The sequence below is a fragment of the Amphiura filiformis genome, chromosome 18, assembly GCF_039555335.1.
Source record: "Amphiura filiformis chromosome 18, Afil_fr2py, whole genome shotgun sequence".
NCBI classification, from domain to species: domain Eukaryota; kingdom Metazoa; phylum Echinodermata; class Ophiuroidea; order Amphilepidida; family Amphiuridae; genus Amphiura; species Amphiura filiformis.
In genome coordinates, this window is record NC_092645.1 from 49037393 (window position 1) to 49109481 (window position 72089).

General features: G+C 36.7%; 2 protein-coding genes across 2 annotated transcripts; both read left to right on the top strand.

Moving 5' to 3' along the window:
• The first annotated feature begins 26418 nt into the window (after positions 1-26418).
• Positions 26419-31620, top strand: LOC140139628 (retinoschisin-like). The gene is made up of 5 exons (XM_072161332.1): positions 26419-26422; positions 27321-27593; positions 30222-30392; positions 31131-31279; positions 31406-31620. The coding sequence occupies exons 1-5, from the start codon at positions 26419-26421 to the stop codon at positions 31556-31558; spliced, it is 750 nt and encodes a 249-aa protein (XP_072017433.1). The 3' UTR covers positions 31559-31620.
• Positions 31621-52658: 21038 nt separating this feature from the next.
• On the top strand, positions 52659-56525 carry LOC140138755 (lactadherin-like). Its single transcript, XM_072160518.1, has 5 exons — positions 52659-52782; positions 53061-53183; positions 54988-55161; positions 55584-55726; positions 55854-56525. Exons 3-5 carry the CDS (start codon positions 55002-55004, stop codon positions 56007-56009), a joined length of 459 nt encoding a protein of 152 aa, XP_072016619.1. The 5' UTR covers positions 52659-52782; positions 53061-53183; positions 54988-55001; the 3' UTR covers positions 56010-56525.
• Positions 56526-72089: the final 15564 nt, after the last annotated feature.

Below are 72089 nucleotides of genomic sequence, written 5' to 3' on the forward strand. Positions count from 1 at the left end.
ATCATGGAGGTCAACGCTTAACCTTTGACCTTCTTGGCAATAACTCAAGAACAGTACATCTTAGATAAGTAAAACTATACATTTTCTGAATCCTTATAACCAGAGGAATATATTAATAATGTTTTAGAGACAATTTGAGGAAGTTTGAAATTTGACCCCGTTTAATGATCTTTCCCCCACCCATGGGACAATATTTTGTTTTGCGAACAACAGCATTTGTGTACTAGAGACTTTAAGGATAACGAAGGAATGGGTTAGAAAAATACATCATCTGGGAGCATGGGAAGCCCCACGTCCTACTAGACTATATGTAACTGAACTGTAAAAGTAAGTCAAATATAATGTGGATGTAATTGCTACCAATAACAGACACTTAAAATTGTACCTTTTCAAAATGTGTACTATGGTTTTTAACCATCTGAGATATGACAACAAATATATAAATGAGGATGTGTACGATCAATATAAAGTCAATAGTGGTTATTGAGACATGTGTTTATAAAGATATTTCGTTTCGACACTCTTTACATCATAATTGACCTTTCGGTAAACCTCATAAGCCTTTAGAGTACACCTGAGATGACGTCACGCCGACTTGCGATGCGCAGTAACGATGTTCCCTATACGATGTGCGCATCGGCCTGACGCGTACTGACAACAAATGACGACATCTCAGGTGTACTCGCAAAGGCTTATGGGATTTACCGAAAAGGTCAATTCAAGAACCACAAGACAACATACAGACTTAAAGCAATATTATAACATTATCATACAAAATAGATTAGCAATTCTTTGACATAAAATGTTAGTTTTACTGTCAGATATATCCCCTTTATTTTTGAGCCGAACAACTACGGCAAAGCAAAGAAAATTGGAATTTACTACCAGCGCGTATGTCGCCAATACGTACCACGTACTCCTTCGGACATGTTATGGTACGACCCTTTGTTGTGTAGATCACCGTCCCATACGCCGTGTACGTACTGTGTGTTATGAACATCGTGTATGCGTTCGACTAATAATTCCATCGTAATAATAAGACGCCGGTTCCGGCGCTTTATTCAAAATCTCGGATTTTGACAAAACTACAGCACCTAGAGTCTTGATTTTTGCAGGGTATATTGGTTTAATTAAGTACAATATAATCGTGTAAAAAAATGAATTTTAAAAAATCATTGAGGGCGTCCTCAACAGCAAATGTTATAATATGGCTTTAATCTAAGTGTAACTGTGGTGTTTGAATTCGTCAAGCCCGCTTCAAAATTACTACAACAATTTTCGCCAGACATCATTACTATTCACGGAATACCACGATTCAACAAATTCACAACTTTCTACTCTAACTGGCTTCAAAATGGCCATTTTAGGTCTTCATATCACTTACCTAATATACCATTTTCATCTTAATATGGCAGTGACGTCAGTGCGCATTTCATTAGGCGCAGCTTCACTGAATCGCCAGTATTTTTTCAAAGAGCTGCCGCACACACACACGAGCATATAGACGGTGCATACATGCGCAAGCGAAACAGCTGCCTGAGCCTCGGCGCGTTGACGTCACTGCCATATCGTGGTGGCACATGGTATAGCGGGTGGAACATGGTATAGCGTGTTCCTCTTTTGGCAATGTACATTGACACCCACCTTCCAATGCTGAAGATAAAGTCATGGATGTTAGAATATGTGCCCAACCTCTCTGCAGCCTTGTGGCAAAATCGTCCCGTGTTGTAGGAGGCAGCCGGCGGATAAATTTCTGGATCTGGACACTTCCCCAAGGGCTCTATTGGTGAAAGGTCCGGGGGAGCTTACAGGTCAATAATAGATGGTCCAACATTATTCTGCTGGAATGAGAGGTTCCTGTTTTGTTGGGTGGAAGGAAGTGAGATGCCCTGATCAATAATATGCCTGTGGCAGCCAATAGAAGGCTCTTTATGCTTCGTCCTTAAAAATGCCTTTGACAGAACAGGGCTCACTATAGTGCTCAAGACTTATCTCAGACCTTTCCTTGAATATTCTGCTGCTGTTTGGTATAGTATTACCGGTAAACAAAGAAACGAATTAGAAAGAGTTCAAAGAAGGGCATGCAAAATCATTTTAGCACCTGGGTACACTTCTTATGAAGATGCTATTTATTACGTAAGCTTGAATTCCTTCATACTACAAGAACAAAATCAGTATTCGAAATTTGCCATTGGTCTCTCATATAATATCGAATGTAAATTGCTCCCTCGTTCCATTTTGAACCTCATAGCAGGAACCATCGTAATGCAAATCATGTTTTCTAGTTTAAAATCAGAACGTCTCGTGCCACCGTGTACACGCTTTCCGTTCCTGATTTCGATACTGGAATAATTTTTAAAACAATTTTCTTTGATGATTTATGTTGTCATTTTTAGAGTCATTATAGGCAAACACGTAGGCTCCTTTCGCATCGTGCAACGTAAGCCACATGCCGTGTTGCAACTGTGCTGGTATTCCTACCAGGGTTTATCCATTAAAGTATTATGCGCGCTTGCTCAACTAAGGATAATTTGTAAACCACCAACTAGGCAAGACCATCCTCTTTAAATATAGCAGCTCGCGCTCTGGTAGTTCTGACCTTGGGCGGAAAGGCTGCACAGTGACCATCCCTGTGCGGAGTATGTATAGCTGAGTGTGAATGGTCATTTGACTACTTTCTCTAAACCACTGAACTGGGAAACTGTGTGCAATGTGTTCCATAGGATAAGTTTTGCCTAAGAAAGTGAGGGAAGCCAATAAAACCAAACAAGAGATCAGCTTCACCCAGGGACGTGGGCCATAAACTTTTCAGAATATATGATTCTTTTCTAGAAACACTGTCAAAAAGAACATTGTCAAAATCTAGAAACACTAGAGAATAATCAGTCATCCTACCGACGGAGAATGGTTTCTCTGACGGAGAATGGTTTATCATGAAACGTAAGGAATTAGACAAACTGTTTGGCTAATTTAAATTTAAAGTATATGTAAATAATAATTTGCACACAAATGAACAGCTTATAAAATAACAATTACCACAAAAACGCATAAAAAGATGAATAATTTGATATGGAATGAATAGCGATGTTAAAAAACTAAAAAAAAATATATGTTTATATTAGTGTGATAGCTGTTGGTATTATCCAGTTCTAGAATTGAATATGATCACATCAAGCTTAGAAGCCACTGAGGCACCAGTCATAAACAGTCAAGTGATAGAGTTCGTACTTCGAGGTGTATTTTGGTGCATTCGTAGCGTAGTGATTTGGAAATTGACATATGTCAATTTCTAAATTGGCATATGTCGATTACATTTTGAATTTTTCTGGCGGTAATTTCAGCCAATGAGACGGATGGCCGGTTGCAGCAACCAATAAACAGTAATAAATTCGACACTAGTTTTCAAATAATGAGCATATAGCGATTTCTCGCAAGGTAATTGACATATGTACATTTTACGTAAATTAGCTTACTTATGTCGATTACAAGTACTGCTATTGGATACTGAAAGAAATTGACATATGTCAATTTGTCCATTTATGGCAGCGATCGCACGTCATAATCGTCTGATATCGCCTTTCATGTCAGTGACTCTGAGCGCGTACTCACGTACATTGTGTGGTACATTGTACATTTTAGTGAGTTAATTTTCAGCCAATCAGAAAAGACGTACAATGAGGTTGTCGCCAGACGGTTTGTTTAGTGACGAAGGAGCACAAATCGGTTGGGACCGAGACTGGTTCTAGTTGTGTGCTTTACGCATGCGTAAGCGTTGTTAACAACGAATCATATTGTCAAAAGAGTCATTTTAGATGTGCTTAGTAACACAATACCTACTAACACTTCACAATTGGAAACCTCTTATATGTCTGAATATTGAAGAAAGGATATTTCTGAATTTTGAAGGAAGGATTCCAACCGATTTACGCGGAATAGCTTGTAAGTACGTTAGCCATATTGTAGCATGATCATTGTAAATACGTTAGTAGCATTCACAGAAAAGTTACACTACATTTTAAGGACTCTTCTTGTTGGCAGTTTTTGACAACCTTATTTTTAATCAATATCATTGTTGTTATGATTATTGTCCCTTTAATGTAATTTATATTGCACATTGTGTTCCATATTATTATCGAGTTATTTTTACACTTTTTATATTTCAGCATTAAATCATGTGGGTGTTCCACGTGATAAACCAGTATAACTTTGTACTAATGCTGCAGGTTCTGTATGTTCTGCCAGGTAAGTAGACTTACACCTTCCTTGTATGATCAATGTATTAAAGGTGGGTAACCTGATTGAAAATCTCACCCCCACTTTACCGCACCAAAATGCTGATTTTGATATCAGATGAAAGCTCATATTTTTCTCATAAACATATGGAAAATTGGCGTTGTGATGCAGTAGAATCAGTAACATCGTGGCTAACAGAAAAAACTTTATTTTGTTTCTTTCCTAGTTCCGGTTCAAACGCTATGCCCGAGTTTACTTAATCGCCCGAGTTGGGTCACTTTATGCCATGTTCGCACACATGAAGTTTGTATCGCGTAAAATAAACTTTCATGCTTATCGTCAAAGATGTCAGAACAAAACCAAAGGTTTTTATGTTTTTCTTTCACTTAGTCGACATTAGTAAATAAATAATTATGATATTTATTTCAAATTTATTAATTAAACTACAATTTCAAATGCCTCATTGTTTGAAATATGTATCTTAAGAGCACCGACCAGATGGTTTATGATTCAATTCATGATAACTTTTGCTACACACAGATACGAAAGTGGCCCAAGCATATTTAGGACTACTTTTACACAATTGGCCATATATCTTCGCTTGTAGACCACCGATTTTATTGAAACAAAGCTATAGTAGTTTAATAAATTACCTTATTGACCAAGTAAAATTCAATACAGTCAAAAGGTGACATGTCTAATACTATTTTCTAATTTTTTTACACCCTGTATGGCTCCTGTTATTCCATTCGCCTTAATAAATACATACATTATTGAAACAAATTGAAAAAAGTAAATGATCATATCTCAATGGCAAAATTGGACTAAGGCATTTTTGCAGCTCAGGTCTTCAATGTAAATAAAACTATTTTCACATGGAATTTGCTCTACGTTACTTGGCGCTTCGTTTAATAAGTGTTCAAGGTCTTTTTCAAAGTAATTAGTGCTAATAGGCCGTTGACATAACAACCGATTATGTGATTAACTAATTGTAATTACTCATTCGAAGCAAGAAACCCGTAATCAATCACCGTAAACTTACAATTAATATTACAATGCTTTTAAATGCCATTGCTCGGACAACACCATACAATTGTCAAGCTAATATTATGAGGACAATGAAAATGACTCTTTTTTTTCTTGTTTTTGCAATAGAACTTTAAGCTTGCGACAATTCTGACAAAATTTCGACTGACAAATATGTCAGCGACCGCAATTTCATGTTTTGTATAACCGCTTTCTCTGAAGTTGAAAATTTTCGCGATCCTTTTTGCACATCAACAAAATTAATACAAAATAATACAACGCTTTTTGAAAACATGAGAAGACCTATAGGCAGAATACCCTCATTTGAGTCATTACCATCACATGTTAGTGTTAACAATGTTATTATATCAAAAATCTATGAGCTTTTCCTTTTTATTAGACCCCATGTCACATGGGGGAAAATGGCAAATCGTTTTAAAACAGCAAACTGTTTAAACATGTAGAAACATTTTGACGAAATTTGTAAAATTTTGTAAAGTATTGGTAAAAAGTCGTACAAATTATAAAAGTCAATGAAATCACTCAAAATCGCATAAAATATTGAGAAAAAAAATTAAATCACAAGAAAAAATATGTAATCTCAGGATATTATGTGAAATAACAGCAAAAATAATTTTTTTTTTGTAAATTATTACAAAAAATAGCCAAAATTTCAAATTCAATGATAAAATATGTAATATCGCACATGACAATCCGGCGATCAACTAAACTGATATAAAGGGCGTTGGCTCTTATGAAAGTGGTTCCTTGTTAGGGATCATGTCACTAAATGCACGCAAATCTGTGTGCAATTCTGTTGGAAATATTGCACACAGCCTGCAAGCACTGATAGAAATATCCGCGTGCAATTGGACTTCGTATCAAACCCACTGTAGGCTGCAATTATCTGGCCCAGGATGATCCTTTTCCCCAAGGTAATCTGGAGTTGGAAGAAGAAGTTGACCTTATACTTAACCCTCCCCATAAAAACATATTCCCAGTGCACATTCTCAGATTTGGCTGGCAAAAGTATAAACAGTAATAGCTGGCCTATGTTTTACAATATATACAATATAGGGTCTATGATTTTACCACAGATGTGATATAATGTTATTATAGGCCTATTAGTTTGTTACAAAATAGAAAATGTGTGAATTATCTATTTTATGCTTTATATTATCCCACCCAAACAGACCTTCTGAGTTGGGTATTCCTTATGTATTGCAGTTGGAAATTAACTAGCTGTATCTTATTATAATAGCAATGCATTCATTAACATGAATTTGAGAATGATGAAAATGTTCTTCTAATGCACAAATGATACACAAAAATAAACAAGACACATCCACTCTTCAAAGGTAAGACGATAGTATGTTTTATTATGTTTGGGTAAATTTTAATAATGTATCAACAAAATAAGTATTATTTCTTTAAAGTCAACAGAGACAAATTTAAAGTTTTTCATTTATAGATCATAATTATATAGGCACAGGCACTGAAACACTTCAACATCCCATTTATCATTGTCAAGAAATTTGTGTTCTCTGTTGATTAATACTTCATTTCAAATATTGATGGCTAACTCACAGTTCCCATGTATTATCAGTCAAAACTGGAATGAGAATAAGTTTAAGGGAAGGGGTATGAACGTTTGGATAGTATTTTGTATGGGACATTAGAGCACATCAGACATATCGAATTGCATTCTGAATACGAAGAATGTCTTTCTGATATCAAATTATTGTGATTTTTTGAAATTCGCAATGTAATTTAAATTTTATGGCAAATGATTAAAAATTGATATTTTTGATATTTAACAGTACTCGAAGTAAACTTTATAATTCTGATGATTTATTCTTAAAGTGCATGTAGGTGGGATGAAAAGCCGACGATCAATTGAAAATTTTGAGCTTTCGTATTGAATATATGGATTTTTTTTCCCAAAACAACAAAACAAATTAGGACTTTTGGGGAAAAAAATCCATATCTTCAATATGAAAGGTCACATTTTCAATTGATCGTCGGCTTTTCCTCCCAGCTATATACACTTTAAGAATATATCATTAGATTTATAAAATTTACTTCAAGGACTGTTATATATCAAAAATGTGAAAAATATCAAATTTTAATGATTTGTCATAAAATTGGCATTATATCGTGAATGTCAAAAATGAAAATTATTTGATATCAGAAAGACATTCTTCGTATTCAGAATGCAATTCGATATGTCTGATGTGCTCTCATGTCCCACAAAAAATACTGTCGAAACGCTCAAAACGCTCATTCCAGATCCCTTAAGTTGTTCCCAACATGTAAAAATGAAGACGGTTTTCATGATTCTTATTTTGAGATCACCCTGTGTCAGACCCACCCCGAACTTTCATGCATTCAATTTAGATGGAACCAGTATGCATGTGAAATGCAATATCCCAAAATAGCATTAATGTAAAACACTGGTCCATAAAACTGGTCTTATAGACCCCGTAACAGCTTTTAACTTTGCTCGGTGATAATCATTCAATATCAAGATTTAGGGATATGTAGAATATTTGGCCGAAAATCAAGTTTAAATACTATCTTAAAATGTACCTTTGTATCCATGTGTAAAATAAGAATGTGTATGTTTTCTGGTTAGTAGAGGCATATAAAGTTGTTTTTTAAACCTCCGTGGTCCGGGTACGCGCTGGTGAATTGCGATCGCGTAGAAGTGACAAGGTCGCCTACTACGCGCCGCGCCGAAGACCAATGGGTCAGCCGGGGTGTTGCCAAGTGCGTTGATCAGCCAATCAGCGTGATTGTTTATTGCTTTTGCATTTACGCTCGTGTACGCGATACGCACAGGCACTACCACGGAAGTTTAAAAAAATAAACTTTAGAGGAAAATTATGAGAATGACAACATCATCACACACATGTGTCAGATATCACTGGCTTGTGTTGCACTGACTGTGAACTCCCTGAGGTAATTACTAAAGCTATTAGGGGAGAGACCAGTTCACAGTCATTAACAGTTCACTCCTCCTGCGTGCAAGTGCTGGGTCGCAATTTCCAGTGCAAGATGTTATTGCATACTGCAGTTACTGTCCGTTTTCATATACACAATACACAGTGCTCTCACCATTGACGCGCGACCTTTACAAATAGTCTATGTTATAAGTATATTGCATTTGCCTAGTTAACATCACTGTGTGAAAAATAACCGGCCAATATTTAAAGTATTCTCCAAACTTCTAGCAAATATATTTCTCTAACATGACCTAAAATTACAGCTAGGTTAGATGCTCAGAAGGGGTCGCACTTTCGTAGAATATGAGTGAGGGCAAAGCATAGCTACCTCATAGCTAGCCAACTCCCCGTGTTAATTGAATGGAGATTTGACCGAAAATATTGAGCTATATTGGTAACGGACCGCTCCGTTCTGAAGAATGACACAAAAAAACGGTACAAGCTACATTTAAACTATTCTATAAAATTCTAGAAAATATAGTTTTGTAACATGTCCTAAATTTTTAGCTAATTTAGGTGTTTGGAGAGGTCGCACTTTTGTGTTTTAGGAAGGATATGTAAACGACAGATAACACCAAAATATGAAGAAATTATTTCCAAACCGTGTTAAGTCAACAATCATTATGTTGCTCATTTTCAAGAATGCTGGTTAACAAAAAGCAGGTCATTGTCTCATTTCGTGAACAAAAAAGCAGGCCATTGTCTCATTTCGTGAACAAAGGTCCACATAGGCCTGCCATTGTTTCCTTTCGTTTCCTTTATAATCGGTTACACAACTGAAGCTATAATATCAGCTTTATTGCGATATCGCACGTGTAAAACAGACACATGTGCACAACCAGAGAAGATCCGATTTAATCAGTTGAGCTGTTTCAATGAGTGTTATCTTGGTTTAATAGCTTTTAATGGGGTTTAAGTCCTGCAAAGGTCGAGATGAATTCTACTGTAGACATGACTGCATCATGGCCTGTAGCAAATAGCATTATCCGTGTGTGCAATTTTGCACTCTAGTGTGGAAAATTGCGTGCATTTAGTGACATGACCCCTTATGCGAATGAGAGAGTTTACGCTTCATAACCTTCTCAGAGAGATTCGGAGGCTTGCTTTTTGGGGCGCCCGCAACGGCGGGGGCACCTTATTGGCATGACTTTGTGAAAAGCTTCTAATTTCACTCTTGTTAGATTTACTTTGCAATCGTTTTGCTTAAAGTATACGCAGCTCAGAAATAAAACCACAATTTGCTTGGATTTTATTTTATTATTGTTTTCTGATATGCACGGGATAAATCTTGTGCGTATATTCTTTGTTTAAAATACAAAATCAAAATTAATGGACTTTGTCAAAGCGATTGTGATGGACCTTTGAACCCGATAGACTGTGACCAACACTATGGACCACAATAGCCTAATCTCAATGGCATAGTCCAATAACCTCAATTAAACAATCATAGTGCAAATTTTGACCTAAGTTGCAGAGTATGAGTTTTTGTACCCAAAGTTTCAAGGTCATTCAATGAATGTACAAATATATTGGCGTTAAAAAACCGTGTGCTGATAGATGCGCATGTTGTGGATCGCAGTGCAAGTTGACCATAAGGCCAAAAAAGTGTTTGTTTGCCCAGACATGGGGTAGGAAGGCGTGGGTCGGTAGGTCGATTTCCTTTGTGTGGGGGTGTGTGTGTGTGTGTGTTAGGTCTGTACACGTGTTGCAGCAAGTGGGGCAAAAGAAAATATACGACATTCAGCCTACCATTTTGTACTTGTGTCAAACTTTAATGTATTTCAACCTAGCAACGGTCATATTATAACATGCACTACGACAGCGAATTGGCAACAAAATCTTGATAAAGATTCAGTATAATAAATTCATGCTCGTTGCAGGGTGGCGGGCAGTCACGGGCTGCAAGCCTGTAGTATAAGATCTCAGTTCATGCTTGGTTCTCTATTACATTGATGTAAAATATTGTTGGGAGAGTTAAATGGGAACAATGAAAGCTTTGAGTGTGATTGCCAGGAATATTAAAGTGTCATTTGGCATTATTATGAGGAAAAACATCATTTTCCTTATTTTTATATCATTGTTAAAAAAAAAAGTGTTTGATGTTTTGGGTCGGTCGTGTCTGGGCAAACAAACACTTTTTTGTTGGCCTAAGATCAATACCGAAGCAGTAAAACGCCTCATGGCCTTTGTTTGTTAATTACCATAAACTCCATATAGTGGTTATTGCCAAACAATATGGTGGCCCAATTGGGCTGTGAGCTGTATGCAAACAACACGAAATACCAATTATACATGTTCTGTATTGTCGTATTTTAAAACACTGAAGTCCAAAATCGACGTAAATGCCATCGAAACTGCATATGTGTTTAGGTGAGTTGTAATCATATTGATTTGCTTTCGTTATTCATGCAGTGATGCGGGACGCGTAATTTCTTTCTGCAACCATAATGGGCCGCAATGCGATATCACATGGTACATACATGTAATTATAGGTCTATGAGGCTAGATATAACACGAGTTTATTACCATTGTTATTTCCTCTTACTTAAGTCGTGTTCACACAGTCGGACTTAAATCACTTATTACCGGACTTAAATTACGTCGGTAATATTATCGGATATAAGTGGCAGTGTGAATGAGCGTCGGATATAACTATATCCGACGTAATGTGCTTTAAATCCGACAATTTGTTCACACAGTCGGACTTAAATTACGTCGGTAATAGTATCTATTATAGTTATATCCGACGTAGTGTGCTTTAAATCCGACAATTTAAAGCTAAAGATGACCAGGGTTAAGAGCTGTTAAGACCGATCGAAACGTTACGTCCGGTAATAGTAATTACGTGTGGACAGCACTATCTGGCTGTCGGATATAACTGTGAGATATCACTCGCGCAAAATTTTAAGCAGAGTAATTTACTGCGTGATATCATCATGGCTGCAGCTGCAAATGTTAATATAAATAAACGCAATAGAGGGGTCAATTGGAATGACAAGGAAACATTGGCTCAAAATTGGGAGAGACACGGAAAGTATTTCTGGGATATAAAAAGCTTTGGGAGGAGATAGTCACGCTATTATATGACAAAGGGGATACCTCATACGGTCGGGGAGCAGATACATGCTAAGATAAAGGCACTGAAAACTCTGCATCGCACCCTCCATGATCGGGTGAAAAGTTCAGGCGCATGAGCAATTGACCATCCTTATTGGGCTGACCTACACGAGTTTCTAGGGGGAGTAGCAAATGTAAACCCTCCAGAGGGTTCAGGGTGGGCAGTATGGCCCTGGATGTAGATGGAGATGAAATTTATTACACCATAAGCAAGATAACAGAAAGGCATGCAATTGGATTTTATAAGATGATTAGGGGTCCCAAATATACGGAAAGAAAAATAGGGGGGTCATAAAATTTTGATGACCAAAATGTAGGAGAGTCATAACACAATATGACTACAGATAGTGTGTTTATTTTATTCAAAAAAGACTGATGCCTGTTTTTTTTTGGGGGGGTTGCAAACGGTGGGGTGGGGGTCATAAAATATTTGCTACCGAAATAGGGGAGGTCGCAATTTTATTGAAGCCGACTTTTTGTAAATTTGGGACCCACAAGAAAAAAATAGCATGATGATGGGAGTCATTGTTATTTTTTTGTCATTTTTTCAAAGATGTCCACCATGTAGGGCCTACATGTATAAAATGCGATATAGAGCTAAGTCTACTGTAAAACGGGACTACTTTGTAAAGCTAAAATAATAATAATAATAATAATAATAATAATAATAGAACCTACATAAATACAAAATTGGTCTGAATTTGGAAACTTTTGAATTTGCATTTTTCTTACATGACATACTTACCGCATTGTCTGTAATTTTTTCTAAAGAGGGCGTTTATTGGAAGTGAATTTTCAGTGAAAAAATTTTAAAATTGGGTTACATTTTCTGATGGTGCTCATGTAGAAAGGAGGGATTTATGACCGGTAATAGGCTTATCGGACATAACACGTCGAACATACGCTGGCAAAGTGACGTAATTAATCGGAATAATTACCATAGCAATAGGTAAAAACAATTTTGAACATATCGCGCTGTACTACAAGCAGGTTGCATTCATCACCTGTGTATGTCTGCAATCATAGATTGAATACAATACTGGTCTTTTCAAAGATACTTATCTTACAGGTGCAAGTAATCAGCATGATTCACCTATTGCTATGGTAGTTAATCCGATTATTACGTAACTTCGCCAGCGTATAGCCTCTGGTATAGCGCTATTGCCGACTAATGTGGACGCATGGAGCTATTATAAGATGGAAAGGAAATAGATTACGTAACGCATTGAAACCTTGTGCCGATTTGAAATCTGACAAGCTATTCATCGAAAGGTACCTTTTGTTTGGGACAAAGGGCTTCCGCCATTAAATCGGTAAGCTGACCCGACAGTGTATTAACGCGTTACCTAGCAGGCTACTGTCAATAAGTGATCAAATGAAAGTCGCGTGAAAGCGCTTAATGGAACGAAAAGTACCTTTTGTTAGCATAACACACAAGGGTGTGATTGAGTAGCTGTAAGCACAAAAGGCACACATTAGCCGCTGATGTATAGTTCGTTGTCACCCCACTGACATTAGGTGCTTCATTTAAATAAATTGAATGCGCTTGCTGATGATTACACATCAAAGCTGCCATGTCTATATTACTGTATAATGGTAATAGCTACCACAGAGAACCTATTCTTGAGAGGGCACTCTATTCACGTGGTTTCTTTTCCAACGCTAAAAGATCACGAATTTTGGTGGTTTGCAAATGAAAAGTGTCCGCACTATCGATCGATTACGTAACTGTTATGAATAATTTATTAGGTTTTTCAATGCAATCGCCTCGACCCATTAATACATATTATATGTATTATCAAAGTACTTGGAATAGCAATCTGGTGAGTTCACTGAACTACGCCCTAATACTGATGGAGTTTTAATGGCGTTAATCCTCTCCATACACAGATGAACAAATACAATAGGAGAAGGTCAACACATATGACCTCCTACATGACATGTTATATGAAATGTACAACAACCTGAATATCATAAAGATCAGTGTTCGTTTGTGCATATGAACTGCATATTTACAATACTAAATGAGACCGCACACTCCGGCAAACACTTGTGTCACCGAAAGATAAAGTAGACAAATTAAAACAGTCAGGGACCGTCTACGAAATCTCCTGTTCAGACTGTGATGCTATGTACATTGGTGAAACAGGTAGAAAGTTGGAAAAACGGCTATCTGAACATAAATCAAAGGCTGCCGGTTCCAAATCTGCTGTACATGAGCATATTTCCAGGAGCAAAAAAACTGCATATGTGTTTAGGTGAGTTGTAATCATATTGATTTGCTTTCGTTATTCATGCAGTGATGCGGGACGCGTAATTTCTTTCTGCAACCATAATGGGCCGCAATGCGATATCACATGGTACATACATGTAATTATAGGTCTATGAGGCTAGATATAACACGAGTTTATTACCATGATTGTTATTTCCTCTTACTTAAGTCGTGTTCACACAGTCGGACTTAAATCACTTATTACCGGACTTAAATTACGTCGGTAATATTATCGGATATAAGTGGCAGTGTGAATGAGCGTCGGATATAACTATATCCGACGTAATGTGCTTTAAATCCGACAATTTGTTCACACAGTCGGACTTAAATTACGTCGGTAATAGTATCTATTATAGTTATATCCGACGTAGTGTGCTTTAAATCCGACAATTTAAAGCTAAAGATGACCAGGGTTAAGAGCTGTTAAGACCGATCGAAACGTTACGTCCGGTAATAGTAATTACGTGTGGACAGCACTATCTGGCTGTCGGATATAACTGTGAGATATCACTCGCGCAAAATTTTAAGCAGAGTAATTTACTGCGTGATATCATCATGGCTGCAGCTGCAAATGTTAATATAAATAAACGCAATAGAGGGGTCAATTGGAATGACAAGGAAACATTGGCTCAAAATTTGGAGAGACACGGAAAGTATTTCTGGATAAAAAGCTTTGGGAGGAGATAGTCACGCTATTATATGACAAAGGGGATACCTCATACGGTCGGGGAGCAGATACATGCTAAGATAAAGGCACTGAAAACTCTGCATCGCACCCTCCATGATCGGGTGAAAAGTTCAGGCGCATGAGCAATTGACCATCCTTATTGGGCTGACCTACACAAGTTTCTAGGGGGGGTAGCAAATGTAAACCCTCCAGAGGGTTCAGGGTGGGCAGTATGGCCCTGGATGTAGATGGAGATGAAATTTATTACACCATAAGCAAGATAACAGAAAGGCATGCAATTGGATTTTATAAGATGATTAGGGGTCCCAAATATAAAAAAAAAGAAAAATAGGGGGGGTCATAACATTTTTGATGACCAAAATGTAGGGAGTCATAACACAATATGACTACAGATAGTGTGTTTATTTTATTCAAAAAGACTGATGCCTGTTTTTTTTTGGGGGGGGTGCAAACGGTGGGGTGGGGGTCATAAAATATTTGCTACCGAAATAGGGGAGGTCGCAATTTTATTGAAGCCGACTTTTTGTAAATTTGGGACCCACAAGAAAAGAATAGCATGATGATGGGAGTCATTGTTATTTTTTTTTGTCATTTTTTCAAAGATGTCCACCATGTAGGGCCTACATGTATAAAATGCGATATAGAGCTAAGTCTACTGTAAAACGGGACTACTTTGTAAAACTAAAATAATAATAATAATAATAATAATAATAATAATAATAATAATAGAACCTACATAAATACAAAATTGGTCTGAATTTGGAAACTTTTGAATTTGCATTTTTCTTACATGACATACTTACCGCATTGTCTGTAATTTTTTTTTTCTAAAGAGGGCGTTTATTGGAAGTGAATTTTCAGTGAAAAAATTTTAAAATTGGGTTACATTTTCTGATGGTGCTCATGTAGAAAGGAGGGATTTATGACCGGTAATAGGCTTATCGGACATAACACGTCGAACATACGCTGGCAAAGTGACGTAATTAATCGGAATAATTACCATAGCAATAGGTAAAAACAATTTTGAACATATCGCGCTGTACTACAAGCAGGTTGCATTCATCACCTGTGTATGTCTGCAATCATAGATTGAATACAATACTGGTCTTTTCAAAGATACTTATCTTACAGGTGCAAGTAATCAGCATGATTCACCTATTGCTATGGTAGTTAATCCGATTATTACGTAACTTCGCCAGCGTATAGCCTCTGGTATAGCGCTATTGCCGACTAATGTGGACGCATGGAGCTATTATAAGATGGAAAGGAAATAGATTACGTAACGCATTGAAACCTTGTGCCGATTTGAAATCTGACAAGCTATTCATCGAAAGGTACCTTTTGTTTGGGACAAAGGGCTTCCGCCATTAAATCGGTAAGCTGACCCGACAGTGTATTAACGCTTTACCTAGCAGGCTACTGTCAATAAGTGATCAAATGAAAGTCGCGTGAAAGCGCTTAATGGAACGAAAAGTACCTTTTGTTAGCATAACACACAAGGGTGTGATTGAGTAGCTGTAAGCACAAAAGGCACACATTAGCCGCTGATGTATAGTTCGTTGTCACCCCACTGACATTAGGTGCTTCATTTAAATAAATTGAATGCGCTTGCTGATGATTACACATCAAAGCTGCCATGTCTATATTACTGTATAATGGTAATAGCTACCACAGAGAACCTATTCTTGAGAGGGCACTCTATTCACGTGATGTCTTTTCCAACGCTAAAAGATCACGAATTTTGGTGGTTTGCAAATGAAAAGTGTCCGCACTATCGATCGATTACGTAACTGTTATGAATAATTTATTAGGTTTTTCAATGCAATCGCCTCGACCCATTAATACATATTATATGTATTATCAAAGTACTTGGAATAGCAATCTGGTGAGTTCACTGAACTACGCCCTAATACTGATGGAGTTTTAATGGCGTTAATCCTCTCCATACACAGATGAACAAATACAATAGGAGAAGGTCAACACATATGACCTCCTACATGACATGTTATATGAAATGTACAACAACCTGAATATCATAAAGATCAGTGTTCGTTTGTGCATATGAACTGCATATTTACAATACTAAATGAGACCGCACACTCCGGCAAACACTTGTGTCACCGAAAGATAAAGTAGACAAATTAAAACAGTCAGGGACCGTCTACGAAATCTCCTGTTCAGACTGTGATGCTATGTACATTGGTGAAACAGGTAGAAAGTTGGAAAAACGGCTATCTGAACATAAATCAAAGGCTGCCGGTTCCAAATCTGCTGTACATGAGCATATTTCCAGGAGCAAAAACACCCATCAAATAGACTGGGAAAACGTAAATGTGCTGGAAAAAGAACCCAAAGAATTTTCCAGAAGGGTCCTAGAAGCCATACACATCAGGAAAAAAGGACCCAACTTGAACAGAGACACTGGACTGGATTTAGATCCAGTTTGGGACAACCTACTCATACCCAAGACCACCAGGGGGACGAGGACAACACCTTTGACGTCATCTTCTAATAGTGTGACGTCATCGAAGGTTGTCAACAAGCCATAAACCATCAGAGTCATAACATCCGGCTGAGGAGGCAGTTGGTACTGTGAAAGCGCTCCCGGTAAGCGATCAAATTTTAAGTAGTGTTGAAGTCAAAAAATTCTTCTAATTAAAATTATACCACTACGTATGAATTTACAATTTTATAAATATTACTCGTTATATATTATGACAAATATTGGTATTATGACAACACGGTATATACATTGTATATAAAACGACTAATAGATCCTACTATCATGGCGTCAGGTCAATGTTCATCATATCCCGTATGTTTCTTAAAATTCATTCATATTTGAGACAAATTGCTGTGCCCATTTTATAGGTGCACAGGTAGATCCGTGTTTTTTTTTCATTTTCATTTTCTTTTAATGAAAGAATTAAGGTTTCCACTGCACGGGGGCCACAAGGGTGATACTAATTTTAATGCTATATTTTCAAAACGAATACGTGTTCCCGGTTGGCTCTATAGCGATTTCACAGAAAAGGTATTTCTAGTGCAATGCAGCGTCGGACTCTAGCTGAGAGCGTAGCCTAAGTCCAAACGGACTCCAAGAAGGGCTCTCCATACACAAATGAACAAACACAAAGGAGGGTAGTCTCCTCCGTGACCAGCTTGATTTCGATGGAGCGAAACCAAATTGGCTGCAGAGGAGACGGGTCATTTTGCTATGCAAATGAGCTGAGTAGCATAGCCCTGTAGCTACGTAGGGCTATACATGTAACATATAAGTATACCGGTATAGGCCTATATAAAAGTTGTTTCACAAATTGACATTTTATTTTATTTTAAGGACTGAGAATGTCATAAACAATGGCGTACTGAAGGGGGCAGTTCTTCTGTGAGAGGTCTTGGCAGGGGATGAGGGTATAGGAGGGGATATGAAGAATGAGAGGGGACTGGAGGAAGATAGAAAGAGGAAGAAATAAAAGAGAAATAAATAAATAGACGTAAATAAAAGAAAGGTAAGGAAAATGATAGGAATGAGAGGGGACAAAACGTAAGAGGGGATGGAGAAGGGAAGGGAGACTAACACTAACAGCACTATAGGCAGCCATTCGATGATGCCAATGCCTTTATGCGTTACGTATTTAAAACGCCCAGTCAGATGTATTTTACACCTGCCAAGCACAAGTCACCCAATTTCGAAAATTGGACGTTGAATGTACACTCTCATGAATATTGATTGGCAACATTTTCCAATATGTCAGCGCTCAAATCGGACACAATAGAACAATAGACCATTCAGTGCGTTGTGTGGACGCGCTAAGGGATTAGCGGAAATATTTAATTCGATCGGACATAAGTCTAGATAAAATATTACCGGTAATAAGTGCATGTGTGAACACAGCTTTAATAAAATAAAAAAGAAATCGATAGAATTAAAATTCTACAACGGTTTACCTAGGGTTCGAACCCACAACCTATGTATCCATAGTCTAATGCCTACACGACTGTGCTATGATTCGTTGTGCCAAATAGGTGTTTGTTTATGATACTTATTGATTACGGAATAAAGTGCATACACACAATATACTATTAGTAGTATATTAGTACTAATAAATACGAATATAATCCTAACCCTAACCCTAACCCTAACCCTAATCCCTAACCCTAACCCTTACCCTAACACTAACCCTAAACTCTAACCCTAACCCTAACCCTAAACCCTAAACCCTAACCCTAACCACTAACCCTAACCCCTAACCCTTACCCTAACCCTAACCATAAGACCCTAACCCTAAGACCCTAACCCTGACAATAATGAACCTTGCCTCGGACTATGCGGTTAGTGATATATTGCGGCCCATTATGGTTGCAGAAAGAAATTAAGCATGCGGGACTGGGTTTAATGTTATGGGAACCAGCGTTCTGTTCACAGATATACTAGTTCCAGTAACTGTAACCATACTCTCTATGGTTACAGTGCTCTCTATTAATATCTATTCCACGAAATTCAACAATATTCAATATCCAAAGCAATATCCTCACTACAATAGGCCCCAAAAACAGAACTCCCCGGCCCCCACCCCACATAATCGCAAATTGACACGAAAGCTTCATTCCTGTTCAATTTATTTCATCCAAAACGGTCCTGTCATACACCTTCCCCAATCAAACACATTTCTCTTGCATTTGATCATCTTCTACTCTTCCCTAGAAAAAATCATTATGATACCAAATCTTAACACCATGGAATTCACTATATCACGTCCAAGCTCACATTGGGCGCCCCATTCCTTTTTTAAAGGACTTTTTATTGTTATTTGCCTATTTCTCGTGCTCATGGACATTTCTTTAGAGATGAATGAGCTTGAAAAGAGTCTTCCGGACGACTATACAGTGCGGAGATATGAGCTGAATTGTTAGTAAAAAATGTAATGCATGAAATAATGTAAAATCACATGAAATAATGTAAAATCACATGAAACAATGTCAAAAATCGCCGAATTGCAGTCATGTTAAAAAATTAGAAAATCGAAGCGCCGAACTTTGGGAACTAAGAAGTGATTTTCGGGCAAAATAGGGACTTGATGAACTGAGATTTCATCTTTTGTGGGTTCTAGTGAACTAAAATGGGTCAAAGTTCTGCGCTATGTAACTTAAAAATTCCAATTTGTGCTAAATAACCGTGGAGCATGATCCAAATGTGACTGGGTCTTTAAAAAGAATTGTCGGAGAACATGAAAAAGGGACGCCGCACATACCAGTACCACCTGTGCATGTGAGTGCCCAACCCGGCATTAAGCTCCACTATTTTTGCTGAACCATGCAATTGTCTCATCCTATATTAGTCTTAACCCTTACTTCCTTACTCAGCAACCTTTTGGTCTTAAATTTACATATCTCCAAATGCCAAGAAGGTATGACCCCCAGCATGGTGTCACATAGGTAAAAACAATTTTGAACATATCGCGCTGTACTACAAGCAGGTTGCATTCATCACCTGTGTATGTCTGCAATCATAGATTGAATACAATACTGGTCTTTTCAAAGATACTTATCTTACAGGTGCAAGTAATCAGCATGATTCACCTATTGCTATGGTAGTTAATCCGATTATTACGTAACTTCGCCAGCGTATAGCCTCTGGTATAGCGCTATTGCCGACTAATGTGGACGCATGGAGCTATTATAAGATGGAAAGGAAATAGATTACGTAACGCATTGAAACCTTGTGCCGATTTGAAATCTGACAAGCTATTCATCGAAAGGTACCTTTTGTTTGGGACAAAGGGCTTCCGCCATTAAATCGGTAAGCTGACCCGACAGTGTATTAACGCTTTACCTAGCAGGCTACTGTCAATAAGTGATCAAATGAAAGTCGCGTGAAAGCGCTTAATGGAACGAAAAGTACCTTTTGTTAGCATAACACACAAGGGTGTGATTGAGTAGCCGTAAGCACAAAAGGCACACATTAGCCGCTGATGTATAGTTCGTTGTCACCCCACTGACATTAGGTGCTTCATTTAAATAAATTGAATGCGCTTGCTGATGATTACACATCAAAGCTGCCATGTCTATAGTACTGTATAATGGTAATAGCTACCACAGAGAACCTATTCTTGAGAGGGCACTCTATTCACGTGGTTTCTTTTCCAACGCTAAAAGATCACGAATTTTGGTGGTTTGCAAATGAAAAGTGTCCGCACTATCGATCGATTACGTAACTGTTATGAATAATTTATTAGGTTTTTCAATGCAATCGCCTCGACCCATTAATACATATTATATGTATTATCAAAGTACTTGGAATAGCAATCTGGTGAGTTCACTGAACTACGCCCTAATACTGATGGAGTTTTAATGGCGTTAATCCTCTCCATACACAGATGAACAAATACAATAGGAGAAGGTCAACACATATGACCTCCTACATGACATGTTATATGAAATGTACAACAACCTGAATATCATAAAGATCAGTGTTCGTTTGTGCATATGAACTGCATATTTACAATACTAAATGAGACCGCACACTCCGGCAAACACTTGTGTCACCGAAAGATAAAGTAGACAAATTAAAACAGTCAGGGACCGTCTACGAAATCTCCTGTTCAGACTGTGATGCTATGTACATTGGTGAAACAGGTAGAAAGTTGGAAAAACGGCTATCTGAACATAAATCAAAGGCTGCCGGTTCCAAATCTGCTGTACATGAGCATATTTCCAGGAGCAAAAACACCCATCAAATAGACTGGGAAAACGTAAATGTGCTGGAAAAAGAACCCAAAGAATTTTCCAGAAGGGTCCTAGAAGCCATACACATCAGGAAAAAAGGACCCAACTTGAACAGAGACACTGGACTGGATTTAGATCCAGTTTGGGACAACCTACTCATACCCAAGACCACCAGGGGGACGAGGACAACACCTTTGACGTCATCTTCTAATAGTGTGACGTCATCGAAGGTTGTCAACAAGCCATAAACCATCAGAGCCATAACATCCGGCTGAGGACGCAGTTGGTACTGTAAAAGCGCTCCCGGTAAGCGATCAAATTTTAAGTAGTGTTGAAGTCAAAAAATTCTTCTAATTAAAATTATACCACTACGTATGAATTTACAATTTTATAAATATTACTCGTTATATATTATGACAAATATTGGTATTATGACAACACGGTATATACATTGTATATAAAACGACTAATAGATCCTACTATCATGGCGTCAGGTCAATGTTCATCATATCCCGTATGTTTCTTAAAATTCATTCATATTTGAGACAAATTGCTGTGCCCATTTTATAGGTGCACAGGTAGATCCGTGTTTTTTTAATTTTCATTTTCTTTTAATGAAAGAATTAAGGTTTCCACTGCACGGGGGCCACAAGGGTGATACTAATTTTAATGCTATATTTTCAAAACGAATACGTGTTCCCGGTTGGCTCTATAGCGATTTCACAGAAAAGGTATTTCTAGTGCAATGCAGCGTCGGACTCTAGCTGAGAGCGTAGCCTAAGTCCAAACGGACTCCAAGAAGGGCTCTCCATACACAAATGAACAAACACAAAGGAGGGTAGTCTCCTCCGTGACCAGCTTGATTTCGATGGAGCGAAACCAAATTGGCTGCAGAGGAGACGGGTCATTTTGCTATGCAAATGAGCTGAGTAGCATAGCCCTGTAGCTACGTAGGGCTATACATGTAACATATAAGTATACCGGTATAGGCCTATATAAAAGTTGTTTCACAAATTGACATTTTATTTTATTTTAAGGACTGAGAATGTCATAAACAATGGCGTACTGAAGGGGGCAGTTCTTCTGTGAGAGGTCTTGGCAGGGGATGAGGGTATAGGGGGGGATATGAAGAATGAGAGGGGACTGGAGGAAGAGAGAAAGAGGAAGAAATAAAAGAGAAATAAATAAATAGACGTAAATAAAAGAAAGGTAAGGAAAATGATAGGAATGAGAGGGGACAAAACGTAAGAGGGGATGGAGAAGGGAAGGAGACTAACACTAACAGCACTATAGGCAGCCATTCGATGATGCCAATGCCTTTATGCGTTACGTATTTAAAACGCCCAGTCAGATGTATTTTACACCTGCCAAGCACAAGTCACCCAATTTCGAAAATTGGACGTTGAATGTACACTCTCATGAATATTGATTGGCAACATTTTCCAATATGTCAGCGCTCAAATCGGACACAATAGAACAATAGACCATTCAGTGCGTTGTGTGGACGCGCTAAGGATTAGCGGAAATATTTAATTCGATCGGACATAAGTCTAGATAAAATATTACCGGTAATAAGTGCATAATGTGAACACAGCTTTAATAAAATAAAAAGAAATCGATAGAATTAAAATTCTACAACGGTTTACCTAGGGTTCGAACCCACAACCTATGTATCCATAGTCTAATGCCTACACGACTGTGCTATGATTCGTTGTGCCAAATAGGTGTTTGTTTATGATACTTATTGATTACGGAATAAAGTGCATACACACAATATACTATTAGTAGTATATTAGTACTAATAAATACGAATATAATCCTAACCCTAACCCTAACCCTAACCCTAATCCCTAACCCTAACCCTTACCATAACACTAACCCTAAACCCTAACCCTAACCCTAACCCTAAACCCTAAACCCTAACCCTAACCACTAACCCTAACCCCTAACCCTTACCCTAACCCTAACCATAAGACCCTAACCCTAAGACCCTAACCCTGACAATAATGAACATTGCCTCGGACTATGCGGTTAGTGATATATTGCGGCCCATTATGGTTGCAGAAAGAAATTAAGCATGCGGGACTGGGTTTAATGTTATGGGAACCAGCGTTCTGTTCACAGATATACTAGTTCCAGTAACTGTAACCATACTCTCTATGGTTACAGTGCTCTCTATTAATATCTATTCCACGAAATTCAACAATATTCAATATCCAAAGCAATATCCTCACTACAATAGGCCCCAAAAACAGAACTCCTCGGCCCCCACCCCACATAATCGCAAATTGACACGAAAGCTTCATTCCTGTTCAATTTATTTCATCCAAAACAGTCCTGTCATACACCTTCCCCAATCAAACACATTTCTCTTGCATTTGATCATCTTCTACTCTTCCCTAGAAAAAATCATTATGATACCAAATCTTAACACCATGGAATTCACTATATCACGTCCAAGCTCACATTGGGCGCCCCATTCCTTTTTTAAAGGACTTTTTATTGTTATTTGCCTATTTCTCGTGCTCATGGACATTTCTTTAGAGATGAATGAGCTTGAAAAGAGTCTTCCGGACGACTATACAGTGCGGAGATATGAGCTGAATTGTTAGTAAAAATGTAATGCATGAAATAATGTAAAATCACATGAAATAATGTAAAATCACATGAAACAATGTCAAAAATCGCCGAATTGCAGTCATGTTAAAAAATTAGAAAATCGAAGCGCCGAACTTTGGGAACTAAGAAGTGATTTTCGGGCAAAATAGGGACTTGATGAACTGAGATTTCATCTTTTGTGGGTTCTAGTGAACTAAAATGGGTCAAAGTTCTGCGCTATGTAACTTAAAAATTCCAATTTGTGCTAAATAACCGTGGAGCATGATCCAAATGTGACTGGGTCTTTAAAAAGAATTGTCGGAGAACATGAAAAAGGGACGCCGCACATACCAGTACCACCTGTGCATGTGAGTGCCCAACCCGGCATTAAGCTCCACTATTTTTGCTGAACCATGCAATTGTCTCATCCTATATTAGTCTTAACCCTTACTTCCTTACTCAGCAACCTTTTGGTCTTAAATTTACATATCTCCAAATGCCAAGAAGGTATGACCCCAGCATGGTGTCACATGAAAGAGAAAAATGTAAAGTATATAATACAAACATTTCCCCACCGGGGGCGACACTCAACATAAACCCAAAATGCCAAAGAAGTAAAACGCCCGGAATGATCTCAAATGAAAGAGAATAAAGTAAAGAATATAATGGAAATACTTTCCCTACCGGAGGTAACATTCCTCAGAAGACCTGGGTCAATATACATATTTTGGGGTTCTTTTCATTTTAATCCTGGATTTCTAAGTGATCCTCACGTATGTACATGGAAAACACTGTGACAATACGTAGTGTATTGTCACGGTGAAGACCGTGCTTGGAAGAGTATACACGCTGTATGCTAGCATACGTATGGTCACGGTGTATACCGTTGTCAAAATACCACGTACTTTAGTACAGTAATAACGCCCTCTTGTGTGTATTGGGTCTTTTGCCTGGAACCCATACCCATGAGGAAGAGCCAAATTAAAGTACGCATTAGAAAAAGTTAGAGGACATTTCCTACATAATACTCACACACTCAAGGGTATAGACCAATTGCACGTATCCACTCCTTTCGAAAGCCGTATCTTGCTAAACAAATGTATTTGGGCAAAAACCACTTGAATATGTTATCTTCATATACATGCAATTTAAAAAAATCAAAAACCGACACAGGTACCTGATGTAATTTCAACAAAGCATTTCACTGTTTTGTAGTGAATGTGGATGTGGATGACAGCGTGCTGCCATTCATACTACAGTTCATTCATAAAAATATAGTATCGACCATAAAGTATATGTGACCGTCCACGACAAAACGCTCGTAAAGTCGGCCCCTGGTCAAATTTGTTTTCTTCCGTGTTTAGAAAATATATATCATAAGCTTTACAATGATATATTATTTGATTTCAAACGATATCCAGAAACGGAGTTATGGCTTGTTAAACTTTGATCCTTCAGCAAAAGTGTACACTATTTTGGTGCTACATTATTTCTCTTTTTCCATATTGCTGGTATTAAATATCAATTGGTCATAATTGGCGGTCACTTCAAATCATCCCCAAGTCAACGAGGTTTAGGAATGTCCTCTCATTGTTAACCCACCACTTGAAGAGGATTTAGCCAAAGCAAACAAAGACTAAAACTATTACTAATTCTATACATAAGTATAAGCTCATTATCTTCTTCAACAAATAGGATTAAAGATTGGTGTTTGACTGGACTAAAATGAGAAACATGTAGAACAAACATTAGGTACATATGAATACAACCTTTATGCACATTTTGCACTGTAACTCGAAATACAATTTACCGACTTTACGAACGGTTTGTGATGGATGGTCACACATTCTAGCAAAATTTGGACACTATCCGGCTATTTTCCCTATATGTACCATGCACTATTTATATATTCTTGTATCACACGAAAATAAGCCATTCAATATTATCATTATTACTCATATCAGGCTTTTTCCTATGCGGTACAATGAAAATTTAAGCTTACCTAGCCACCGGGCCTAGGCCTAACCAATGTGCATTGTAATGTAAGCTTACCTTCGACCTTCTTGTTTTCTGCTCTTTCCTTTGCCAAAGACCGTACATTCTGGTTATAAACATGTTTATTGATAAATGTGGATTACATCTCCTATGGTTATTCATGGGGCACCCATAGTGGGTAGGAGAACATGAAAACTAATATGAGATACTGTATTAGGATCACATATTAAGTATCATGTGAGTATACTCTTGTACTCCAGAAGACAGGATCACCTATTAAATGTGCGACACTATGGAATATAAAAACTAGTAATTTGATAAGTTAATATAAGATTTTTCACGGAATAAATCTAAATAATATGATTATGCAGTTTATTCCGTTAAATATTTACCCATAATTTCCCTCATTCTTCAGGCCCTGCCCTCTATCGGGTGCTAATTTAAAGTTTAAGCTTGATTGCTATTGTCTCTTTGTAAGCCTGCGGCGCAACCTTGAACAATATTGTCTCTTTGTAAGCCTGCGGCGCAACCTTGAACAATATTGTCCTTGAGATAACGCCCCGTATCCACCCCCAGCCAGCCCCATACCTCATTTCAATTTTAACATACCCATATCCTGCTTTTTATATTCCATAGTGTCGCACATTCAATATGTGATCCTGTCTTCTGGAGTACAAGAGTATACTCTCACATGATACTTAATATGTGATCCTAATACAGTATCTCATATTAGTTTTCATGTTCTCCTACCCACTATGGGTACATGGGGTTACTTGTTTATAATCCCCCCCATGTGCCGGTACGGTTGTGTGTGTTGTATTGTGACGCGTGTTGGTGCTGTCAGATGCTGTGACTATGGTAACGCAAGAAAGCGTACAAAAACGAATATTAAAACAATATTGTATTGCATCCGGGTATTTTGGTGATCACCCAAATGTTTTTCCACGCGGAACAATTTGAGACCACTTTGACCAAAAACACTGGTGTTCCAATTTTGTCTAGGTGCGCTCACTGTTATACTTAAATTAACTCGTCTATAAATATTTCTAATGTACTTGACGTTTTCATTTCGAATTCATAACCTCATTAATAAACGCGATGCGTGCGATCCAATTACATTTAGTTATTTGTGAAAACGCGAACGCAAATCGAGGTCATTAATATCTCACAATTGACCGCGAAATGCGTATTTGTTCCAATGTCGCACACAATTGACCGGCGTTTGCGTGTTGTTGTGCGTCGAACAAACTGCGCGCGCGCTGGCTGCCGTATTTGGATTGCGCGCTACCATATTTGCACAGATTGTGATACGCACTTTTGTTATTGGTCGTCATATTTTAGCCTGATCAATTTTTGGAAAGGGAAGATGTAAAAATCATCTATTTTTATAAACTTTTGAGCAAAATTTTGTGTTATTTTGTAAGGTGAAGAGATTAAAGTGACGGTTATGAATGAGGTTAATAACTGCGCATCGGTAATATGTCGGGCATTGTGAAAAATCTAAACATTTTGCTTTGGACCTCGGAATATCTCTCGGGGCTACGCCCCTCGGGATATTCCTCGGTTCCAAAGGCAAAATGTTTAGATTTTTCACAATGCCTCCAACAACCGATGCGCAGTTATTAACCTCTAATTAAAATATTTTCTTCATTTCCAGCTCATCTGGCTGTGGTGCAGAGCCACCTTTGCGTTCTGGAAAAAATACCAGATCCTTCAAGAAGCGGTGTCATGAGATGGTCTCTACCATTTGCAGAAATATGTCTTTGTCAACGCGTGGTAGCACCTGTATTCTTGAATGCCAAAACTTGCCCAAGAAGGGATAACAAGGATGGTGATCTGTGGTTTGTTGATGACCCACAGCTACTCATCATGCGAAACAACTGGAAAAGAGATATACTTGATGATCTCTTGGATCGCACTACACATTGTGGTAAATAGCTTCGTATACTCAGAATTTAAAAAAAATAAAATCCCAATAAAGCAACAGAAATAATAGATGAAAAGACAATGTATTCTTTCATCATGTTTATAATAGGAGCGAGCAAAACTATATGATTTTTTTTATCGTAATAGCATCATCATCACCATCACCATCATCATTATCATGATCATCATTTTCATCATCATCATCATCATTATTTTTTTATTATCATCATCATCATTATCTTTTCATATTATTATTATAAAACATTTATATGGCGCTCCACAAAGCACAGAGCGCCTCATCTAAAATCAGCATCTAAAATTACATAAACCGCCATTCCCACCAAACAACGTACCCTTCACATCAATAGCATATTCATTTATCATGAGTATAGGGACTTGTGCAATTTAACAGTTTAATTTCATCCTTGTAATTCTATATCAGTTTGGTACTTACCTTCAGTTGCAAATGAGCTTTTATCCACACAAAACATGAAACACATGCTAGGAAGTAAATCATGTTGTGTGACTTTAATATAAGTGCAAGTGAGTTAATAAATGTTGTCACACTCTTGTCTTCACCTTGAAAGTTTTTCAGACCAGGTTAATGTCACTGTGATACGATTTCCTTCATCGCTGATGCATAATAGTGACGTCAGTGCGTATTTTATTGAGCGCAGATTCAAATTGCTAGCGTTCGCCCAAAGCGCTGGCGTACACACTTAAAAAGGCCGTCTAGATGCAAGCGTGAAAAATCTGCCTCAGCGCGTTGACCGCACTGCCGCGTCAGAGTGAATAATGGTATAGACGAATCCAACGAGCCAAGTCATGGTCAGTATTTGGTCGGCCATTATAGGGTCCCCGCATGCACCAAACAGGTGTTGTGAGTGCCCAATTGGGTGGATTAAACCCGCTTAAAATTCGATGTTAGATTGTTTTGTGTTGTAAACTGTCATCATTCTTTTTTCTACATGTAACGTGGGTGATAGAATGCAGTTTAAAATACCCTTCAAGGCCGCATCATTTCACATTTTAGGTGAGATAGCTGGGTTCCGTCCAAAGATGTTTTACTTTAGTAAAACCTAGATGAGCTTATCTGTATACCGCTGCGTGGCCGCAAACGTAACCGTCTCGGCTGAAACATGCATGTAAGTGAATCAAAAAAGGTACGGCAAGGCTTTTTCGCATCACGTACGTCGAAGTTCACTTTCCAATTATGCAATCTGTAGTTAGGATAACGAAAACGACTGGTAAGCAAGTCTACTAAATTACCTCAAAATGTGAAGGAACAAATGGCGGACCCGTCGCCGGTCCCTTTCCAGAACTAATACAGCATATCTAGCTATTATCAATATGGGGTCATCGGTTTGAATAGTTTCCTTATATAAAAAACTAACACCTCCGCTATATGGTATTTCATGATATAACATTAATGGAAAGAAAAGTGCAAATGCTTTTCGTGTTTCGAATCGGACGAGTAACAAACTATATGACGTCATGATGTAAACAACGTCCGGGTCATTAACAATTAATTAGGTAAACCCAAATATGGAAACCTCCAAAACTATGCAAATTAGGTGTTCGACGAAACAGAATACGATCAGCCCACCTCCAAAATTATGCAATTGAGTTGAGGCGGTTACGTGAACATGAACACTAATGCGACTCTTGTGTATACCGACCTCTGTGGTCCCGTCGCGGCTATGGCTGCCATTGAGGTGTAGGAATGCGTGAAATTAGATTCGTCAATAACAGGATCTTCTGCCGCTTCCTCATTACTTTTGGCGCTATTAACATACTCGCCCTTACTTCCATCGTGATCTTCATTTAAGTGATCAATAAAAATTGATACATTGTGCTTCCGGTAGCTAGATGGAGTCATGTTCAAGTTGGGGAGGAATTAAGTGCATAATATTGTTCATTCTATAATAATTATTGAAAACTAATAGTGTAATATCGAAACTGATTATTTACTTGTCAGGTTTAAATTCAAAATGTGTAAAAAGTTGAATATTTTAAATGGCAATCTTTATATAAAATAAAAATATGGTTGAAATTGAGTAAATTGACATCTTGGTTTCATTGTTGAATTTGGTTAATGTTATAACATACGCTGTGTCGTTTTACTCTGGAATTTCATCTGATAGCCACCTTGCCTTGGCATTTTCCATCAAGTGGACCCCGGTTTGGACCTTATACTTAGTATAAGGTCCATTAGAATAATGGGCGGGGAAAACCTCATATGTAATTTCAAAGGTCAAATGCAAAACCTCATAAGTAAAAAGTGAGCCAATTACAAAACCTCATATGTAACGATGTTGCCATTTTGTGTGAGACGCGTAAAACGGTTAATATTTAACAGGATTTACATAGAACATGGTGTTGCTCATTTGTTTATTTACAGAGACTTATGCAATTTACAGATAAAAGGGAAGCAGGAAAGGTGTGTTGGGACATTTTCTTCAAGTTGACACACAAAAATAGAATTTGAGCAAAATTGCACATACGAGGTTTGAAATCGGGGCCCACTTTTTTACATATGAGGTTTAGCATTTGACCTTTGGAATTACATATGAGGTTTTTCCGCCCAGAGACGATATTCATCCATTCTTGTACAAAATGTTTCAATTTCCAGTTTGCATCGATGATCTGGGAATGGAAAATGGTGGCATACCAGATGCGAATATTCAGGCATCATCAGAGTGGAGCTCTGGATGGGCAGCCACAAAGGGAAGGTTGAATGATCCCAGTTCATGGTATTGGGCTGAATCCCAGATAGGACCAATTTGGATACAAGCTGACATAGGTAATCACACTACACCATGTAGATTTGGTAACACTTTATGACCAAATTTATTTTAAGCTTCATTTGCATGAACTCCCGATAAATAAATTGAGAAAAAATTGGATAACCAAAATGAGAACATGTATTATAAATGGTTCAAATCAGCAGGGTTATTAATTATGATTCTGTCTTGAATGCGAAACGTTAATTTATCAAGGAACTTCGGGGAGCTAGGGCTCCTCATTTTTTGTACTCTAAGGGGGCGGGCATTTTCTTCTGAAGGGGATCCCAAATGTCCATAAAGTCGGTGTCAATAACATTGCGACCCCCCTATTTCGGCAACAAAAAAATTCATGACCCCCCTTATTCCTTAAACAGGCTAAAATTGTATTGAAATCAGTCTTTTTGAATGAAATAAACACATCTGTGGTCATCTTGTTTTTCTGTCCAAAAATGTATGACCCCAGTATATTTGGGACCCCCTCTTCCGAAGAAAATGCTAGACCCCCAAGAAACCAACCTTGTTCAAAACGCATTCATGGTATTCGCCGTGTTTCCAAAAATTAAATACACATTTGCCGTAAGTGTTTACTCAATTGTTTCAAACATTTTCAAAAATATTTAAAAGTACATCTATTGTCAACATAATTCAGGAAATTATAGTTTGACGTAGGTGCGATGTACTGTTCATGAGTTGCAAGCGAAAAAGGTCATAGGTCAATAGCTTAAACATATTTTTTCAATTTCTTTCATCTTTAGGTTATCAGACCTATGTGTCTGGTGTTAAAACGCAGGGTGATGAAGATACTAATGCATATGCTGACTGGGTGACATCATTCAAAGTGGCCACATTCGTGACTCCTGGTGCCAACGAGGTGTTTGTTGAAGATCAAAATGGAAATGCGATTGTAAGTAATGACTGTAGTTAAATATTAGGTATATATTGTCTAATACATGCTCATGAATATGCAAAAAATCCAATCGGTATGATGTATTTTGTGTTTCTCATTGAAATAACATTCTCTCCCTTATAGACATTTTGGCCGGGTAACGTTGATTCCTCTACCGCGGTAACCACAACCTTTTCTGATCCAGTCTATGCCCGTATTGTACGCATCTACTGTCTGACCAAATCTAGAAAGCATTACGCACTGAGATTCGAGATAATAGGATGTAAAAAAGACTAGATACGTGACTCAACACGACTGAATGAGGCGGATGTCGGTAAATGTAAATGCAAATTTGTACATGACAACATATATATCCGTGGTGGGTGTGAGATCATGAATCTGTTCATTATTATGAAGGCTGCTCTTTTATTTTCTACATTTTTTTCTTGCACAAACTGGGCGAAAATTGTGCTTTAGCTAATTTTGTGAAGTATATCAACAGAATTAGAGCAGTTGTGGCTCAGGAGACAAGATTATTTTAAGGACTATTTGGATTGTACACTTTATACAAAACTTAGATTTGTACTATTGTCATATTGAAACGCATTGTATACCACTAGTGTGAAACGACACATTATAGGGTATGTGGTTACAGTTTATGTAACATGGAAACTAAATTAATTTGGGGCACGGGTCCTATTGTTAGGAGATTCAAAATTATAAGGTGGTGTGGAGTGGCGTAGATTTCTTTTTGACTTCGGGGGATGAGGTTGGAATACAGCACCTTTTGGAATAGGGTTATGGTACAAATGCGGGTGAAGCGCGGAAAAAATGTGTGCCATATTGAAGCTAAACTGGTGAAACATGGTGCAAAGAGTAATACATTCGCGCGAAGCTTACAAATATTGACATTGTAGGCTAAAATGGCCAACTATCAGGTTAATTTGGTCAGAAACATGGGGGTGGGTGGGTGATTGTATGGACCCCCCATCAAAATATTGGGGGATGCACGTGTGCGTACCCACAAACACTTGCGCGAGTGCCTGCGTTACCACAAACAAATGGGCTCACGTCTGCGCACCCGCCATCACTTTCGCGCGCGCCTGAGTACTCGCAAACACTTTTTCGCGCGCCTCCGTATACCCGCAAACCCTATTTAATAGCAATGTTCATTTTTGACCAATTTATTGCCAACTTTCTAACTTTATTACAGTAAACAACTCGATAACTTGTTAGTCTACGTAAGAGGTTTTTAAATATAACCATTGTTTCTCGTATTGTATGTGAAATTCATTAGTAATCAAAGTTTTGATCTTTTATACAGTTCATGGAAAATGGTCACAATACTTAAGTCAGTGTTACTAAAATCATCCAGGTATCTTTCACGAGTTCTTGTAATGGCTGCACCCACAAGATTATATACCTGATTTTATAAACTCGAATTTATAATTATCTATGCATAGGGATATAATAATAATAATAATAATAATAATAATAATAATAATAATAATAATAATAATAATAATAATAATAATAATAATAATAGATTTATATATAGCGCATCATACAGAAGTCTCGACGCGCTTTACAGAGCACACATACATAAAAGTAAAAAGTAAATAAGTGTACAAAAATCCTTAAAGAATTCACCTTAAAATACAGACTACATTAATTAGGCTACACCAGGCATCCCTCACAAGGAATGGAGAACCCATAAGAACGAGCAAAGATGTTTGTGATTATTGTATATTAGAGAATAAAGGTATTGTTTTAGACCCAGTCACGGCCTGATATCACACGGGCGATACCATTATTTTAAGTGAAACTACGATGTGGCAAGCCTGAGCTGTAGAAGTGCCTAAAGATATTGAAATTAAATTTGGTTTGCACATTGAACATAGCTTTGTTCTTGATGATTATTGATTAGTGATATAATCAATATTATTGATTTTCGACTTTTTTTTTATTGCAGCGCTAATCAGTAATCAACAATGATACTAAAATTGACTCCACTGAAAGCATTAACAAACTTATGACTTTTGTTTAAAACATTTGGCATTATATTTTCTGACCCCTAGCAACATCAAACCTGTTAATAAATCAAGTTTGCCAAAAACTACAGGCCTACCCCTACACAAATAAATACAACTACAGCGTGGTTTGTTAATGGTAAAACGGGAGTACACGTAAAGCCTCGTTTTGTTTGAATACGCCTTAAAATATTAAAAAATGTGATAATCCACAAATCGGCAACGTTTGTCTACAACTTCATGAGCTAAGCAAATTATTATCACTATTTGATTGACAAAGGCAAAGCATTGTGCAATGTATTAATGCTAGTGTCATAATGGACAATCTTAATAGAAAGTTATCAGTTTATGACAACTACAAGATACAGGGTGTCCCAAAAAAGAGGCCCCTCATTGCGTCCTCTTTTTCTCCTATTTTTGAAAAGTTGATCAAATGTATTTTGGTATGTACAGAAACCTTAAATCATTAGCTTTAATAAACCAAAACAATTATTTCAATCGGCTCACAATTTTTGAAGATATGACCTCTTTAAGAATGTACCCGTTTTTCACTCTGTCCACGGATGAGGTTTGGCTACATCAAAGATTTAAACGAAACACACGGTTAATGACATGGATAGATAATAGCATTAGGCTTGGGAAAGCATTCACTATACAATGCTATAAGCGAGGATCACCAGCTAGCTTCAAACATCTTCGCAACCCCGTATTTCTGCTATATTCGCAAGTATCCGGCGCACAAGGATGGTACGCAACGCAATTAATGCAATGAGAATTAAGGCTGAATCCATAGACCCTAGGAGGCAGCCAGGTAGAGGGCAGAGCAGCACAGTAAACTCACTTCAAAAGAACCAAAGACAAACTAAACAGCCCTTTTCAGGGCTACCTTTTATTCCAAAAAAAGAAAGCAAGAAACAATAAAGTAAGAAAGTAAGAAACATAATGAAACAAAAAGTAATTGCAAGAAAAACATAAGTAATTGCAAGTACAGCAAAAGAAGTCCCATCCCACATCAATTTCGCCCAAATTAATGACAATTAACAAAATCCATAACCCATAAGCCCACCGGTAAAGCCCATTCCCTAAAATAAAGTTGTTATTTTATAAAGTTATCATCGAGGAATGTTTTATATTCATGCATGGTATATGCACTTTTCAATATTTGACGTAACCAAACCTCATCCGTGGACAGAGTGAAAAACGGATACATTTCTTTAAAAGAACATATCTTCAAAATTTATAAGCCGATTGAAATAATTGTTTCGGTTTATTAAAGCTAATTATTTAAGGTTTCTTTACATATCAAAATACATTTGATCAACTTTTCAGAAATAGGAGAAAAAGAGAGCGAAATGAGGGGCCTCTTTTTTGAACACCCTGTAGATGCTTAGAAATGTTGAATTCTTTTTGTAATATACTTGGCTTGTAAATATGTACATAATGTTTTTTAGAAACAAGTTAACAAGATATAATGTGCAGAGGGGGATTACCCATAAAGGACTTCTTTATGACACGCATATCTGCAAGGAATTTGTTTCTGAAAACAGTAAACCAAAAATGAATATAAATGAAATAAAGTAAGGACAAAACTTATATGCATATTTGTTTCTTTTTATAGTGTTACAGAATGTTCGTATGAGCTTTAAAAAAATATATTGCTATAGTCCTGATTATTTACGTGAAGCGAAATTAATTTTCAAGGCAGCGGGCTATGACGTAGGTAAATGAAGCGGACACTATATCATGCTCTCATTTACTTATGTGACAAGTTTGACATTAGCAACAATGAGTTGTACTATTATTTACCATAACAATGCTGCATACCAATATGCAGACTATTGTTCTCATTTCGGAAACAAAGCACACACAATATTGTTACTATGCGTTTGCTTTGAAATATTTCATCCAACTGAAACTATAATAACTATAGCATTGTAATATACAGGGAAATCAGATACATGAGTTCGTGGACTTAACATTAGGCTTATACGCTAGTCTCAGATGAAATTCTAAGCTCAAATTATGTATTTATTTTTTAGGCTTGATATTGATATACATATGAATTGTAATATCACAATTTACTAATATATAAAAAAAAACGGCTGAATTTATCCATATGTTTAAAAACCATTACATTTGTAATACTTAATTTAGAGGTTTTTCCTGTGAACAACAACCGTATAATTTTCTGTCCATTGAGAGCGTTTATAGTCCCTTTTCTCAAAGTGGGTACATCTCATTTCATGACGTCACCTTTTTTTAGGCCAAATCTGTCTCGTTCGAAGGAACTCACCGCTTAAGTTGGTTTTTGCGGAATATCAATTTTAAACGTCTTATTTTCTCAAAAAAGGAGTCATTTTCATTGTCCTCATAATATCAGCTTGCCAATGATATGATGTTGTTTTTGCAATAGACCTGCCCTTTAATGTTGACGTTAATATAGATGATGTGGAAAAATAAAGACTTATTATTAATAATGCATGGTGACATATCATACATCAGCAAAAATACGCAAGAATATAAAAACAAGCAGAACACACCAGGAATACCATGCAGGACTGAAAAAACCAATACAATTACAGGGCGGCGGGTGCAATCACAGACTGATGTGGGCTGATCTTCGGAGCCCCAGACCGGCTCCTACCTGTATTCCAGATCGTGTAACTAGACAGGAGGGCTATTTTGCTGAGTTCCGTCATGAATTTCTTGGACGGTATGAATATGCCTACAAAAAGTGCGTCCAACATTTTCCTGGGTAATGAGCCCATGTGATCCAACTTCAAAACACGTCAAATCACAAGAAAACCCATAAGCTGAAATGTCGGACACATGGTCAATGTACTTCCTTTGTTTTCGCTCATGGGTTTTTAATATGTTGGTTTCAAATGGCACAGTTAACTCAACATAATGGATGGAATTTTCCTGCTTATTTTGGATGACAATATCAGGCTTGAGTTTAGAAACAATACCATTTACTGGTAGGGTACCCCCTGTTGTGGTGAAGACCGAAATGTCGCTGAAGATGAGGCATTCCACCTCATTGTTCCAATTACAATAGTAGTATCCACCGTGTTCTAATCAGGCTATAGATTCATGGATGGGTCTCAAAATGATGCTTTATTTTGAAATATAAAACACTCTTTACAGGTAGTGCCGTTATGATTTGGATTGGGTCCTTCCCAAAGTAAAAGTTTTATGGGTTTGTAAATACGATGTTCGTTTAGTTATTTATTATAATAGGAATTAATGAGAGAAAATCTGTCTTTATAATCATAATTTTGATTTTTTTAACAAGTTTAAAAAGTCACCATCGGAGAATCTTTGTAACATTATTCAAAACACAGGCTAGCAACTCAAGATACATTCCACGTTCTTGACTCCCAGGGGGTCACTCTCAGACAAAAGTGATACCCACCCGCGTCTGACCACCTCTGAAATGCACCCTTAATGGCGAATTTTCACATAACCAAATTGCACCCATGTATTGGTTTGATTGGTCTAAAAAAATATTTTTTCATTTATAGCTAGGCGATATATGCACGGATCATGTGAAATAAAGAAAATAATAAAATAATAAAAAAAAGGTGCTTTTAAACCATTGTATAGTAAGTCATTTTAACCCTATATATTTTTTGTTTACATGTATCCTAGTAACTCAGATGCGTGTTTCATAACAAACCATAATTTATTCTTTTCAACATGTTCAAGTAGGGTGCATGAATAGAATACATTAAATCCTTTGTTATACCATCTATAGAAATGTACTCACTGATTATAACACTGAATAAATTAAATAGGCCTAATCTCTTCCACATAGACAATTTAATACTACACCATGTATTTATCTTCTATATGTGACCCGTTACAGCAAAAGGTACCTTAAGTCGGGAGCTACAAATGCCTCATTTTGCTAGTGCCAAATGCATTCTAAACCAATCATTAATCCTATTGTTGTAGAGGATAATAAGCTTGTACCTGTCTATAGAACTGTTTGTTATACAGCTCCAGTCTTTATTTGCTATGGCTAATCCCTATTCAAATGGCATGAGTGGTGGGTTACAAAAGCATTGTATTACATTTGTATAGGTATGTATTAGCCACCCACTAACAATGGGAGGACATTCTTGAACCTCGTTGACTTGGAGATGATTTGAAATGACCGCCACTTCAGATTGTCATTATTGTTTGATATTTGCTGCCAACAATATGGAAAAACAGACACATGTAGCAGCCGACATAAGGTACCTTTCGCTGTAACGGGTCACATATTGTGTTGTTAGGAAAAGAGATTAAAAAAGGCTATAAGGTCATCAAAGGTCAGGTTATAGGTCAATTGGTTCAGGTCAAATTCAGGCATCAACATGTGGTAGTCTGTGATATCATACATGTCATAATGAGGCATCAATTTTGATATTTTGTCTGTTACTGGATATATAATGGAAATATGTGAGGTGGATATACTGAAATACCTTGGGATGTAAATGGTGAGTACAATTTAGATTGCCTAGTTGAGATGGATTGGGCAAATGAATATAAAATAGTTACCAAAATCACACAAATGAAGCTTACGGAAAACTACTTAATATGGTGGTATAGGTGACAAAAAATACAATCTTTTTCAACATTGCTGTAGTGTGGTTGTGGTAACCTGTTACCTATGGCTTAATTAAGTTTCAGTGAAATAGTGTCGCAAGTTCAAAATATAAAATATAGCTCAACATTGAAAATAGAAGCATTTTAACCGGTTCGTTTTTTGATAGTTGTGGAGCACCAAGTTCATGAAGTCATAAAAGAAATCATGGACCGCTTATTCCCATTTTACATATCAACATTATTTCCCTAATGTGTTAGCAACACATATCCAAAATTTTAACGAAATCCGTTGATAGTAAGCTTTCCAAAATGAAGTGAATTTAAAACATCAGTGATGTACCACCTTTTGGCTTATATCATTAGAAGCATGTACGCTTCATTGATACTGATGCCACCAATTGAACGAGAAGATTTGCCCCTTCATTTTGCATACCACTTTGTCCAATTTCTTTTTCTCATTTCTTCACAAAATGCAAAAAAATGCAAAAAAAATGCAATGGGTGTAGTACCCCCTTAATGGCGAAACACATGCATAATCCTACCCTAAATGGCGTAGCACATGCAAAAACCATACCCTAAATGGCGTCAACTGAGAAATATCTAATTTATACCCCCAAGTGGCGTAAACAGGAAAATGAGCTAAGTGATACCCAAGGTGTCTTTTTGATGTTGCAGACCTATAGATACTAAAGAAAACTTGCACAAAGGTAACAAGAATCAATTTAAAAATGGTGATTTTTATCAAATTAGTACAAACTCACTCAAACAATAATATTACTAACCCTAAACGTCTAAGGATTTTGCTGAAAAAGGACCCCTAAATGGCGATGCCTTCTGAAAAAGTACCCCTTTTTCAAAAAGACGTCGACGACGCTGTGTGGTGAAAACATACCCTTTTAGACATTTTTCTTGGACGTTTGTGCGTAGCAAGTCAAGTAGTGAGTGACCCCACCCCCGGGTCTTGACTGCATTTTGATGTATTAAACATGACAAATACTGCCTCATTCGCCCTCTTTGACGAGAGGAAGGTATTTTCTATCATTTTGCACGGTTGTTTGATAATGGCGCTATTTATTTTAAAAATTGTTTGTGTCTTTACAAGGGGTAGACACTTATATAATAATATTAGAACATCAGAAAAAGACTTACAAATGGCAAAAGGAAATTTTCAAAAACAGTTTTTGTAATGAAATCTAAGGAATTAGTCATATTATTTGGCTAATTTAAATTTACAATATATGTAAATGACTAATTTGCACACAAACATTTCCCACAAAAAAGCATAAAAAGATGAATGATTTGATATAGAAATGCAAATAGATGTTGGTTATATTACTGCGATAGCTGTTTTATTTTACAATGCTATGCTAGAAATAATAATAAATGATCACATAAAACAACCGTGTATAAATGCCAACTACCAGTTATGCCATGTATACCAGGGGTTTAAAATACTCCAATAACACTATGCACTAATTGGTGCTGATTCTGGTTATGTGCTTTACGCATGCGTAAACGTTGGTAGCAACGAATCTTGTCAAAAGCGTGGTTTTAGTTGTGCTTAGTAACACAATAGACGAACACTTCACAATTGGAAACTATATGCCTGGATTTTGGAGGAAGGATTTCAACCGATTTACGTGGATTAGCTCACAAGAAAGTGTGAGTACGTTAGCCATAATATATGTAGCATGCCCATTGTAAATACGTTAGTATCCACATAATCTATAGTTTTGGAAATATTTTATTGGAACACATATTGTTAGTTAAAAAATGGTTGAAAAGCTACGAGCGTTGAAGGCACCATCAGTGATTTGGTAAATGTGACTGTACACACCGAATGAGCCGTAAACGTCCTAAATTGTATTCTGAGTTATAGCGTGAAATGTTTTGTCTTGCTATCAGTGAAGTTATTTACATTTTTTGTATTTCCAGCTGTAAATCATGCGGGTGTCCCACGTGGTGAACCAGTATAACTTGATACTGATGCTTCTGTGTGTTCTGTCAGGTAAGTAGACTTACACCTTCCTTGTATGATTACACTGCATTTTTAGATAAATTGCAAAATGTTCACAAATTTGGCTCCTGCCATCTCACTTGCCTTAATCAACACAAATAATTAGCAATTTACATTTTGTTTACCACATTTTTCCTGAGTTGCAAAATGCAACATTACATATAACACATACTATCTTTGGGCGCCTTGTCAATGCTAGCCAACCATGATAACAAACCACAAGGTCATATCTTAATATCCTCTCCATAAAAATGAACAAAAATTGCTCACTGGATTACTTCAATACTCTACTCTCAACACATGTCAGTAACTAAACAGTTGTCCATTTGACACAACAGCAAAATACACTGACACGGAACAGCTCCCTGGACCACATTCACAGCCCAACAGATTTCTTTTGCTGAGTTCCAATTATTCGCCTGTACATGAACAAAAATTACACACAGTATTACTTCAGTAGTCTACTCTAAACACATGTCAGTAACCAAGCAGTTGTGCAACTGACACAACAGTAGAATGCACTGACACGGAACAGCTTCCGGGACCACATTCACAGGCGAATAATTGGAACCCAGCAAAAGAAATCTGTTGGGCTGTGAATGTGGTCCAGGAAAGTGTTCCATGTCAGTGCATTTTGCTGTTGTGTCAGTTGGACAACTGCTTGGTTCCTGACATGTGTTCATTTTTATAGACAGGATTTTAAGATATGACCTTGTGAAAAATTATAAGTTTCTTTTTGGTAACATTTTAAGCTTATTGTCCCGTCTTTATTCAAATCATGAAAAGTCAAAAATGCGACTTGTTCCTTGTTTTGTCGGAACGGGTCACATATGCGGGAAATATATTGCCATGCTACCTGTAGAGGAAATATAACATTTAGCTAATGTACTGTAGATACTATATTTCTATAGAATTGCCCATTAAAATAATATATAGACAAAATGTTTCAAACTCCTTTTTAAAGTCTTAATGTCAACCAACAGTGGAAATTGCATAGAGTAATTCCAGTCGTTGGCAAAGGGTCTCCAGATGTCTCCATTGGGTCGCATACAGGGTGCATCAAAATGATTGGTACCTCTCAATATCCCAATTGAGTATATGTGACTGGACACCACGAATCAACCGTAAAGTCGGCCTCCGGTCAATTTTGTTTTATTTCGTGTTTAGAAAATATATATCATAAGCTTTAAAATGGTATATCATTTGACTTCAAACGATATCCAGAAGCTGGGTTATGGTTTGTTGGACTCTGTTCCTTCAACAAAATTGTACTCTTTTTCGGTTCTACATGTGTCTCTTTTTCCATTTCTGGTAATAAATATCAAACAATCATAATTGGCGGTCATTTCAATTCATCCCCAAGTCAACGAGGTTCAGTAATATCCTCTCTTTGTTAATTGTTGGTTATACATATCTGGACAAAATACAATGCTTTGTTATCCACCACTTGAACAGGAATTAGCCAAAGCAAACAAATACCGGGACAAAGACAAGAACTATTTAAGGATTCTATAGAAATAGATAGAAGCTTTATTATCCTCTTCAGCAATAGGATTATTGATTGGTTTAAACAGTGTTTGATGAGATACTTGTCGCGCCAAATTGAGGTACCTATGAATTCGACCTTCACACACATTTAGTGTCCAGTCACATATGGACAAGAATGTCACATTAAAATGCAGTAATAACGTCCACCTGTTTTGGTAGATTTGATGTCATAAAAGATTAGTAAACAATGCTTGTAGTCATTTCAAAAGGATCTAATGGTGAATTTGGAAGAAGCAGGCGTTTCATTAGACAACAAAGCTGATGGGTAACAATTATTTTGATACACCCTGTACAAAATGCTAGGGAAAGAAGGATCCAATCATTTGATGAATATATCGCCTGTCATTGTATTACTAAGTAATGAATTTACCTTTAAAACGTACGGGAAAGGTGGTTTGATGTACGAATATTTAGCTCGTTATTTTAAAATAATATTAATAAAAGCTAAAAGCTGTTGGCATAACAACCGCTCGTATTCAAAGCAATAAAACCGCTCCTTGGACTGGTGAAGCATAAAACGTTAATGCATCGCTAACCTGAAATTAATATTATAATCCTTTTAAGCTTAGGTTACCGAGGCAACTCTGTTTAGAACTCTTTTAATAGTATACAACCGTCCGAATTGTCAAAATATGTAAACATGCGTTCAATATAAAATGATTTTCTCAAGCAATTCGGAAAGCTAAGGGGGTTTCAATTCTTTTCAAATATATCAGAAAACCATGGTTTCATGTTTTGTATAACCCCTTTATCCGAAGTTGAAAATATTCATGATTCTTTTTGCACATCTACAATAAAATAATAAAACGGTTTTTGAAGACATAAGGAGAGCTTAATGGGTAGAACACCCTCATCGCACTCATTTTACCCTTTTGAGTTGTATTTGAAAAGAAACATCACGAGTCATAACCCATCACTTTTATGTTAACTATGTTATGAGCCCTTTTGTTTAGTATATCAAATATCTATGAGCTTTCCATTCCAAAATGTCCAAAATAAAATAATCAGGTTAAGACCGCAAAATCATGATAACTTTTAATAGTGTAATTGATTTCAGTTTACATCCATTACAATCGTGCACATCATGTTAAAATTGTCATATTTGACAGATGAGTAGTACTTATAGCTCTTATTAATCTGGGCTATGGAGGCATTTTAACAGTTCCCTCATTTTAGTGAATGCACAAAGGGTCAAGTTCAAAATTACTCAGTTGCCCATAATTCCATAACCATACATCATAGATATGTCAAAGTATACTTTTTCTGAATCCTTATTACCAGTGGATTACGATGGTGTAAATTTTGAACAGGTCTGAGTAGTTTTGAACCTGACCCTCTGTGCAAAGTTCAATGACATTTTTCTACTACAATGAGGGTACTGTTAAAATGCCTCTATAGCCTAGATTAATTAGCGCTATAAGTACATGTACTATTCATCTGTCAAATATGGCAACTTTAACATGATTTGCACGATTGTAGTACAAGTAAACTGAAATCAATTGTACTAAAACGGGCAAGTGGACTAGACTACGGAGAAGTCTACTGGGGGTCGTCGCTATCATAGATTACCTTTAGGGGTCATGGGCCATTTTTATACTAAGTATGAGCTCTAAGGGCGCTATAGTTCTTGGGCTGGAGCTGTTTGAAATTTTACACATATTGCCCCTTGTAGCCCATGACCTTTGACCTCTGGGGTCGAGGCTACCCTACTAAGTTTTCTATGACGTATGACTAGAGGAACACATTACTTGTTTTTTAACCAAAAAACCTTCAAGCCTCGGCGATGCTATTGTGTTGGACCCATGGGACTGGCCCAGCTTTAACGATGGGTCAAAGGAGATACGAATGGGCATGTTTGCCTGTGAGCTTAGCTCCTGCACCACATCCATCCATCCATCCCATTAATGAGTTGAGCCAAGCTTTTGGAACACCAATTTACTCATTCCCCGTAAACATGATAGCACATCCTCTAATCCTACCAACAGTTTTGCATTTTCTTTCATTTTCATTTTCAGAAAGCATGATACAGGTTCGAGCTAAATACGTTCAAGTTGGTCAAGAGAAGGAAGGCAAACGTTGGCGATGGGTTCTGTCAAACAGAGACCCATGCATATCCACCAAGGTCAGGTTTGGAGGTTCGAATGCATACACACCAATACGGTCGTTTAATCCGGTTTACGTTGACAATCCATTAGTTGGTGACGATGTGAAAAAGATTTGGGAGCATTATGGTTTGGATTGCACTGGTAAGTTTAGTTTATAGATGTGTGACCGAAATGTTTATAAATGAAATGTTAGGAACTGGTATGTAAGAAAAGAAGAAAAAGAGGAGAAAGGCGAGAAAGATAAGAGAAAAAGGGAGATATTAAGAAGATAAAAGTAGGGATGACCAATGAACCATCAACTTGATTAGAACGCTCCCATAGACATGCAGGGAGCTCAGCTGTGCACAGTTTGCACAGATATTTCTAAATTGAGCTCATTCTTTTATTTTTCAATATTTTTCTGTAACAATTTGGGAAGTTAAAGCCAAATATATTTTGTAACTATCCTGCAAATTACAGCAACATAACTTATTTCATTTTCCTGTAAGTGCGAGTCAAAATTGGTCCATCGCCACAGTGTGCTTAATTGCCAGTGGCTGAGTTCAGCACTGCTCAAGAATGGCACAAAATATTCAGATCAATAAGATCAGGTGAAAACCTTGGCCTACTAAGCTGTAATTTAACAGAGTTGTCAGTAATACCTCTATCATACCCTCTGTAAAAAGATTAAAAAATTGAACAAGTAGATCTTGAGTTACAAATTAAATCACCAGCTTCCCTTTGGAATTTCCATACTCCTTTCGAATCATGTTAAGAGGACATATAAACGTGTGAACATAAATGTGAAGTTTCGTGCTCATTCGATGTATTTTTCACCTGATTCCAACCCTAAACGTTTTGTTATATTTAGGCCTATACCATCTGCAACTTGCTGCTGGCTATACCTTGTTTAGGACTTTCAAAAGAAGTACCTGAATGTGCAACCATATAATTGTTTCAAAATAGCCCGCGACAGTCATGCAGCGCGAGGTCATGCATTGAATTGGTTTGAATGAGGAATACTACGGGATCGGGAACCAGCGCCTTTTGTTAGAAGTCACACATGAGTGAAGTGGATAACCTCTATTGTTGTGAATGAGTCAATGAGCTTCAATGGCACTTAAGATTTTGTTTGCATACACCTACTAATTGGTCATATTAAGGGCTGGGGTATGAACGTTTGGACAGTATTTATTTTGGGACATTAGAGCACATCAGACATATCGAATTTCATTCTGAATACGAAGAATGTCATTCTGATATCAAATAATTTTGATTTTTTGAAATTCGCAATTTAATACACATTTTATGGCAAATCATTAAAAATTGATATTTGTGATATTTAACAGTACTTGAAGTAATCTTTATGAAACTGATGATTGATACTTAAAGTGTATATAGGTGGGATGAAAAGCCGACGATCAATTGAAAATTTTGACCTTTCGTATTGAAGATATGGATTTTTTCCCAAAACACCAAAAAAAATTAGGTCTTTTGGGGAAAAAATCCATATCTTCAATATGAAAGGTCCAAATTTTCAATTGACCGTCGGCTTTTCCTCCCTGCTACATACACTTTAAGAATATATCATTAGATTTATATAATTTACTTCGAGGACTGTTATATATCAAAAATTCGAAAAATATCAAATTTTTATAATTTGTCATAAAATTTGTATTGTGATTTTCAAAAATGAAAATTATTTGATATCAGAAAGACATGCTTCGTATTCAGAATGCAATTCGATAGGTCTGAGGTGCTCTCATGTCCCACAAAAAACTGTCGAAACGCAATAAACGCTCATTTTAGATCCCTTAAACCCAATAACATTGAAATTTTTGGTTGTGAAAAAAAAGTTCACCTGGACTTAGTGCAATTTTGATTTTGTGCCATATCGGCCATCTTGGATGATTTTTGGCAAATGTTCTCTAAATGCATGATTTCAATGCCTCTGTTAGAAAAAAATAATTTATGCCATTGACTAGTAAAGTGCCATTTCATAAGAAACCCCTTTGATACTTTCACAATATGCTTGTTTCATGTGTGCATATGTTAAAATAAAGAAATATATAAAGGTAAATATATGCTTATGCCAATTTTGCTCCCAATTGCCATTTTTGGACTTTGTCATTTTATTTCGTTACCGGTCAGAATGGGAAACTTTGAAAATTCGAAAGGTTTTTGACCGATTTTGACCATTTAAGCACCAAAATACTTCTGTTGATGAGTTCAATCCAGAAAACAATCTTTTGTAGCAATAGAGGCAACATGATGGTTATCCCTAATAAAATGGAAAAAAAGACATTAGACAAATATGGAAAAATTGAGTAAGTTTTTGCCTAATACAATCCGATCATGAGTAGGTCTGTAATTATTTTTAGACAGTGCAAGATATAACTTCGGTCCAAAAGCTCATAAAATGACTCCGGGCCCACCAATATGCTTCCCTGTCGTCGCCAGTATTAGTAAGCCGAGTTCAATACCGCGGACTTCAACATCATTTTAGAATACATGTTGTGAATTTTGAGGGGTCTGAAGTCTTATAAACTGTCAGCAGACCTGTAAAACATTTAAAATCTTGAAATTTGAGATCGGGCCCTTGAAAATTTACAAGAGCTCCCCTATATATATAAGGGCCAGAATGGCTGGCTCTTGAAGATATTGGTTTATTTCAAGCATTGAAACTAGTCCATGTCTTTCTATAACAAAATCACTCTTTTTCCTAAATATCCAATTCAATATCTTATTTTAGATGAGTGTGTCAGCAACCCTTGCAATGACGGAAGCACGTGTATGGATGGGGTTAATAGCTACACATGTCAGTGTCTGTCAGGATATGAGGGATTTAACTGTGATATCGGTACGTATTGTTTGACATTGTTCACTAGTACATGTAATATAAGTAAGACTTAATCTTTCCCTAGAGAAGTCATTTTCAGAGGGCTTTCAGCCCTCTTACCGACCTCTTACCATGCTTACTGACCAGTTTCTGACTGTTTGCGTGTTTGACGCGTGTAGTTTTGTTTTGTCTTTTCGACCCTTATTAACTCAATCCAGAAAGTATCGAAACGATTATAGATGGTCAGATATATCGGAAACTGAAATATATAGCAAAAACGTATTAATGTATATAAAGCGCAACTTTCTCCTGCGCATTTTGATACCTCTTTTGTTGCTCTACGATATCATTTGGTCGAGATTTTGAAAGTTGCTCTTAGCTCCTATTCAAGCCAAATGCGTTGTACTGTACACACGCAGCCCTAACCAGAGAGTTCTTGGAAACAGAGGGGGTGGATACTCTCGACTGGCCTGCAAATAGCCCTAACCTTAATCCACTAGAACACTTGTGGGACAGTTAACAAGGCAATCAAGTCTGATACCACCTTAGAAGGCCTTCGGCGCATCCTGCTCAGGAAATGCCGAGACATTGACCAAGGAAAGATAAGACATCTTGTTCAGAGCATGCGACGACGAATCCAGGCAGTGATAGACAGTGATGGTGGGCACACCAAGTATTGAGATGTCAGCAGAAAGAGTTCATGAGATAAGTCAGAGATAAGTAAAGGGTAGCAAGTATTGAAGTTGGAAGTCGAAGGAGTAAAATAACGTTAAGTTCATGGTTAAGTAAACAGAGCACATCGGTGTCCGTTGTCTTGATTTGTGTGTGTGTGTGGGGGTGTACACGACGAACGCATTTGGCTTGAATAGGAGCTAAGGGCAACTTTCAAAAGCCGACTTGAAGTCACTCAAGCGCACATAACTCGACCAAATGATATCGTAGAGCAACAAATGATGTATCAAAATGCACAGGAGAAAGCTGCGCTTAATATACATTAAATGATAATCGTTTCGATACTTTCTGGGTTGAGATTAATTTCTTTTTGATGCTCTTTGATTTGCGTTGCGAACTTCTTTTCGGTCTCACCAACATAAATGTGTTTATGTATCTCGTAGACGCAATCGGTGCTATTAATGGGGTCGACCTTGTCCTTGGGGTGGACCACCAGTTTGCGAAGGCTAGTGTTTGGCTTCATGGCTGTTGTTATGACATGTTTTTTAAATATCCAATTGGCCTTTTCCGCAAACCCTTCCACGTAAGGAATGATTGCGGCCTCGTATGATACGACTTCAAACCAGTGATAGTTTTCGTATTGCATGAACAAACAGGGGATAACTAATAGTATCATGTTTCAGAGTACAAGAATCATTTTTACTTTTTCTTTGGTCATACCTTAAAATCTATGTTTTACCTAATAAATTTTCTTTATACATTTCATACATTTTTGTACAGATATTGATGAGTGTACTTTGAGTACTGATAACTGTGACGCAAATGCTGCTTGCACCAATGCCGTTGGTTCCTTTGGATGTACATGTAATACCGGTTACGGTGGAGATGGAGTAACATGTACAGGTTAGTCTATTTTGTGCCATATCACCATTCTATTTATTTCAAACAATTGTCACCTATACGTGAGAACCTCTTTTTGGAAATTATGCATTTCTATCGAATTTTTTCAGCTATGATTGCTAAACGTTTTTAAAACAAATTTAATTCTGTATACCAATATTTGTAATGTGATTATTCAAATATGATGCATTATACCATATACTCATTACACTCAGGAATAATATCAAGTCCGTACACTTTGCCAGAACGAGTTCATAATATAACAAGTAGCGAATAGATGTACCATGGTTTCCTTCTCTATTTCACACACCCCCACCCACTCCCCCACAAAAAATAATGAAAACCACACATTTGTCACTGTTAAATAAACCGACTTTGTACAGCCATTCATACAATTCATTTAATTTCATTATCAATATTTCTGATGTTATCAATAAAAAATGATACATTACATGTTTGTACAGATAATGACGAGTGTACTTTAACTACTGATATCTGTGACACAAATGCTGCTTGCACTAATACCGATGGTTCCTACACATGTGCATGTAATGCCGGTTACAATGGAGATGGAGTAACATGCACGGGTAAGTCTATTTTGTGCCATATCACCATTCTATTTATTTCAAATAATTGTCACCTCTACGCGAGTCAAACTATATTTTAACATTTTAAAAGTGTAAATCAAGCTTTAATTTTCTTTGTGCACATTCAAGCATCAAGGTGTCAACGACAATATTTTTGAAGCCGTTAAAAGAGAGATTTGTTAATAAGACTGGTCACATCTGCACAGGGCCGTTCCTATGGATTTTGCCGCCCTAGGCAAAGCCTCTCCCTGCCGCCCCACCAAAAAAGTGTTAAGAGGGTTACCCCCTTGAAAACTCATCAGTCCCCCTATTCGTTTTTATCCGCCCTCATTTGTCTTCCCTTTTTCTTTCTCCCCATTCCCGTTTTTCGCCCTTTTTTGCACCCTCTGCGTTTGACGCACTAGGCGACCGCCTACTCTTAAAATATATATTTTACCTAATAAATTTTCTTTATACATTTCATACATTTTTGTACAGATATCGATGAGTGTAACTTGAGTACTGATAACTGTGACGCCAATGCTGCTTGCACCAATGCCGTTGGTTCCTTTATATGTGAATGTAATGCCGGTTACAGTGGAGATGGATTATCATGCACAGGTTAATTATTATGTCCAGTGTACCATTCTATTTTTTTTCTAATAACTGTCACATTTACGCGAGTCAAACTATTTTTATTGCGCATTCTTGTCGAAATTGTTTACGATTCCTTAATATTTTGAAAGCAAATTTATTTCAGTACCAATACTTCTGATGTGATCAATAAAACATGCTACATTATGTAGGTAAAAGCCAATTCATTCAAGCGTTATTGAACTTTAATTGTATCTTTTTTCAGTGTACAAGAAATATGTTAACTTTCTTTTTACTGATACCGCCAAATATGCGTTTTGCAATTCTTTAATGATTTCGTACTTTTTTGTACAGATATTGACGAGTGTACTTTAAGTACTGATAACTGTAACGCAAATGCTGCTTGCACCAATGCCGATGAATCCTTTATATGTGAATGTAATGCCGGCTACAGTGGAGATGGATTATCATGCACAGGTTAGTTTATTTAGTCCAGTGTCATATCACCATTCTTTCTAATAATTGTCACCTCTACGTGAATCAAACTATTTTTAAATGGTCCATTCTTGTCGAAATTGTCTACTACGATTCCTTTAAATTTTGAAAGCAAATTCATTTCAGTATCAATATTTCTGATGTGATCAATAAGAAATGATATATTATGACGGCAAACAGAGCCGATTTATTCAAGTGTTATTGAACTTTAATTGTATCTTTTTTCAGTGTCCAAGAAATATGTTAATTTTCCATTTACTGATACCTCCAAATCAGCGTTTTACAATTATTTCATAACTTTTTGTACAGATATTGATGAGTGTACTTCGAGTGCTGATAACTGTAACGCTAATGCTGTTTGCACCAATACCGTTGGTTCCTTCAGATGTGAATGTAATGTTGGTTACAGTGGAGATGGAGTAACATGCCCGGGTTAGTCTCTTTTGTCCAGTGCCATATCACCATTCTATTTATTTCTAATAACTGTCACCTATACCCGAGTCAAACAATTTCTACTGCAATTCCTCTTTGAAAGCAATTTTAGTACCAATATTTCTGATGAGATAAATCAAAAATGATACATTATTTTGGAAAGCAGAGCCAATTAATTGAAGCGTTATTGAGTTTATATGTTACGTGTTTCAAAGTAAAAGAAGCATTTTAATCTTTCTTTTGATCATACCTCAAAATCCGCGTTTTAGAATTGATGACTTATTTCATACACTTGTACAGATATTGACGAGTGTACTTCGAGTACTGATAACTGTGACGCAACTGCTGCTTGCACCAATACCGTTGGTTCCTTTATATGTGAATGTAATGCCGGTTACAGTGGAGATGGAGTAACATGCCCGGGTTAGTCTATTTTGTCCAGTGCCATATCACCATTCTATTTATTTCTAATAACTGTCACCTATACCCGAGTCAAACAATTTCTACTGCAATTCCTCTTTGAAAGCAATTTTAGTACCAATATTTCTGATGAGATAAATCAAAAATGATACATTATTTTGGAAAGCAGAGCCAATTAATTGAAGCGTTATTGAGTTTATATGTTACGTGTTTCAAAGTAAAAGAAGCATTTTAATCTTTCTTTTGATCATACCTCAAAATCCGCGTTTTAGAATTGATGACTTATTTCATACACTTGTACAGATATTGACGAGTGTACTTCGAGTACTGATAACTGTGACGCAACTGCTGCTTGCACCAATACCGTTGGTTCCTTTATATGTGAATGTAATGCCGGTTACAGTGGAGATGGAGCAACATGCACAGGTTAGTCTATTTTGTCCATTGCCATATTACCATTCTATTTATTTCTAATAATTGTCACCTCTACGTGAGTCAAACTATTTTTTAAAATGGTGCATTCATGATTACTGATAACTGTGACGCAATTGCTGCTTGCACCAATACCGAAGGTTCCTTCACAGATACATATAATGCTGGTTACAGTTCAGATGGAGTAACATGCACAGGTTAGTGTTATTTGCCAGGTGACATATTACCATTCTATTTATTTCTAAGAATTGTTATACGCGTTTCAAACAACTTTTTTTAAATGGTGCATTCCTATCGAAATTTCCTTCTTCGATTCCTTTAAATTTTGAAAGCAAATTTTTTTTCTGTACCAATATTTCTGATGTGATCAATGAAAAATGCTACATTATGTAGGTAAGCAAAGTCAATGCATTTAAATGTTATTGAACATTAATTATATCTTTTTCAAGAAATATTTTAACATTCCTCTTACTGATACCTCCAAATCAGCGTTTTGCAATTCATTAATTATTTCATACATTTTTGTACAGATATTAACGAGTGTGCTTTGAGTACTGATAACTGTGACGATAATGCTGCTTGCACCAATGTCGTTGGTTCCTTCATATGTGAATGTATAAATGCTGGTTACAGTGGAGATGGAATAACATGCCCGGGTTAGTCTATTTTGTCCAGTGCCATATTACCATTCGATTTATTCCTAATAATTTGTCACCTCTACGTGAATCAAACTATTTTTTTTAAATGGTGCATTCTTGTCTACTACGATTCCTTTATATTTTGAAAGCAAATTTATTTCAGTACCAATCTTTCTTATGTAATCAATAAAAAATGATACATTATGTAGACAAGCAGAGCCAATACATTCAAGTGTTATTGAACTTTTACTGATACCTCCAAATCTGCTTTTTGCCATTCATGATTTATTTCATACATACTTGTACAGATATTGACGAGTGTACTTTGAATACTGATAACTGTGACGCAAATGCTGCTTGCACCAATACTGATGGCTCCTTCACATGTGCATGTAATATCGGTTACAATGGAGATGGAGTATCATGCACAGGTTAGTCTATTTCTGCCGGTGCCATATCACCATTCTATTTATTTCTGATAATTGTCACCTTTTCGCCAGTCACACTACTTTTTAGTAATGGTGCATTAGAGATTTTCTACTATGGTTGCTTTTAAGATTTGATAACAAATTCGTTTCAGTACCAATATTTCTGATGTGATCAATAAAAAAGGATACATTTTGCTGAGAAAGTAGAGCCAACTTATTCAAATGTTATTGAGTTTTAATTGTATCGTTTTTAAGAGTAAAAAAAACAGTGTAACTTTTCTTTTGAACATACCTCTAAATCTGCGTTTTAGAATTAATGGCTTATTTCATACATTCGTGTACAGATATTAACGAGTGTACTTTGAGTCCTCAAAACTGTAACGCAAATGCTGCTTGCACCAATACCGATGGTTCCTTCACATGTGCATGTAATACCGGTTACAGTGGAGATGGAGCAACATGCGCAGGTTAGTCTATTTTGTGTCATATCACCATTCAATTTACTTCAAATAATTGTCACCTATGAGCGAGTGAAACATTTTTTTTTTTGGAAATGGTGCATGACTATCGGAATTTTTCAAAAATTATATATCATGTTGGCAAACAGAGTGTTGTGTATAGCTTTAATTGTATCGCTTTCAGAATACAAGAAACTTTTCTCGAAAGCTGTGTTTTACAATAAATTGATGACTTATTTCATTCTTGTACAGATATTGACGAGTGTACTTTGAGTGCTCAAAACTGTGACGCTAATGCTGCTTGCACCAATACCGTTGGTTCCTTCACATGTGCATGTAATACCGGTTACAGTGGAGATGGAGTAACATGCACAGGTTAGTCTATTTTGTGCCATATCACCATTCTATTTATCTCTAATGATTGTCACCTATACGCGAGTGAAACTATTGTTTTTAAATGGTGCATGCCTATCGAAATCTTATTAAAATGACATACTATGTAAGCAAACAAAGCCTATTTATTCAAGCATTATTGAGCTATACTTGCCTCGTTTTTAAGAGTACAAGAAACATTTTAACTTTTTTCTTTAGATCACACCTTAAAATCTATGTTTTCCTAATAAAAATCACTTATTTCATACATGTTTGTACAGATATTGATGAATGTACTTCAAGTACTGATAACTGTGACGCAAATACTGTTTGTACTAATACCGTTGGTTCCTTCACATGTGCATGCAATCCCGGTTACAGTGGAGAAGGAGTAACATGCATAGGTTAGTCTATTTTGTCCTATATCACCATTCTATTTATTTCGCCCTTTTAACATTTATGACTCAATCCTGTTTGGAAACGGTGCATTTCCAAACAGGATTGTCTACTAACTACTACTATGGTTGCTTTTAAGGTTTCAAAAGAAATTTGTTTCAGTACCAATATTTTTAATATTATCAATCAAACATGATGCCGTATGTTGCCAACAAAAATCAGATTTATTTAAGCGTTTTTGATGTTTTAGTTGTATAATATTTAACATTTTAACTTTCTTTTGATTTTACCTGAAAACCATTTATGACTCATTTTATACCCTCTTATACTAATATTGATAAATATACACCAGGCACAAAAAAAGAAACTCGTCAGTTATATTCATCCTTGCTGTTCAAAAAATTGATAATTGTGGATTATTCTGAAATACACATTTTGTTAATTGGACTTTGCTTTCTCATTTGACACCCTGTTCGTGAAAAACGAACAAGAATTGACCAAGATATGTGCCTCCAAAGCCTCGAACCCCAAAATCAAAAGTTGCATTTTCAACGAGTATCAATGGGAACGCATCGTTGTATTGAACACAAGCACCACGGGCCAATCAATAAAACACACAGTGTAACAGGCACAATAGACTCGTTAAAATTGCAACTTTTCATTTTGGGGTTTGAGAGTTTGGAGGCGCATATCTTGGTCAATTCTTGCTGAATGTTCACGAACAGGGTGTCAAATGAGAGAGAAAAGTCCAATTAACAAAATGTATATTTCAGAATAATCCAAAATTATCAAGTTATTGACCAGCAAGGATGACTATAACTGACGAGTTTCTTTTTGTGCCTGGTGTACTTTGAATACTGATAACTGTAAAGTAAATGCAACCAACTTTTTAGAAGTGGTGCATTCTTAGCGAAATTTTCTACTGTGATTGCTTTAAGTTGACTTTCAGAGAAAATTCGTTTTAGTACCAATAGTTGTGATGTGGTCAATCAAAAATGATACATTAGGAAATTATTCAAACTTTAATCTGATTATATTTCAGACTACGGCGACATTAGAATGTTATTGTCCATAATAAACATCTCAAAAAAAGTAACTGACCATCCTTTAATGACCATTATTCAAAAAGGGGCTATTGTATTGCAAATCTGTCAAATGCGTTGCAAGCCGAATTTATTTCTGCGTATTTTAACACCTCATTTGATACAATAGCCTAGAAAACAATAAAACACCGGTCAATTTAATGTAGTGAGGTCCGGATTTGAAAGTTGCACTTACATACAATTTTTTACAATACAAAAACACTCAGATATCATTACATAGTGCAAAATCAATAGAATTGATTTAAATGTACGCTGTGACATCAATATTAAGTCAATTGCTACAAATGAGGTGTCAAAATGTGCAGAAATAAATTCTGCTTTCAACGCATTTTACAGATATGTAATACAATCACCCGTTTTTTAATAATGGTCATTATTTAAGGGGGTCAGTTACTTTTTTTGAGATATTTGGCTCACTTTTATGTTTGTATTGCAAAGCACCACTTGTGGTGAAATGGAAACGGATGGGAAAGATATTAAGTTTGAATTAGGAAAAATGGGGATATATGCAGCAGCAGCAGCATGCCTTTGGCTAATATAGGCCGCGACGGTTTGAACGTTAACAAGTTTGAAAGAGAAAAAGTGATATTTATAATGTGACAACTGTTTCTTGTGAAAGTGTTTTTTTTAAAAAAAAAAAAAAAAGGTCCGTATGAATATTCATCCAAGTAATTTTTTTGTATAAAATATTTCTATTTCAATATTCCAGTTTGCAGTCTGGGAATGGAAAGTGGTGATATACGAGATGGGAATATTCAAGCGTCATCAGAGCAGAGCTCTGGCGACGCAGCCTACCCAGCCACAAAGGGAAGGCTGAACGGTCCCAGTGCATGGTATGCGGTTAAATCCCAGACAGGACCAATTTGGATACAAGCTGACATTGGTAAACACAATGCACGATGCAGAATTTGTAACCTTTTATGACCAAATAAGGACATGTATAAATGGGAAAACAGGGCTACTAATGTAATAATGCAACAACGGTCTCAAATGCGAAACGTTAATTTATTTAGGAACTTCGGGGAGCTAGGGCCGGTCAGCTTTGCACCTTAAGAAACCAACCTTGCTCAAAACGCACTCACGGTGTTCACCGTGTTTCCAAAAATAAAAGACACATTTGCCGTAAGGGTTCACTCAAATGGTACAACAAATATTCAAAAATGTTCAAAAGTAAATTTCTTTTCATAAGGATTCAGGATATTATAATTTTACGTAATTGCGATGTACTGTTTTTGAGTTACAAGTGAGAAAGAAAAAGAAACCATAGGACAATAGCTTAAAACATACGTTTTCTTGTATCATTAGGTTACCCATCCTATGTATCTGGTATGAAAACGCAGGGAGATGAGACTTCATTTGATTGCTGGGTGACATCATTCAAAGTGTCAACATTCCCGACTACTGGTGGCAACGAGGTGTTTGTCGAAGATCAAAATGGAATCGCGATTGTAAGTAATGACTGTTGATAGTAAACATTGCCTTGTATAATAAAGCCCATAGTCATGATGGACATGCCAACCATCCGATCTCTGTGATGTTTTGTTACTCACTAAAATATCATTCTCTCTCCTGCAGACATTTTCTGGCAACGTTGACCCCTCCTCTGAGTTGACCACAATGTTTACTGGAAAAGTATATGCCCGTATTGTACGCATCACCTGTCTGACCACATCTTGTAATGGCTGGTACACACTGAGATTCGAAATATTAGGATGTACAGCGTACACTTGAAGACTATTATAGATATGTGACTCAACGCGACATAATTAGACGGATTTCTGCCAATTATATTCATGGTGGGTGTGAGATCATGTATCTGATTTGGCTAGAACAACAATCTGGACATCTCCTCCTTCATTTCCTATATTTTTGTTTTGCAAATAATGGCTTTAATTAACTTTGTGAAGTGTATCACTTCCAAACATATTCCAGTTATCACCAAAATGCATAGTTTTAACATCTTTCTGTTGAGATTTAAAAGGGCATTTCGTGATCCACAGCCTCATCCCCCACTTTTCTCAAAAAAGTTGAGATTTTTATACCACTGGATACCTTTGATTAATTTGTTTATCAAAAATATCGTGACATTTTAATTGGTATACCAGAACGAAATTACAACACATTGTCTATTAGCAGTGTAATACGCACAATCATGCATAACTCTCAAAAGCAAAATCGGAATCAACTGAAATTTTGGGAATAAGCTTTTTTGTGGATATGTACTGAAATACGTCTTAAAAAGAGGATGCTAGGATCACGAAATACTCCTTTAAGTATTTAAATTTTAAATTTGCAAAGAACTATTTAACATATGTTATCCAATTATCTGAAAAAAGTATCATTCTGTTCTACACATTTGACAAATTTAGCTATGGTGTTTTAAGTTGAAAAAATAAAATAAAATAAGAAAATAATAATAATAATAATAATAATAAAAATAATTTGTGGCTCAGGAGCCAAGATTATTGTAGGGATTATGTGAATTGCCCACTTACAAAAATTAGATTTGTAAATGTCATATTGAAACGTATTGTATTTACTACTAGTGTGAAACTTCACATTATAGGGTATGTGGGCTATAGTTGTTTATGTAACATGGAAACTAATTAATTTGGGTCATGGGTATATATATATAGTTAGGAGATTTAAGATTTGTGACAAATTGTAAGGACATGTGCAGTGGCGTAGATTTTTTTTACACGGGGGATGGGGTTGGGAAAAAAATTAAGTATAGTGAATCCAGCACCTTTTGGATTATGGCTATGGTACAAATGCGGGCGAAAGCGCAGGAAACTTTGTGTCATATTGAAGCTAAACCGGGGAAACATGGTGCAAAGAGTAATAAATTCGCGCGAAGTTGGCAAATATTGGAACTTTTTAGGCTAAAATTGCCAAATTCAGGTTAGAAACCCACATACAGGCGTCAACAGGGGGGGGGTTGGTTTATGGACCCCCATCAAAATATTTTGGGTTTGATATTTGCAAATGCAGACGCGCGCAGATGGAAATTAATTACCTTGGGCCCTGTAGTTGTGACTTTGTGACAAACTGTTAACGACATGTACTCGTAAACACTAAGAATGTGTGTGCATACCCGTAAACACTTGCAAACGCACGTGCACACCCATACAGAGTTGCGAGCTCGTGTGTACCCGTCAACACTTACATGCACGCGTGCGTACCCGCAAACAAATATAATAAATAATGATGTTTTTTAGAAACAGGTTCACTGGAAATAATGTGCAGAGGGGGAAAGTTACACACAAAGGACATCAATGTCACATATAACACTCACTGCATGGAATTTGTTTCTGAAAACCATAAAACGAAAAAGGAATATAAAATAAAATAAAATAAAGAAAACAACTTCTCTGTATGAATGTTTTCTTTTATAGTGTAATAAACAGAAAGTTTGTCTGAGTGGTTTTGTTTTTAATACTGTAGATGAAGAATATTTCCCTCAAAATGCTAACATTTTCCTGTAAGCGTGGATTCAGGGGGCCGGCGGGACCGCTCCTCCTCCTCCCCCAAAAAAGGAAATGAGAGAAGAGAAGAGAAAAAGGAAAAAGGTGAAAAATAAGAAGAGAAAGGGAGAAAAGAAGAAGGGAAAAGGTTAAATTGCAAGTATATAAGTAGGCCCATGCCTATACCGTAGTCGGGTTAATATATATAGGGATGTGATTAGTTTAGGCATTGCTTGAAGCGGGTCATCTGCCCCAAAGCATATGAAAACTACGACGGGCCCGCCGATATGCAGGGCCCGTAACATTTTGTCACCAAAGTCAGTAGGCCTATTAAGACGGACTCCCTGCTGACTTCAATTCAACCTCGATCCATGCATGCTTTAATCTCAAGTCTTAGGCCTATAAACAGTGTAACATTTAAAATTTTACAAATTGAGTTCGGGCCCTTTTTTGTTTTAAAAAGCAATGATATATAGTGTAAAAATGATGCACCAAATGGCTTCAATTGGACCTTCATTTTGCAAAATTTCAGACACCACCTGCGTATACAAACAACTGCCCGTTTTTGCGTCTGTATTTAACACCCACCACTTGATGTTTAAACCAATAATTCATACAATAAGAGTGAAAAAAGTGGCTTCAATTGGCCTGTGATTTCGCAAATTTGATATTTTCGGCTTTTTCAAACTAAAATTTTACACAATAATAGTGCAAAAATGGTCCAATAAATGGCTTCAATTAGGTCTTCATTTTGCAAAAGTTTGGCACATCCCCCCTCAGACACCCACCTTCCCCGGCCCCCTGCGTGCACAACTTTATGTTTACATGTAAAGCAATACCTGGTAATTTATATTACACAATAATAGTGCAAAAATAGTCCACCAAGTGGCTTCAATTAGGTCTTCATTTTGTAAAATGTTCTCAGTTCTCAGGTGGCACATTCCCCTCAGACACCCCTGCGTATACAAACAACTGCCCGTTTTTGCGTCTGTATTTAGCACCCATCACTTGATGTTTAAACCAATAATTCATACAATAACAGTGAAAAAAGTGGCTTCAATTGGCCTGTCATTTGGCAAATTTGATATTTTCGGCTCTTTCAAACTAAACTTTTACACAATAATAGTGCAAAAATGGTCCACTAAATTGCTTCAATTAGGTCTTCATTTTGCAAAAGTTTGGCACATCCCCCCTCAGACACCCACCTGCCCCGGACCCCTGCGTGCGCAACTTTATGTTTACATGTAAAGCAATACCGGGTAATTTATACAATAAAGGTCAAAACTTGTCCACGAATGGCTTCAATGGGCCGTCATTTCGCAAATTGTTGGCATTTTCAAACTTAAAATTTTACACAATAATAGTGCAAAAATAGTCCACCAAATGGCTTCAATTAGGCACATCTCCCTCAGACACACCCTGCGTGCGCAACTTTATGGCTACTTTATTACTTATAAATAAATGACACATGACTTAAGTCGAGCCACTTTCTATATTTTTTATTTGATTCATAAAATTACATTCAACATTAACAAAATGATTGAAGACTGAGAAAACACACAATGCAGACTATTATAGAATGGAGTAGGTAAGAGATTCCATGTCGATAGCTTCAACACATTCAGAAAAATATAGTTTAAAAGTGAAGATTGTAGTGAGTAATCAGTCCTTTGTGCTTGTCACTATCTACTTTATAATAAACTATACATTGCGAATTAATTTAAAATAAAATCTGCATGTAAGGTGAGTTTATGTCGCGAGTCGCAAGTTTTAGTGTATAAATCCTTCGGAGTTATTATACCAACTACTTCCTGACCAGCTCCAGACTGACCCTCGTTTCCGCCGCTCCGTTAAATCTCACGATCTCGCAGTTCAAATTCCAATATCTAACCTTGTTAGTCATGAACGGCCCTTCATTCTATCCACCTTGAATTCACTCCCGCCTCACATTCCAGGAATTGTGAAACGGACCAGTTTCAAAAAGGAGTTTAACAGCTCAGGCGCCAACCCGTCAGTAATAAATACAGGGGTTAGTAAGATAAACTGACTAAAAGTGATCACGAATTTGTGCCAGTATTTTGCTTAAAAAACAATGCATACAATTTTTGAAGCATTGTACCTCTTAATTACCTCAAGAACTTTGAAACTTGGTCAAATTGTTCCGGGTGACTTCTAGTTACGACTTAATAAACTATAAGATCTTTCAATTTCGTAGTTGTCCAAGTAGTTATATGTCGTAACGCTGATCTAACGTGTATCTAAGAAATATGGTGTTTTGTAGTTTTCATTAATTATTATATAATTGACTTTATGAGGCTCGTGCAAACTGGCATAATGTTAGTTTGCCCCAGTCTCGTGGAATTTAAATTATCAATCAACAGTTCACCACACTTTCCATTGACCCCCTCATGCTAGCATGGCTGGTTGCAAAGACATGATCGGTAAATTATGGGACACATTGAAGGTGTTTATTAATATTTCTCTTAACTTTTTACTGCCTGGATGAAAAATGACCAACATCAACCGTGTCAAACAAGTTGGATAAGAGCACTGAATGAAGTTAGGAAACCCCAATTTGCTCCACCGGTGTAATTAAAATGTATGATGTACATCCTGCCTCATTACAAGTTTTACACAATCAGCTGATGGATATTGATAAACGCTTGATTAATATTGGTAATTATACTAATGGCCAATGCATCATTATTAGTATCTAATATTTTATTAAACTCTATTGTCAATTTCCGTTATCCGGAAATTTATTTCTCCACTTAGCTTAATGTTCTTTAATAATTTCCGGTCGCATGTTTTGTTGCGCTATGGTCTTAAGGGTATACAAAGTATTGTTGGTCGATTTTCATTATCTGAATCAATTTATTATTGAAACATAACACTTTGGTGTTTTGCAAAAGTTCATTCTACAAATCATATACTTTGAAAACTTGCTTAATTTGATGTTGTTAATGAGTTATGTACATTTTACAAAAGTGTTGTTTCAGCCCTCTTTACAACATAACGCACGAACCACAGGACCTACAAAAGTATATCTGTGATATTTGAATTCTTCTACTCACTCGCTATGAATTGAGCAATGCATTTTTTGAAAAAGCTCACTGCTTCGACCAACAATACATCGTATAACCTTAATGTTTTGAAGACTAATAGTTTTCGTAATTGTTTTTTCTGGCGAAAAAACATGTTAAAAACGCATTGACGTCTTCGCGATATGTACTATGTAAATTATTGTTTTGCTATTATTTAGTAGATACATTCAACGTGAAAGCAAACCTTTGATAACCTTTAGCACATATGTTACAAAATACTTCGTCTTCATAATGATCGTCTTCATAATTTTGGTTAATTGTTCTAAAACAAAAAGATTGTATTTACAATTTTGGGCAACTTTGTCCCAGTATTTCAAACTATGTTTTGCTAGTTAGCAAAGCAAAATCACACAAAAGCCTAAAATGTTTAAAGGAAACAAATCACCCAAATGCTAAGATAAAATAACCTTCAAAGATACAAAACCTAACACCATGCTTGGTCTTGGTGAATACCGTTTGAAATGGAAAATTATAGGCTACACCATTTTATTTCGGTACTACTCCCTATTCAAGAAAAATACAGCACTAATATTTGGGGATTAAAAAATATTATCCTGTTTTGCCAAATCAGACAAAGCTAAATCCTAATACTTTACTTATAGTTGTAACTGGCAATAAAATTCTTCAATTTTAATATTTTTGCCAATTTTTGTGAAAGCCTGCTACCATTTATGCCATGTATACCAGGGGTTTAGAATGCTCCAATATAACATTAATTGGTTCTGGTGCTGATTGTGGATATGTGCTTTACGCATGCGTAAGCGTTGTTAACAACGAATCGTCTTGCCAAAAGCGTCATTTTAGTTGTGCTTAGTAACAGAATAGACTAACAACTAACACTAACACAATTGGAAACTTCTTATATGTCAATTTTGGAGGAAGGATTCTAACCGATTTACGCGGAATAGCTTAACAGAAGAAAAGTGTAAGTACATTAGCCATAATACAATTAGTGCTCATTGTATTACAAGGTAGAGTACATTTTAATATATAGTTATGGAAATATTTTATTAGAACACATATTTTTAGTTAAAAAATGTTGAAAAGACACGAGCGTTGAAGGCACTATCGGTGAGTTGGTAAACATGGTAAATCAGAAAATAAGCAAAAATCATCAATCAGTTGTTCACAATTTTTTTGAAGAGTACAGGTGTGCTACTATAACCCTACACTGCAAATGATAAGACCAACCACGGCCTAAAAAGCAGAAAGGGGTAAAGTATTTGTTGAGTCAATGTTGAAGGAGTTTGCCCATACGGACATTGTACATCTATAATGCAATTGAATAGATATAGGGCGTCGCATTTCGCAGTACTACTATTTTCTTCTTTTTTGTCAATTTTCAATTTTCAATGTAACAGTTCATAATGAAGATGTTTATGGACCTATCCGTCTCCTTAAAGCTTATTTTAAGCATTTTAAATATATCTACATGCGGTGATCAACGACAGCACCTCTGACTTTGAATTTTCTAAAAAGTTTATTTGAACTGAAAATTGTATATTCCTTGTTTGACTTTATCTTTGCCATAATTAAAGGAGCAAAGTCCGATCAATAGCATATTCCCATGCAGCCTTTCTCTATCAAAATACATTTAGAGTTTTTGTGTATCAGTGGAAAGCCCATTGACCGTATGGAATAGTTAGTAGCGCTGCAAGATGTTTTGTTTGGATTTTCTTAGCTAAAATTCGTCAAAAGAGGATGGGAACACTGGCATAAATACCACAGTTGTGTGAATTGGACCACCTTTCTATAACATACTCGTGTATGTAGGTCCCAAATTTGATTTTCTATACTTTTTTGGTAAATACGAAGCAGCCTTGGTTGGGAATATAAATCGCATCTAAGATGACGTTGAAATTATTTTACAAAGAGTATTGCCTTGTTCAGAATTTAACGTCAAAATATGTTAAACCTAAATGTATAAGACGGTTGTTACTGGAAACACCAAGCAGACGATGTTTAAAATATAATAATAAAAAATATATGACAGTGATTTATGATCAACTATTTGGTTATTCTTTGCCATATATTATACAATATTATTGGTAATAAAATTCAAATTGTGTTCCGTATTATTATCAAGTTATTTTTTTTATTTCAGCCCTAAATCATGTGGGTGTCACACGTGGTAAACCAGTATAACTTGGTTATGATGCTACAGCTTCTGTGTGTTCTGCCAGGTAAGTAGACTTACATTCCTTGTACGATTTTATACTATTAACTCTAATACTGCACCCTGCTTTTTTCTATCGGAAGTTAAAGAAGGAACGAAAAAGGAGAGAAGATGAACACCCCGGGATTCGAACCCTAGAACACCCGCATGCCAAGCACACGATCACCGACCGGGTTAGGCTGTCCCGGGCAGCGATTCCGTGCGCATACCGTATAGCACTTAGTGTGTTTGCGTAATCGTAGACCCTGGGATTAACGCATGCGCAGTGATTTTCATCGTGGCCTTTGTGATATCTATGAGTGTTAGGGTTAAGAAGTACACTGCATTGTTAGTTTAATTGCTTAATCTTAAAAATTATGGCCCCTATCATCCCACTGGCCTTAATTAACACATATATTATTACTTAATTAAAACACATCGGAAAAAGTTGCCCTTTTACATTTTGTATACACCAATCCGAGAAGCGTTTACTGTATTTGGCCCTCTATTGACGGCAACACAGATGTACCAGAGCGGGAGATTTAATTCGTAATTCAATACTCATGATTGTGTATTGAATATCACTGTTGTGTACAATTCCCGGGTACAATTCTGTATAGCACACAATAAATAATGGATAGAACCCCCGACCTCGGGACACCGCAGTTTTACATCGGGGACACCGCAGTATTAAATGGCGAAGTCGGATAGGTGTATACCATAGTTTTGCTGAGTTAGAGAATTCAACATTACATGTAATGCCGTACTATTTATGGGCGTCCCGTCAATGCCTGATAACAAACCATAGGTTTTATAGCATTAGGTACTATGCTAAATGAGTGATGATGTCTATTGTAACCTATCAATGTTAGAGTCCATGCACCTTAAAATTCCAGTACCGACGACAACGGGGTTAAGGAGTGCATTATTCCTGGCCCAGGATCTTAGAATGCCCGCTCGTAAACATGGTAAAGAAAATAATCCTTAGGTCCGTAAAAAACGAAAGAAATATACCTTAATTGGCCCCTAATGTGTGCCAAAACATTGGTTAAGATATATGCAATGTGCATACCAAATTTATTATCATACCTGGCTCCATTCTTTTGAAAACCTTGACTGGTCATTTTTTAAAAATGGCAAAAGTGGACTAAGGCATTTCTGCAGCTCTGGTATTCAATGTATAATAAAATTACAAAATGAAGTTGCACTTTGCGACAGATTGGTTTTGACCGCTCAGCTAACTTTGAAACATCGCTACTTCCAAAATAAATAAATAAATAATGAATGATCAAATTTTCAAATATTATAGTCTCTTATGTGTTAAAGATATTCCATGATCAGTTCTTTGTATCCACATACTATCCACATTAGTACAATATATTAAGTTAACTGTTTGCGACAGGGTTGTCGCCTAATTGCCCATTTTTAGTGGTTGTGACGCAATATGCCCATCTTTTTTAGTTAAAACACGAACGATATCCTTTTTGGACAGAAACACGTAGGGCCTAGGACAAGTCCCGACACCGGGTTAAAATTTGCGCATTTTTTGTTTCCCAACATTAGAATTTCGAGCAACATTATGAGCATGATGAATGATTATGTATACATATTTATTTTACTTGATTCATAGACGAATCAACCCCTTTTTGTACCATTTTGAGAATATGTTTTGAAAAATGATACATCTGTTGTGTGTTTCGCGAATTGCGTTTCTTCAGCAGAAATCACCTCATTATTTTGCAAAATTCCCGGTGAACATAATACCGGCAAATATACACAGTGCGGGGACCATGGGAGCTGGATCCGCTCCTGGTTGTTGCCAGAAGGGGAGGGCTTTCTCGTGGTTCAGATTGGCCACTGGGAGTCGGTCCTGAAAATATTAGAATTTTTTACAAACCAAGCAGTGTCAAAGGTCAAATTTTGACCGCCACATGTGTCAACATCTTTAAAATGCTCCGATTTAAGCTATTATTATGTTTTGATGAATCCAAGTAAGTGAAAATGTTGGTTCCAAAAAATAATACTGATGAAATTGGATGCTTTACTAATATTTAGGTCTAGTGGTGTCGCTATGAGTTTTAAAATATTGGACTATACATTAGTTTAAAACTCATAGCTAGACCAATTAAGGTCGAAATTCAAAAAAATAAAAAAACGGCTCCTAGATATTTTTATCTAGTTTTTAAAATTTAATTAAAAAAAATTTGGCCCAAGAATTTTTTTGTTACGTTGCACGAAAAGAAGTGGGCCAAAAAACGTTATTTTTGGGATTTTGGGCCAAAAATGGCATTTTGGCCCAAATTTTACCCCACAGATGAACTTATCAAGTCTTTGCCATTCTAAATATGTATACTTTTATATACTTTACACCAACAATTTAGCAGTTATGAGGCCCGAAAGTTTCCATAATTCGAGGGTTCAGACCAACCTTAATATAGGCTCAATCGATCTAATTTTATATCAAAGCAAGCCTTGCCGTTTGAGGCGAGCGATCGCTCTCGTTCGCCACCGCTCGCCCAAACTCGATATCTAGTGAGCGATTTTCCACCCGCCATGGACACTAAATATTACTCGCTGCGAATCTTCCAAAATCAGACATCGAATAAGCCATTTCAGCATTTAATCGTTTCTGTGACCCTCAAAGCATAGAAAGTCAAGAAATGTCAGCGCTCTTCGCGCGTATTTCAACATTAATACCCCATTAAGACTGAAGCTCTACTTGATTATACCCAAATAAGTGACATGCGTTGAAAATCTAGACGGCAAACCCTGTCAAAGATGCCTCAAATTGTTCCTCTTTGAAAACCAATTCAAAGTAAGAATAGTGTGTCATCTTGGATGTTTCGTTACCTAGGTAACGGGGTGGGAGATCAATCCCTTTGAGCTATATTGACCTTTACATATTTTACTACGTAACCTATGTAACATAACATCTTAAATGATGCAAATTGTAAATGGTTTTCACGAGGAACAATTTGAGACATTTTTGGTTTAAATCGGAGCACTTTGACTCCTTTGGGTGTCAACATTTACCGTTCTGAATCCTTATGATCAGAGGAAAATGTGACCCCATGCTGGGATCCCCTGTGAATATAGTTGGACACCCAGAACATGGGAGATATTGCCTAAGACCCATTGAAAACACTTATATAGGTGGATAGGCTAACCTTTTATAACACGCCATGTTGAGTCAAAGCTCTTGTTTGCTCATCTTTCAAAAGATCACAAGGAGAGTACATATTGCAGTAGAGGTCAAGCAGTTCTTGACCCTTGAGCAGTGGCAGAGCAAAGCACCCCCCCCCCCACACACACACACACATTGCCTCATCTCCCTTGTGCATCTGCACCGTGCTTATTCAGTTTGTTAGACTGACCTAGGTTTCAACTAAATCAATAATTTGTTCCGATCTTTCAAAAGATCCCAAAGGATCTAATTGCAGTAGTGGCCTTGAGCAGTGGCGTAACCAAGCTCCCCCATTTTTGTAGACATACGTGTGGAATGTCTACATTAAAAAAACTATGACCTTTTAAGCATAAAAGTCAAAGTAACGGTCATCATGAAAAAATATTACGAGCCCTGGCTTAAGATGTGTAACAAAATACAATTACATTAGTCAAGTTCACAATGAAATGTAGAATTCCAAAGTGGTGCAATTTTATTTAGACTCTAAAATGTGTAAAATATTGCCAATTTGCGTAAATTACAAATTTGTCAGAAAAATGGCAATATGTTATCTGTCCAATTTGTCCAGGAATCTAGCGATGGAAATCAGAGTCCAGTTCAGTAACTCCCAAAATTCCATAGCTCTGTATTAGCCACTTTTACAAACTATAATTCGGCCTAATTTTAGTTCACCAGGCCCTAAACACGCCAAAATAGTCAGAAGCTCCCGTTTTTGGAAGAGAAGTCTGTTCTTAGTTCCCAAAGTTCACACCCCTACCATACCAAAATGAAAGTTGAGTGAGAGGGAGGGGCTTCCAGCAACTTTACGGCAGAAAATTTCCATAGAATTACAGCACGTATTTTAACAGTGTATTTGAAAAATAAAACCGTTGTTAGGCAGATCTTTTATAGCTGGGGATGTTTGAATAATAAATGGAATTTTTTTCGATAACAATGAGTCAATGACAGAAAATAAATCACCTTCTCTAGCGTAGACCTTAATGGCTCCGTAAATCATGCAAGTGGTAAAACTGTTTGTGGGTACTTATTATAATATCGATGTCGATCTTGAGTAATACGTTTTGAGCGGACATTAATTTTATCCAGTGGTGGCGCCAGGATTTTTTCGGGGGCATTGAGGGCAAATTGAATTTCGGGGGGGGGGGCAAATTCAACAAATTTTGCGCAAAATTGCCGCAAAAAGTGGAAAGTTTGTAATTTTGGGTATAAACAGGGGGAAAGAGTTCTGACTGGGGGCATTTCCCCTATGCCCCCCCCGTGGCGGCGCCACTGATTGCATCAATACACTGTCTGGGGGAGGCAGGGCCTGGACTTTTTTTCTTGACAGCTTTAATTTACAAAGGAATCAGACCCGTTTTGATTATTGTCAAGCACATCATATGATTCAGATATTGAATTAGTTACATCTGCTCTTACTCAGTTCAGCTTTCCTGAAAGTGACCGGCACAATTAGTTGTTAATTAATTTGGTACCAAGTGTCATGCATGTTTTTTCAGCTATTGTTATCTATAAAAAAAGCTCAACGTTAAAGAACACATAACAGTACGACGGCAACTTCTTGACCTCTTTTGTTCGACAGAAAATTTATACGGGTTGGTGAACACGAGTTTTATCAAAATAGCTCCAGAAATGGAAGACACGGGTCGTATATTGCTCCATTTATGTACCCTGACCACAGATAAGATATCAAACAATGTGTAAAGCAACAAATAACGTGTAAAAGTTGAATTAAATGGAAAATAAAGAAGCTTGAACATGTCCAAAGTAGCTGGGAAAATGAGAAAAATTGCATGTCACGAACACAAAAATGTTCATATCATCAAGCAAGAAAAAGCGCCGGAATCAAAAATGGGTGTCATGTTATAGAATAACTAAAGTTAGCTTGCCTAAAAATTTCGTGAATTTTGGTTGGGGTATATTTCTAGTCGCATATTGAACATGTTGAAATGTTTATCTTTGTGCGTGACTACTGTCACGCGATATATTGTACGGCCGATGTTTTTCCTGCAAAGAAACTTTCATTGCCAATTGTCCATTGTTGGATATTTACCTTGAACATAATACTCCCAACGTTCAAACAATTTTAAAGTCGGCATAAAGGTTTGTGTTACATTATTTGGACGGATTCATTCCAGAAGTAGAATGCACGAATGAGCCATGAATGGGAATAACATTGCTATTATTACCGCATTATCATCAAAGCACTGGTATGGCTTTGTGGTAAATACCGGGGGTTAATATTTGGAAGTTAGGTCTTGGTTCGAACCCCGCTAGCACCTCTCTTTGATTTTTGATTTTATTTTAACTCATTTTTTTTTAAAATCCTAGTTTTCATATTTTTATTAAGGGCTAGGGTATGAACGTTTGGACAGTATTTATTGTGGGACATTAGAGCACATCAGACATATCGAATTGCATTCTGAATACGAAGAATGTCATTCTGATATCAAATAATTTTGATTTTTGAAATTCGCAATTTAATACACATTTTATGGCAAATCATTAAAATTGATATTTTTGATATTTAACAGTACTTGAAGTAAACTTTATAAATCTGATGATTTATACTTAAAGTGTATGTAGGTGGGATAAAAAGCCGACGATCAATTGAAAATTCTGACCTTTCGTATTGAAGATATGGATTTTTTTCCCAAAACGCCAAAAAAAAAATTAGGTCTTTTTGGGAAAAAATCCATATCTTCAATATGAAAGGTCAAAATTGTCAAATGACCGTCGGCTTTTTCCTCCCTGCTACATACACTTTAAGAATATGTCATTAGATTTATATAATTTACTTCGAGGACTGTTATATCAAAATTTGAAAAATACCAAATTTTTATAATTTGTCATAAAATTTGTATTATATTGTGATTTTCAAAAAATGAAAAAAAATGGAAATTCAGTTATAACTTTTCAAAAAATATGCCTATGAAGTTGGAATGCTTTCTGTAGCCTTGTTAAGATACAAGAAACATTTTAGGAAGGTTTTGTGATCACTGGAGAACAACAAATAACAGGCATTATTGTATTCGCTAAAACAGTATGGGTATTTACACCAATTTTGCGATAAAAAATAGAAAATAAAAAGCCCCCTCCTCCTCCTTTTTTTCAAAAACGCGGACGTGAAACATGTTTTATTTTTTAATTGGCCTAATAACCGCTTAACTGTGGTGTTCTATGGGGGATTAAATAAGACATCAAAGTTAGTTGCTATATCTAGAAAACGAACTTGGCTGATTCCAATTAGGTTTGAAATTCGTGCATCTCATGATTTGATATGTATGCATAAAAGCTCATAAAACATGTTGCCGATAGGGGAGGGGTCTAGTCCAATTAAAAAATCGTGAAAATCTATGTTGACGTTCCTTTATTTGATAGGCCTATATAATTATAATCTTGAACTTTTAAAAATTACTTAAGTTTGACATGCTTTATTTGAAATTATTTCATATTGAAAGCTACTGAACTTAAATGGAATTGTTAAAAAGATATCAAATCGAATATAGGATCATAGCCTAAATATGAAATACTTAGCAACAAGAAATAAATCATGAAAAAAGTGGGCCTTCAAGCTGACATCCATTAGGCTTATATTATTAAAGACAAAAGGGAGAGAAAAAAAGAAAGAAAAATGAAAAGAAAAATTCTAAGAATAACATGGGAATCGAACACTCAACCTTACGCACTGCAGACCTTCGCTCTGTCCACTAAGCCATCCAATCTTGTTCTTGCAATAATTGGTATAATTTTGCTATCTTATTTCTCGTTCAACGTGTTCAAGTATCTCACTCAACAACAATCTTTTCAAAACTGCTTGTACTTCAGTTAAATGAGATGATACTACCTTCTTTGACGACTACAATAATTTGTTACACAATAGAGTATTTTGCATAAATAAATTATATAACAATAGACGTTTTTAATTGCTATATTGATCAATATTTAACATGTATAATAGACAGCGCCGGCTGGGATCCATTTCGTGAAGCATCGTGACACTTGCAACGTGCGCTTACGGCACGATGACTCAAAGAACGCAACTTTTCAACCTATGACTAGGTTGTTCCACCGCTCATTTTCGCTGAAAATTTAATACAATCTCTGGTTAATTAATGTTTATCATATCAGAAAAGCATTAGACCAGCGTTTCCTCAAAGCTGTAGATATAACCATTTTAGTGATCGTGACATGCATTTTCTCACATTTTTTAGGCTACTTCGCGCACCAAAAGCATTCATTTTTTCCACAATAATTCAACTTTAACACGTTATTCTTTGCCTTATACTCATGTTTCATATCTTATCTATGAGCTCAATATGGAAATGAAGGGAAAAACGACTCGTGTATTCCATTTTTTTTATGTTTTCTGAAAAACCGTATTTGCCACCTGATTTTCAACATTGCGTTACGTAACAGCAGAGGTCACGCCGGTAAAAATTACCGGAAGTGAGCTAAGTTGCTGTCGTACTGATAAACCGACAAATTCTGCTTGATCACGTCACAAAATAAACATAAAAATGAAATAGTGTAAGGTTTTAATGATATTTATTTTAGAGAGACATGTTCTAACATGTCTGGTATGTCCATAAACAGTTAAGTTCCACCTCATTAATTTTCTGCGCATTTCATTATGTTTATAAGCTTTTACACATTATTATTGATACAATAGCCTATAGAAATGTAATTATGGGGTTAATATTTAAGGTGTATCCGGCTTCATTAAAATTTTAACATTGTGCTGGTCTAGGTACAATAGGAGAGACCATGTGGAAACATTTTCTCGTCTCCTCATATAATTAGCACACTCTCTGAATATATTAATGTCTCGATTAACTTGAATATGTCAGTCTGATATGAAACACCATGCATCATTATACCCGCATGCGAAGCATGGACGGGTATATTGCCATCCTGTGGTTTCTTCTCCTCCTCCTCCTCCTCCTCCTTTTCCTCCTCCGCCTCCTTCTCCATCAAACACATCATTCTGTCAAGGCTAGCGCTAAAACTACAAAGGCCTTGGAGCCCATATGTGGTACACTTATGGGCCCTACCCTGTAGAAGTGCCTTTTGCCCATCTTGGCCCCAGAGGTCAAAGGTCACAGGCCCCAGGGGCCCAAATGTGAAAATACAAAGCACGCCGTTTATCATCAAATGAAGTAGCCTCAGGGCCCTGAGTTGGTACACTGATATCCCTAGGGGTACTCTATATTTACAAATATACAAGAGCCACATATGTTATATATTGTGGGCCCCAAGGCCCCAAATGTTAAAATATGGTGCAACAGATTGACAAGCCTAGCTCTAAAAGTACAAGATCACTAGAGCTCATAAGTGGCATATGTATGGGCCCTAAGTTGTAGATGTGCCTTTTGCCCATTTTGGCCCCAGATGTACAAGGATGGGGCCCCAGGGGCCCTAATGTTAAAACAAAGGGCCGGCCGTTTCTCAGCAAATAAAGTAGCTACAGGGTTCAGATTTGGTACACAGATAGGTCTTTTAGTATTATATTGTCATATGTATATATAACCCCCATATGTCACATAATATGGGCCCCAGGGCCCCAAACGCTAAAACATAGGGCCGGCCGTTACTCAGTAATAAAGCAGCTACAATGCCCAGCTTGAGTCTACTGATAGCACTTGAGAATCATACTTTAACATATATTGGGCCCAGGGCCCCAAATGTTAAAACAAAGGGCCGGCCGTTTCTCATCATATAAAGCAGCTTTATGGCTCAGAGTCTGTACACAGATTGCACCTGAGAATTACATTGTTATATGTACATATGAGCCCCATATATCACATAATATTGGCCCCAGGGCCCCAAACGCGAAAACATAGGGCCGGCCATTACTCAGTAAATAAAGTAGCTACATTGGCCAGCTTGAGTCTACTGATAGCACTA

Excerpts from the sequence above, each read along its gene's own strand:
- LOC140139628 (XM_072161332.1), top strand. Across the intron at positions 27,594-30,221 it reads GGATCGCACTACACATTGTG|TTTGCATCGATGATCTGGGA; the intron begins GTAAATAGCTTC and ends TTCAATTTCCAG. Across the intron at positions 31,280-31,405 it reads ATCAAAATGGAAATGCGATT|ACATTTTGGCCGGGTAACGT; the intron begins GTAAGTAATGAC and ends TCTCCCTTATAG.
- LOC140138755 (XM_072160518.1), top strand. The coding sequence starts at position 55,002 with ATGGAAAGTGGTGATATACGAGATGGGAATATTCAAGCGTCATCAGAG. Across the intron at positions 55,162-55,583 it reads TTGGATACAAGCTGACATTG|GTTACCCATCCTATGTATCT; the intron begins GTAAACACAATG and ends TTGTATCATTAG. Across the intron at positions 55,727-55,853 it reads ATCAAAATGGAATCGCGATT|ACATTTTCTGGCAACGTTGA; the intron begins GTAAGTAATGAC and ends TCTCTCCTGCAG.